At 40.7% G+C, this 72,089-nt stretch overlaps 2 long non-coding RNA genes across 3 annotated transcripts; one reads left to right on the forward strand and one right to left on the reverse strand.

The window, feature by feature from the left end:
- Positions 1-24,525: 24,525 nt before the first annotated feature.
- On the forward strand, positions 24,526-56,904 carry LOC146975850 (uncharacterized). Of its 2 annotated transcripts, XR_015037363.1 has the most exons (4): positions 24,526-24,613; positions 25,202-25,313; positions 28,513-28,677; positions 56,485-56,904. It is a non-coding gene; the product is annotated as an uncharacterized LOC146975850 (long non-coding RNA). The 2 variants fall into 2 exon arrangements; XR_015037364.1 differs by lacking the exon at positions 28,513-28,677.
- On the reverse strand, positions 30,888-32,818 carry LOC146975851 (uncharacterized). The gene is made up of 3 exons (XR_015037380.1): positions 32,667-32,818; positions 32,335-32,430; positions 30,888-30,922 (listed from the first exon to the last, which is right to left on the reverse strand). It is a non-coding gene; the product is annotated as an uncharacterized LOC146975851 (long non-coding RNA).
- Positions 56,905-72,089: the final 15,185 nt, after the last annotated feature.

The raw sequence follows: 72,089 nt of genomic DNA on the forward strand, positions 1-72,089 counted from the left end.
TCACAATAACAGTTTAACTCTATTCACCTTAGTCATTGTAGACACATCCCAGTATAATATTGTAGTAGCTCACACCATTTCACCTCCCATGCAAAATCGTATATTCAGGCGTAAAGGTGTCATGTATCAAAACTGACCTGAGTGGGTGGGGTCAACACGTTCTCACTCCCAGTGCGTCAACAGCCTGATGAACGGCGATATGTGACGCTCAGAGCAAGTGATCCAGCCGACCCGGCGTGTGGCACTGAAAGACGCTGCGAGCAGAGGATAACTTTTTTTTTTACTTTTCCTTAAAGCTTTATTGAACCTGATGCTGCTGGGCCCTATTTTCCTGGCGCAACTCAGGGGGGCGCAGCGAGGCGAGCCCTGGCGCAGCTGGCGCAGTGGCATTTTCCTCCAGTGCAACAACGTGCGCAGCGGATTCGGTAAATTGGCAGACTGCTGTGCGCCGAGATGGGAGTGGTCGCGCAGCAGGGGGAGGTGTCGACAGATTCACCTTGGCGCAGTGACAATTTGTTGCCGATAGACCGCGCGGAGAGTGCGCCGAAAGCTCGCCAGCTCCAACCTGGTCTACTCTCAGCGCAAGGCGAAGCACAGCCAGCGGACTGGTATTTTGACTGCCCAGCGCGCAGTGCGCCCACGTCACCAAGACCTCACAGGCAGGTTTCCACAGTTCCAGGCACGTTTAAATGCAATTAATAATAATAATAATAATAATAATAACCCCTATTTATTGTATCTGAATTAGCACATACACGTATATCTATATAGATTGTCCCGTCACACTGATGACAGATCAAAGGCATGCGTAATGGAAACTCAGCCTGACTGAATTAACACAGATGAAAGATGAGGATGGATTACTGCTGTGTTGACACTACACACTGTGCCGTTGCGATGATCTGCTATATTTATTTATTTACTTATTGATTTATTGAGCCGCATCGTCACGCGACTCAGCCTTGCGCTGAGAGTAGACCAGGTTGGAGCTGGCGAGCTTTCGGCGCACTCTCCGCGCGGTCTATCGGCAACAAATTGTCACTGCGCCAAGGTGAATCTGTCGACACCTCCCCCTGCTGCGCGACCACTCCCATCTCGGCGCACAGCAGTCTGCCAATTTACCGAATCCGCTGCGCACGTTGTTGCACTGGAGGAAAATGCCACTGCGCCAGCTGCGCCAGGGCTTACCTCGCTGCGCCACCCTGAGTTGCGCCAGGAAAATAGGGCCCAGCAGCATCAGGTTCAATAAAGCTTTAAGGAAAAGTAAAAAAAAAAGTTATCCTCTGCTCGCAGCGTCTTTCAGTGCCACACGCCGGGTCGGCTGGATCACTTGCTCTGAGCGTCACATATCGCCGTTCATCAGGCTGTTGACGCACTGGGAGTGAGAACGTGTTGACCCCACCCACTCAGGTCAGTTTTGATACAGGGAAAGCCGGTCAGCTCGATGGGAGGACTGGGTGGCAGACTGGTCCATGGGAAGGGAGGGGAGGCTGGTCTAACAGCAGGGGAAGGGGTGGGAGGGGGGGCGATGCAGGCGGCGGCTGGTGCAGAGAGATGGAGCTATCAGTTAACAGTTTGTGTCCACTGTCCAAACAAATATCATTTAGCTCCTGAAATAATTTGGCTTTGTTGAGCATCTGTGTCTGCAATAGTGACTGTCTGGCAGAGTTGGCAAATAAAATAGGACTCTTTTATGTCAATGAGTGTAGTGGCAGAAGCCTGTACAGTGACCATTACTGAGTCAGAACAAGCTAACTACACTGTAAAAGACAAAATTTGTATTATATTTACTGTATTAGGCTGCACTGTGTCATTTTCTAACATTTTCGGTTAGTGGTGTGCCGCGGGATTTTTTTAATGAACAAAGTGTGCCGTGGCTCAAAATAGGTTGAACAACACTGCTCTATGCCATTTGGCCGGTGGGAGGGAAGTAGGCGGGATGCGCCCCGCTGCGCTTCGAAGGAAAATTGCAAACTGCTCGTGGACACGCCTCGTTGGCGAAGCGAAGGCGAGGCGCAGGGCTCATCCGCCACGCCTGCACCTAGTCTAGGAAAATAGAGCCCGCTGTGTCTGACGTAGCTTTCGTCAAGGACGTCCTTTCTTATTTATTTATTTAGTGATTATGGTGCAGAATAATCAATCAATAAATAAATAAATTACGTCCTTGTCGGAAGCTACGTCAGACCAAGGGGGGGGAGTTGTGGATTCTACAGGTGAAGACCACTTCCGCGTTCAAAAAGCTGCTCTGTTTAATCAATATTCTGAAGAAAGATCTGATTATTAGCCATAACGCTGTAACCATCCAAGGAAGACTGTGTAACAATATTATGTGCTTCTGCTGAGTCCAAAAGCCCTGTGTAATATCAACTTTATTTTAAGAAAACACACTTTGTTTCCAAAGTCATATCACGGAGAAGCACTACATTACCCATAATCCTCATATTTATCAGCGACGTGTCTGATTGGTTGAGCTTGCTGTTACCAGCAAATGAAAAATAAAACAAATTGAGCTTATATTATTTTCTTAGTAACTAAAAGGTCTTCACATCTTTTTTGTTTTCAACATTGAATAAAAAAACGGTGCTATATTGTTAAAATTCAACAATAAAGTGCATACAAGTTGGCTTGACTTATTTCTTTTTTCTTTTTTTTCATAATTTTCACCAGCATCTTTCTGCTCCACATCACATCACATTTATTGTAATTTTTAATTCAATGAGTGAAATTTTATTTTTTAGCTGAAAAACATTGTTATGAATTCAAGGGTCAGAGGTTGTGTTAAAGGTGTTAAAGGTGTTAAATTTAACCTTTTTGACCCTGTTTCCTTGAATAAATCACTAAGACTTTGATGCGGGAAGCTGAGATTTTGATAGGTTGTTCAGAGCACTAGGGACAAAGTTTCTGTAGAATTTCAGACCTGTCGGACCTCCAGAAGGGTCACAACTGACTGTCCAGGCTTGTTTCTCGGCCTTCAAAGCCTAGATTTAGAAGCCTTTTGTCTAATAACGTCCACATTCTTGGGGTTATAAGGCTGAAAGTTTAATGTATTTGTCCGGGGCCTAAGGCCATCCACCATGTGCAATTTCAAACCCGTGCGACCTTCACAAGTGTCAATGGTTGCTGATCTGTGACCTTTTTGACCCCGTTTCCTTGAATAAAACACCAAGACATTGATGCGGGAAGCTGAGATTTTAATATGTGGTCCAGAATGTCTATTAGATTGTGTGTGCAAAGATTCAGAGCTCTGTGACATTCAGAAGGGTCACAAATAGCCAAAAAGCAATGCTCCTTTCTCTGACCTCATATTAAAGAAGAAATGTTTCAACAGCAATTCTTTAATAGCTTCCAGATGCTTCGGCCTATCAGGCTGAATTTTTAGCTAAAGGAGCCGGTGTACGATCAGGAAGTAGGGGAGCTGTGCATAAAGCCAATTGGTAAGTGTCAAAGGTCACAGGGGTCAAACATCAAAGTGAATCCAGCCATTCCTGCTTTTTCTCAACAAAACATACATGCTTTAAGTTATCATCATGAAATATAAATATGTTGTATATCAGAGAGTCCTCTATCAGAATATTTTGGTCCTGTTGCTCTAGGGGCCCCGGGGGGCCACTTGGCTTTCCCATGCTCCCACAGAGTTGGATCTTGGGGTCATGGATAAGGGCCTCACCATGAGTCCACAGGCCAAGTTTCAAGTGATTTGGTCGGTTTCTATGGAAACGGCGGCCTCAAGGATACAGAGGAATGCGGCTGTTTGAAGCCCCGCCTCTCGAAAAGTAATGGCTCGATCAGGACCGAACACACATGTACGCGTTCTTCTTGGGCCCCCGAACCATGTATTAAAAAATTAGAACTGTACGACTTTTGGAAATGTGTTTTGTCTATTTCGGCTTTTCAGACTCAGAGTCTGTCAGACTTAAAGCGTGAGAGACCCTCTTAGTCAGAAAAGCCGAATTATTAAATTATTATATTGATTAAACAGAGCAGCTTTTTGAACGCGGAAGTGGTCTTCACCTGTAGAATCCACAACCCCCCCCTGGTCTGACGTAGCTTCCGACAAGGATGTAATTTATTTATTTATTGATTGATTGTTCTGCACCATAATCACTAAATAAATGAATAAATAAATAAGAAAGGACGTCCTTGCCGAAAGCTACGTCAGACACAGCAGCATCAGGTTCAATAAAGCTTTAAGGAAAAGTAAAAAAAAAAAAGTTATCCTCTGCTCACAGAGCCGAGCCAACTGAAAGTCGAGCGCGTCAAAACCTGACGAAAAACGGGTACCTAATGAGTCAGGCATGTGACGATGAGGGACAGTGACCGTTCGTCAGGCTGTTGATGCACTGGGAGTGAGAACGTGTAGGTGGGGTACACAAAAACAATAGAACCACATTCTTAACAAATATGTTTGAGGTCAATACAATGTTCAAAAATAAACGTGTAAGAAAATATTTCTACTTGTGAAAAAAACTGCATGACCCATTCGAGCCCATACAAATGATGAGCCTGTCTGTTATAGTTCAGCTCTTTATTGTTTGTCTAAAACTCCACTTCAGTGGCAGAGTGATAAAAGCTTTTACCGTGATTTGGTTGATCGTCTGTGCATAACAGTCAGTTGACAATGCAGCAGTGTTTATGCATGATAAGCACTGAATATATGTTCCAGTCCTTAAGAATGACAAGTGCTCAGCAGATTCAAGCAGCATGGCTGCAGCTGATGCCTGCTTTTTTCACCAGCTGTCTTGTTTCTGACAACAACGTAACCACTGGTGACATTAAAACACACAATGCTGCTGACTTGTTTTCGAGCTTCAAAAGAACAAATGTTCAGTCATCTTTCACCCACACTGTAGCTACCAGCTGGATTGTCCTTATTTGTCTGGGTTGATAAATTATTATCATTATCATTTTAAATGAGCAAAACCATGAAAAAAACACAGTTGAATGATTAGCCTCAGGTCTGTTCTTATTCGTTCATGAGGCAAGTGATAGGGAGAAAACCGTGTGAGCTTTTTTAATGAGAACTTTGAGATACAAAGAGACACTCAATTTTGTAGTGCAATACTAACAGTCCCCGGGCAACTGAGAAAACTGCACATTTGTATGGTTTTATGCCTTTTCATAACTGTTGCAATCAGGCCAGTGTGTGTGTATGCATGGAGTGCATGTGTGGGGTTGCATTTGCATGATGATGAGCACAAGTGCATTATTTATTTGTCCTCCCTGCATGGAAAGACAAATAAAACTCAAGATAACATGCATTCCATTGGCTTCAAACATAATTAATTATTTTGCATTACTTTTAATGTAATAGCACAATTGCACAGAGGAAAGTTACTTACATTAATTAATAAACTTTAATTACGGTGCTAATTTTGTCTGATGTGTTACAAAAAATACAAGTCATTAGTGGAAGAACAAATTCAGGAACTTGTTGAATTACCTCTTAATTTCATATATTTTTTTTTTCTTTTTTTTGCCCCAAGTTACAGGGATGTGAACAAACAAAAACACGTCTCACTGACCAATGGCTCCCTCGGCTATTTTTACTCAGTGTGAATAGTTGAAGAGTGCACAGCACGCATCCTGGAAATAGCACAACAGATAAGGTAACATAAGTCATTTCACTGCTCTACAATGCAAATTCTGTAGTTTATACCAATTTATTTCATAATTAGTGTGAAATTGTCTGCGTGTGTATGTGCATGGGGGCGTGTACTGTATGTGTTTAACTTTGATTGAGCCTTCAGGCAAACTTGAACCACTTTTGGACAGTACAAGATTAGAGTGTCAAATTCCTGTGTTTCTCTTGTCTGCTAAATTCTGATAAAATGTAAAACACAGAAACATCAAAAGCCTGGTATTTACAACACAAACATCACACTGCTTTTACTATCATTACACATTTAGGTCAGTTCCGTGCATATAGAGCTAATTGAAACAGTTATAAATCCTCTCATTCAACAACCTATCAGTGCTCTTGCATGCCCATTGGTTGTTTCTGTTGTCAATAATGACAGTTTGACTTAATTCTAAAACAAATGTGAAACATAAATAAATTATAGTTTTCTGTTATATATGTTTTCCCCCTTATAATTCTCACCACACCTAATGCCATTTGACGCCTGCCAAAGTGATAGTTGAGTGAGTTCACTTTCATTTTTTCCTTCTTTGATTTCTGTGGGTTGACAGAAAACCGTTCGCTCATCAGAGGCAGGGCACTGGAGAGTTGAGGATGACAGTTCTGGGCTGATCCATTACCACTCTGCCCCCAGGCTTAATTACCATCTCCCTCCAGTAACATGCAACACTCACTCCTCCGAATGCAATCTTGCTCTAACTTCCCAGGCCAGTTGCAGCAGGAGCAGCACTTAGGTTCCTCTTGCATTTACAATCCTGTCCCCGTGGGGCCTCTGGATGAGCACACCTGCATGCTTAAGGAAAAAACAAAACAACAACAACAAAAAAGAAACTCCACAGTAATTAGAGAGCGATCATGATGATCACCGATGATGAATTCAGCTCCGTTGAGTTTGTTTTTTCTCTGTGGGATTTGGTGGCGGTGCAGAAGCAGAGGGAGCGGTAGCAGCAGCGGCGGCACAGGCATGCCATGATGCCACGTGTCATTTTTGACAAGTGGGGATAAAGAAAGCAGGCATAAAGCTTTAAATCAAATTGGTCACACAGCCTTGCCAATCACTGTGGACAACATATGCAGGCTCACAACCAAGGTGAGGCTTGCTGTTACGTGTCTAGGCGATGAGCAATCTTGCTGTGCTCCAAAATGGAAATGAAACTGTTACACACCCACAGCTATTGAGGAAGGGATTTGCGTGGGCCGAGGTACAACTATACTCGATCGCCACTGTGGGAGAAGCTTTAGCTTTGCCCTTCTTCAAAGTGAGATTTACAAAAAGGAAATGCTTGGCTAGGTTTATTCAAAAGAAGCTCCTGATGGTGGGAAGACAAAAGGTACTTCACACCATCCTCCCTGGGGCACATGTACTCCAAAGCTCCACTTCTCTGCTTTACTCCTTATTCTAAGTACATGTTCCCCCCTAGAGTGCACTGCACTCTCTCCTGCTCAGTCTTTTTTCTTTTTTCCTTCCTCATTCTCTCTGTTCCTACCCATATTCCTCGCACTTAATTTCACTTGTCTTCTCCCTGTGCACCCTGCTGTTTCTCTTGCTCTGTTTCTGCATCTCCCTCCCCTACTCCTTCTTGTTCCCACTCTCACCTTTAAGTTTCTATCTCTTACCTCCTGCTTTCACCTCCCTCAACTCCCTCCCCTCCCTCCCTCTCACTCTGTCTCTAGCCACGTGTTGGCTAGCTCAGAGCAAAACACTCTATTAACAGAAGCCGAGGCCAGATGGCGGCACAGAGATGGATCATATCAACTAGGTCTCTTTGAGTTCCAGTCTTTTTTTTTTTTTTCCCGGGCATCTCAAAAATAACTTGCACTTTACCATTTCACCTACAAACCCAGTGTGGGACTTGTTACTTCAATTCCAATTTTGTATCAGCTCACGAAAGATCAGAGAAACCAAACATACTGTACTTAGATTTAATGTTGCTGTCTTAATTTTTTATTTATTTTTTATCAGCAGTATTAAGTGCAGACAGAGGAAACTTTGATCAGAAAACATTTCTGGACCTTTCTTATCTTATCAAAACAAAAACTATTCAGGGAATAGATGTGTTTTCAGTACTTTTTCGACATATTTTTTCATCATACACTTGTTACGATATAAATTCCTTTGTGTACCCTCACTAAAGGCTGTCAAACTGTGATGGGTCTTATTAACACACAGGCTTCAAATCCCCCGGCGACACTGTTTATTCCCAAAGGGAACTTGTGGCTGTAGAAATGAGAGATGTATCATGTCGGTGAATCTCCAAAGAAGAGAAGCAGGTACAATATATCCATGGGGAGAATATCCTGCGGTTTGTCTAATGAGGCATAGCCAGACTATACACTTTGGTCAGTTCAGGAGATGAGCATGAAATTGCCCATTAAATAATGTGAATCTCACATTAAGAGGCCCTCCTGAGGCAAAGAGTCTGTAGTGGGGGATGACTAACTCAATTAATTCACGGTCCCTCCGAAAGTTTCCTCCCAAATCAAAGCCTTGTTTTTGGGGTTGTGTGTGTCAAAATGCCTGTTTGTCCGTGTCTGCATTTGTTACCGCCTGTATCTGTATCTGTGGGTGTCAGAAATGAGCGCACCGGTGCACACAGGGCTGAGACTGGCTGACTCTGAGCCGTTGGCCTGCCCTCAATACCAAAACAAGTCATCTACTTTTGGTTTCGTGAATCCACATCTTTGCCTGCTGTGCAGCTGAGATTGGCAGGTATTATTAAGAAAGCTCCCTGCCCCCATCCCTTCTTTCTTTCTTTCTTTCTTTCTTTCTTTCTTTCTTTCTTTCTTTCTTTCTTTCTTTCTTTCTTTCTTTCTTTCTTTCTTTCTTTCTTTCTGTTTGCCATGCCATGCCATCCCTCCTATCTTTCTTTTTTCTTTCTTTCTATCTGTTTGCCATGCTAAAGCTGCTTCACTCTTGCCATTTTTTGTTTTGTTTTGTTTGTTTGTTTGTTTTTTCAATTTCTTTTTTTTTTCTGTTCCTCCTCCCTCATCTTTTTTACTGCGGAGAAACAAGTTCATTGTGATTCGGGATGCAGTTCCACGGCTCAATGGGTTCTGTTTGAAATGAGATTTGAGAGAGGGAGCATGAGAGAGAAAGACACAGAACCTCACATCTTGATGAATAAAAGATGGAGGCACTAGCGTCTTATAAACAACAACAGAGCATAATTAGTTCAGTTCCTTTTATTTTAGGAACACTTTATGTGACATTTCCTTTGTGTGCCTGCTTTCATCACGCACGTCCTGCTCGCGTTACATGTCGTGTGGGCCTCTCTGTCTTCCCTGTAAGTCAACAATACAGCTGGGATAATATTTGCGTTCTATGCAAATGTACACAGTGACATACATTTTGGTGTGCTCTGACGTTCCCCATCCTGCTTGTGCAATATAGGCTCTGCCTATACACAAAATAGCCATCTCATTAGGATAAACCAACACTGGAGATGATGATGATAATTATTCATGTTATTTACATATGCAGCTCATACGTGCAGTATTCATGACCCAGCCCAGCTTCAAACATGCTTTGTGAATAATTCAATTAAAGTAGGGAGCTTACTTTTGTACCATATACAAAAGAAGAAAAAATACTTGATGAGGTGAACTATGTCATCATTATAGAAGCATTGTATTTATAATCATGTTTGCATTGGTTTGTTTTAACTTCTGTACACTGTTCCTCTATGGCTGTGCAGTTCATCCGTTTCTCAAGATTGTTTCCAATTCAAAACGCTCGGCAAACAGTACGGCTCTTAATAACAGTGCTTTTTATTTTTCCTCTGGAAATGTGCCGGTAATTTGGGTACAGATGATTTGTCCTCTTTAAATGTCTAATGTTTCCTCAAAATTAAGGGGCTAGTTGTCCGACTTCTTTTGTAGTGGACTACTAATTGGCTTTTAAAGTCATATAACTTATCTCCAGCTGTGTTTCTGCTTGCAGTGAGGCTACATCAAAAGTTATTTTCCATCCAGCATTTACATAATTGTGTCTACCTCCCCTGTAAAAAAGCACTATAAGTGTGTTTCAGTGAGGGACAGCCTACCTGACATTACAAAGACTTCCGCGGGCCAGTGTAGTCCGTCATATTTTTTCGAACACCAGGGAACGTGAAACAAATGTTTCAACTGCCAAATCTGTTTGACTCGGATCTGTGCAGCTGTCTGCTGATGCTCTGCAGTCTCTCCACATAACGTCTGGTCTGCTGAACGTGGCCCAGTCTAATGGCTTCTCTGATATCCCCGGAGCACCGTAAGAGAGGCTGATGACAGCATGTGTTTGTCTTCTATTCTTTTGCTTTCCTCCACAGACACGTATACACAGATTGATGAACACATACATACACAGGCAGGCAGACAAACATGGAAAAACACACACACACATGCTGCAACTTCTTAATCGTCAATTCCTTTCCCCTACCCACTGATGATGCTTCAGAGTCAGAGCCCTGTAAAGTCTTTAGCCCCCGGTACTGCCTCAGGGTCTGAGCAGTGGTGAGGGCATGCACTGGGTAGCAGAATCAAAGCATTATAATAGCGAACATATGCATATTAATGTGTGTTTGTTAGGGGTGTTTGTCAAATACCTTCCTGCCCCTCTCACCTTCCGACCCCTGCTAGCAGCTCTTTAAATATCCAGCCTTTCAGCCTCCTGTTCCTGCTCATCAGACCCCAAGAGTATGTTGAGTGGATTCAATTAGCGCAGTAGTTGAAGAGAACGTGCTGGTCTGCACCACACAGAGCTCCTGACATGACAGCCAACACACATGCATAACCTGGAATACTGATGTAGACCAAATTACCTTCACACACCTGCTCACAACAAAGGTCACCCCAGATATAAAATCTTTCATTCAGTGCGAGTCAGAGTCTGCAGTCAGATAAAATGTTAATTCTCAGCTATGTGCGACAGGAGCACTTAAACGCCTTAATCACAGCGTATTCCTGCTGAAACATTTGAAAGATTAAAACACTAATGATGCCAACAGCTATGAGCTTGATGGTGACAATCCAATCTTTCTTTTTTTCTCCCCCCATCATGGAAATCAAGCACATGTGAAATAATGGAAGGAGGATATAAGATAATTCTCCTTTCAGATTCAGACTGTTCAAATACATCCAATACTAATAGGGTGACACTATATAAAGATCTACAGCAGCTCTAAAAGAATGATTGTCACTGTCAAAACAGAATCTGCAGGTATAATCCATCTCTCTATAAAAGCTTCCCCCTAGCTGATTCATTCTTAATTAGTAACTCTCTTGGAGCCAAAGTTAATAACCCTGAACACCAAATCTATTTAATTATCATTTTGGATCACAGGCCAATAAGCTGTCGTTCAATAAAAGAGACACAATGCCACCTTCCAACTTTCAGCAGACAAACAGTCCAATATTTCTTTTTTCCACAGACACACTTTATTGAATAAGATAACTCTGTAGAACTATCACCAACTTCACCACTGGAACCAACAAAGGTGGCCCTCAGTGGAGGTGTCATTTCATACCCCACAGAGCCTGCTGGGTAAAAAAAGGACAGTACAAAGCCAACATGACACTGAGATACAGAAAAAAAGGAGAAATAGAGGAGATATTGAAATGGATATTGGTAGAACAGGGAAATTCTGTGTAGACCAGAAAAAACAAAAAAAAGCCTCTAGTTATGCACAAGTATAGTTAAAGCAGAAGTAAGTGGTCCGGTCGTTTTCGCTAATGCTGCGTTCCAGGCAGGCTTTTGAAATCGTAAATTACAGCTTCAAGTCACAACTTATGACTTTGTAGCGTTTCAGGCAACCCACTCGTGTTTTTCCGACCTGTTTTACCTGTGAAAGTCACTATAACGGCCACTCGTAACTTCCGACCGGTGAACTCGTACCAGATCGAACTGGTACCACTTCACGGTCGGAAAAATACGAGTTTCCTTGAACGCACCATAACAGTCCTCGTCGCTACGTCACCACATTCACGGCGTTCCTTGGCTGCACACACAGCCCTGCATGCCGTTCTCTCTCCTCATTGGATAAAAACTGTAGGATACGATAAATGTTTTCTCCTCGGCTCAGAGCAGAGCAGAGGGACTGAGAGACCCGTGTTTCAGTCCAAACACTCTATGTAAGTGATTGCTGTCGGAAGATATAACTATTTAAGACTTATATTAACACAAATATATCACTTACTTCTGCTTTAAGGCCCACAACAAACAATCTGAGCTAACATTTGATGTGGTCTTGATCAGGATGGATACCAATTGCAGTGAAGCATGAACAGGAAACCCTAGAGGGGCTCCTGAAGTGACATCTATTATTTCTTTGCACTGTTCCAGGTGGGAACTTCATTTTTTGGGGACAATGTTGAGGTTCATGTTGTGCTAAGCAGCAGTGGCACATTGAGGTTATCCTTTCTGCTTTCTATCTTTGTGAAGGGGCAGCGGCACATTAATCTGCTCCATTGTGGAGAACACCTCTGCTCCTTGCCAATTTGCAAGCAATTCATCTCCACATGAGGCGATTGGAAACACCCTTTGTTTGTGTCCACAGAAATCAGTACACATCTGTTTTACACCTTTTCTTCTTTTCATGACCATTATGGGCAAGGTGCATTGTTCTTCCTCGTGACACTCATCCCATATCAAACAGTGCCGTATAGCCAGTAGCCCCAAAAGCAAAAGGTTGATGGTTGTGTTTTTGATGTGCAGGTCTGACCAGAGGTCCAGTTACCACTTTATGCAAAAGATGCAGTGCAGTACCACTGGTGATAACAGAAGTAACTGGGGCAGTGGACAGTGGAAGGACAGCATTGTCTTCAATTTAGAGCCATCAAAATCTTTTGTGTGCTAATAACCATAGGGCAGCATAGCTTCATAAAACAGGCAGTGTAACCAAGTAGGTAGTACAGACTTTTCTCACTGCTGTGTCTTATAGGAGACATATAATGCCTCCTTTCCACAATTAAAAGAGTTCCCAGGTGTCTTGAAGACATATCTGTGACATGCTTTGGTCAAAATACCCCAAGGATCAAACATTACAGCTATCTTTTCATACTCTCAAAACAGCCCTGGTTTCATTGCCTGTCCCTTTAAATGCAAATGAACCGCTGCTTGCCCCGCCTCACCCCTTCTACCGGTGCAGGTAATGGTATTATGCAAATTTGAATTCTAGTTACATCACTGGAAGACAACAGAGGGAGCAGCTCGTAAAACCACGTGGGTTTCAACCGAGGGAGCCTGCACATTACTGATTTGTTTGTCAATTGTCACCTTTTGGGGGCCAGAAGGCGAGACAAACACCAAAGAGCCTTCAAAAAGTGATATTTCCATAATATTTCCCCTTTAAATTGGATACTTCCATCAGTACACTCACTCATAATATGCTGTGTACAGAGTATACTCAGTGGTGTAGTAGTAATGCCTAGTGTTTGTGTTGATTATACTAAACTCAAATATAAATGTTACGTTTTCCTGTATGTGCAAAGTGTGAGTGAGTGGGTAATTCACATACCACATGGATGTAAATACTGAGACCAGTGAGTCACAGGTTTATTCCCCAACCAGTCACACTTTTTGCTTAATGTCAGTCCCAGCTCTGTCTGTCCTTGTATTTCATGTATTGTGTCTTGTCATGTGCTACATATTGCGATGATTATGCTAATTTAGACATAACATATACCTTCTAGACACACTGGCATGGGACTAACATATCCTTTGTCATATCACAAGGTGAAATCGTGTGTCTTGGCATGGCCTATTGCAAAAAACACAACACAGCATTGAAAAGATAGAATACAACATTGCCCATCATGAAATCTCAAAAATAAGAATTTAACACACACAAACTTGTCACTAATGATTGTTTGCCTCAAATGTATAGCCACCAAGGAAACAATAACCCTTATCAAAACAAATATGTACAACCTCTATTATTATATACATGAATCTCTCCTTGGCAGGAAAAATAAGACCATGTTGCCATGAGTCGTGAAAGGACATTTTCAAAAACACTTTCATAGGGTCTTGTAACACCAGAGTACAATTCATCCATTATAAAAATTCACAAGCCACTCAACACAGACTACAAAAATATGGGATTCCTAGACAATGACACTTGCTCACACTGCACACTGCAAATGACTACTTGCTTGCCACTTAGCTCTGCCAGCCTATTTAAACATTGTGGACAAACATTACACACAAGTGATCTTTCTCCATCTGTATGCCTGCTGAGAGATTTTTGTCCTCAGTCGAACCAATAATAATAATTGAGCATCAATTGCAGAAGAAAAAAAACAAAACAAAGAAGTGTTCTTGATGTGGATGTCATATACTTGCAGCATATACTGTACATATAAAAGCAAATAGTGTATTGCAAGTATATATTATGCACTTTTCATGAATAGTAGTATTTATCTGCTTAAAAAAACTGGGCATTATCATGCAGCTCACCTCCTGAGAAGGACTTTGGCTTTCATACAAGGTGGTGAAAACGTTCTGTTTCTAGCACCTGAATGAAAAATGTGAACACATCAGATTCACAATTATACAGGATCCTTGCTGTTGTTGTCTCTGACCTTCTTCCCGGCCTGAGGCATGCTCACATTTCTACCACCTACTCAGGGACAAATAAACACAAAAGAGACTGAAGCAGATGTTGAATGAAAATGAATTAGGGAGAAATACAATTAAAAACTGAATAAGCATCTGGGAAGAATGTAATACGAATGAGACAGTCATTATTAATTGCTAATGATGAGATTGTTCCAAAATCAAAGAAGCCCCAACCTTGAGACCTTGCCCCTGCATACCGCTTTGATTGACAGTTGGGGTCCATGATAACCATTCATAATGTGGACAGGCTTGTGCAACGACAACCGTGTGCGGACAGGCCCATGGGCAGCATGACACATGACAGCCTTGAAATAGCCAAGGCTTTGTTTGCCTAGTAGAGACCCACCCATTGCTATCTATCTCCTTCCCTCTCTCTGGCTCACCTCATAATGGGCATCAACAAGTGATCTTTCTAGAACCACGGGCAGGCCGTAATGAATAGCCAGAGTGGTGCCACCAGCTTTTGAAAGCCTTATTATTACAGAGAGCGAGAGGCATACCTCACTGACAGAGGGAACGAGAGAGACAAAAGAGAGAGACTACCCTTGGGTAAGGAGGGGGGTGGGGGGAGTGGAGGCAGTTAGTTGAAGATAGGCATGGGAGGATATAGAGATAGAGGGCAGAGGGGAGGTTGATATACAGGATTTATGAGGGGCAGCATGTGTGCTTGCCTACGTCTGTGTGTATTTAAGTGTGTGTGTGTGTGTGTGTGAGAGAGAGAGAGAGGGAGGAGACAGGGGGATCCTGGCAGCCTCTCTTGACAGACTGAGCAGATTCTGTTAGTTAAGAATAAGGTCGGATGGACAGAAGGAGGAAAGAGGTGAAGTAAAGAGGCATGATGATGGTTGTGATTTTTGAATAATGCAAAATGGCTAATACTTAAAAAAGAGAAGAGCAATACCTCGACTCAACTTTAACTACAACAGTTGGATTTGTTTACAACAGATAGGACAACATTTGAAAATTTAAAGAATATGACCCCTGACCCTGATCCATATAAAGAGTGAGTCTGAATTGGCAAAAGCAAGAACGAGTACTGTATAGCCTGTGAATGTGGTGCACCACTGTCAAACATATCCTTTAATCTCTTTTCCCCCTGCCCAGCCCCGTTCTTTCTCTGAAAATCTAGGACATTCTTTTTCATCATCAGTGTGTTCCCTGGTCTCTGTGGTATGCTGAGCCCCAATGCCAAAATGAGACTTCACAGTTAAGGAGTCGGTTTCTTTTTCGTCAGCGTCTTTGGTCACAGGCACTGTCAGGAGATGGGTGGCGGTGGCGGTGGCGGCGGCGGCAGCGGCAGCGGCTTAGTTCACCCTTTGACCTTTGCATCTATTAGCACAGAGATAATTTAGATGTGTGAGAAAAAACTGTAATAAATAAAAAGCCGCTTCCTAAAGTGGCATCTCTGTCATTATACGGATGCACTTCTAGCAAAGCAAACCACAACACATTAACAAGAAGAAAACATAAAGCAACGAGAGCAAGAGTCGTCTGTGTTTGCATAGCCTTTACGAGAAATGGCAATTCATTAGAACCAGACTTATTAAGATGGACTTGAACTGTTTAACGTCTGAACCATTACTAATGCCACAAGATAAGTTGTGTTTGCTTTTAGAGGGGAAATCACCATTAAGAATGTATAAAATATAATTGAAAGAAAAATAAGACGTCATTGCAATGCAGCATTTCTAGTTTGATGATATACCCTGGAGAAATGCAATACACATCAAGCAGCTACGATATGATATTGTTATCATTTCCATTGCCCATTGGCTTTTCTTGCTATCATTTCTATAATGATGGTTTCATACCACACCATTTGGCTTATGAGCCATTGTGCTGTTTCCCTAATGCCTCTGAAAGATACAAACGGTAATGGCAAAGTAGATGTTCCTCTCTCTTTAACACTGTCGGATTCTCCTTAATGATTCTGGTGTTGATCCTTACAGTAAAGCCAGTATTAGATCCATGTGTGTAAATGCCTGAGATTCTAACCCTTATGTTGCATTAATGTGTGTAGAGACCTTTATGGGATGCACTTTGAATCTATTCCACAATCAATGCCCTTTTTTGGAGGGGCTGCCACTAGATGGTGCTGAAATGCTATGCTGCTGCCTGGTCTATGGACCCCCATGGGCTCCCTTAAATGGGGCTGACTGTGTTGCTGTTGAAGGAGTTTGGCAGGCAGAAGGCAAGAGTTACAGTCCCAGGTTTAATTGTGTTTTGGAGGAGAAAAAACAGCTATAATGACATAGGAAATACAATAAAGCTATAATGGGATCCAGAAATCCCAGCTTAAACACTGAACAGCAGAGCACTTAGCAACCCCCTGTTTCCAGTGGTAATATGAAGATAAGAACTGATGGGGAGCTTTCTCTTCTGTTCGCCCGTGTTCAGATTTAGTCCTGTGATCTATTATTCATTCTGCTGATTCTTCTTGTTGCAACTGGTTTGCATAAACCCACAGCATCATTAAATAAAATAAGCTAATTGATTAGCTCTACTGTAACATGCTTTGCTGTTCAGTGTGCAAAATATTACGGACTTCAGCTTTTTCCCTGACCCCTGGTTGTTCCCCGCTCTCCCCATTAAAACAGCACCAGACTGGAACAAGAGGAGACAAGCTAAATAAGCATTTTAAGCCTCAAGACTATTGAGATATTGAACTAGCAGAAACGGATTCAAATCAATAGTTGGAGGGTGCATGTTATTTTATGCACTGATCCTACACAACATGAAAAAAGAGGAAAATGCAGAACTAAAACACCTCTCACAGCTATGTGGGAGAGAGAAAGGAAGATGGTTTTCATCTGGCAAGTGCCTATGATCTATAAAAAAGGAGCTGAGGAAGGGATAGACAAATCTGACTCTGCAAAAGCAAACAGATATATTGGTCTGCACAACTAAAACCTAACCTATGGCTGGAGTATCAGCAATATTTGATTGTCTCCTACTCCTTGGCAGCACCACCCATGCCATGCTGGAGCCAGTGAGGAGAGATTACCTGGGACGTTTCTCCATGGTCCAGCTCATTGTGGCATATGACTGCCAGTGGAAAATTAATTAGTGAAAGGGACAAGGTTACAGACACATAATGAAAGTTATTGGCCATGTCACTTCATCATTTCCCCGGCCCCCCTATTACTTTCCATCAGGTTAGTCAGCCGTGAAATGGGGGTTTCATATGATGCAAGGAGGAATGTGCCACCACACCTTCAACACCAACACCTCCCACCCTTTTTTCTCCCAGAGGGTTTGCACATGGATGATCAAGGCACTTAGACTAATGTGGATGGTGCAGGGTGATGAGGAGGGATTGGGAGTGTTAACCCACCATTTTACATCATTACAGCACATTTAGGGATCATTCTATCAAATGGCAGCTTTCACAACCAGCTCCAGCCTGTATTCACCTACTTAACCTATATCCAGCTGGGGCTCAAATAGCTCTGCCCCTGATTGCAATGTTCTTAGCACTGGGGGATACAGTCAGGTTGGTAGTATGTTTGGATTGGTAACTATATTTTTCCATCAAGGAAAAACACAAGACCAAAGATGAATGGTCGACAGAGTGTAATTGCTTTTCCTTGTCGGTTCTAAATGACTTGAATGATAAGAGCTGTGTCTCCTTCAGAAATAAATCAACAAATGAAGTGGTTCCAGATAATTGTCTCTTACTTTTAGATAAAGGCTAATGGTACCAATACTGAGTTATGATAATAACAAAACAATACCAGACAATAACCATCACTACAGGCTATATGAGGCCATGATGTGGCGTAATGATATCCCCACTAATGCTGCAGTATGTCCTAATCCAGCAAAGCCAATAACCTCTGCAATCCCAGCAACAGATGAGGTCATAGAGGAAATACCCTGCTTTTCCTGCTACTCAGTATAACTGTTAAGTACTGTTTGTGTGCATTGTCAGTCCATCTTTTTTGTACAGCACGGCTCCGTAAGTGTATTTGCACACTTAGATACATCCATATTAGTGCTTCATCAGTCTCTCCTATGCAGCTCAACTCCAGTGAGACAAGCTCGAGACACAAACACAACTAATACAGTTAGGCTGTCCTCACAAAGCACATCATTTGTTCATTTTTCAACTAACACCGCCGGATTTAAATTTTTCTGACAGAACACACAGTGGTAGAATGGAATAATGAGGGCTCGTTCGCACCCTATATTGAACTAACGAGTCTTATATTTGTGCTGGGTGTGCATTGACTATCTTAATTTTGCCCTGTGTTCCACCCTTTCTCCACTGTAGACGTTTTCTGCAACACTGACCAAAATACACCCTTGAGCAAACCGAGAAGATCAGCACACACAGCTGCCCGCATGGGTGTGTAGTTTGTGTTAGATATGAGCGGACGTGCATAGAACAATAGATACCATGCATATAATTGGTATCCTGTCTTTGATGATACCATGGTCTTATGGGGATTTTATTTATAATTTATGTTTCTTTTTTTCCACACGTTGGTGTAGGACATTCATATAAAGTAGTGTAAAGAAGTTAAGTTGGAGAAGGTTTGTCAAGTGACATCTTTTCAACGGCAGGAAATAATGAAAAGGAAACAACAATGGATGGAATGGGTGGCGTTCGTGCAGCACACCCACAAACAAACATTCTGTCACTTACTATGTGTTCTGTACTCAAATTGCCATCTTTGATGTGACATATGTTTGAAATCTGCTAAAATGCATGCAGACCTTAAGATAAAAAAGAAAGGAATTTCATTGTGTTAGATAATGACATAAAAAAATAAATGAATAACTTAAAGACAAAAACGAATGACCATCGAAGAAAAACATGGCGATGAAAGCATTCACAATGAAATGGCTGTGTGGACAAATTCTAAAGTTTTCTGAGCTAATATGTCTCATACTTTCACTTGTTTTGTTATTACAGTCTTTTTTGTCTGTTTTTACCCTCTATTTAAGAAGGGGCCCATCCATCACATATGCATCTGAGACATCAGCACGTTCTCCAAATCAATGGCTCATTGACTGCCCCAACAGCAGACATGGACACACGTCTGTCTCCCTGACAGTTACAAAAAAGAAACAGGAATACAAAGCGGGCTTCACTGTCTGACTAAGGGGGCAAGAGAATAGATCATTGACAATCATGACACAAATCCATCTCTGATTCTTGAAAACCCCTTTTCCATTGTTACTCCTGGTCTCCCCAAGTCCCCTTGCTTCGTATCCGTCAATACATAGATGGTTGGAATAGTCATTTTATTTGGCTGTCTCTACAGGAGTTTGAGCTTAGGTGCTTTAGAGGACATTTTGACAATGGGAGAAGGATTGAGGCAAAAGCCTGTCAGTGGCTTTGCTGTTTATTGATTGCAAATGTGGTGAGAGCTTAATTGATTCACACTTCGAGATCAACACGATAATCTCTTAGCCCTGAGACTACAGTGGGCCGTGCAGGTGGGAAACAGACAGTCAGGAAGGGCATGGAAAGTGTGAATCAGCTGAGTGGAAAGTTTAGCTTGTTGTTTGCCTCTGGTTAGTGTTCTCACAAAAGTCAGAATCATCAATGCTGCTTCAGGGCTCAGTAGTTAAAAAGACCTTGGAGAAATTGAAAGTGCACTGCTGTGGAGAGGGGCATCTCAAGAAAAAAAAAAAAGTATTTCTTCACTTTAAAAAAATACCCACAGAAAACAAAAACACCAAGGGCTCTAATTTCGTAGACCAGGCGCAAGCGAGACGCAGGTGATCAAATGATCTCCTCTCCTCGCCTTTAAGTGCGCCTCGGGCGAGGCACACTGCAATTTTGTCATTTTATATTTCGACATGGACGAAGGAGACAGCGATTGCTGACAGCCAAACTTTTTCCTGGAGAAAACTGATGTTTAGGTCCAAGCTCACAGTGGCTGAATATATGGTAACACAAACAGACCTTCACGGACTGATGAAGCAGTCCGGGAGGAAGTTACTAATACCTTTAATCAGGTTTGCCTAGATACAATGAGAACCGTTGCCAAAAAACCCCCACTTTGCCCAGTGTAAAAAAACACACCCCTTCTCCACTCATATTAACCTAACAAAGATGAGTAGTGTGCACAGATCACAACATAAACAAATACCTGCGTAACAGGGATGAAATCAGAAGCAGAAATGCGCCAGCCAGCCAAACTACCAACCAGCTGCACCGTCTTGCGCCGAGGGTATACCAGGTTGGAGCTGGCGAGCTTTCGGCACACCTTTGGGGCAGCCTCTTGGCACAAAATTGCCACTGCACCAAGCTGAATCTATCAACACCTCTCCCTACTGCACCACCACACCCATCTCAGCGCATCTCTGTCTACCAAATTGCCAAATTGGCTGCGCTTGGTATGAAATTAGAGCCCCAAGAGTCTAAGGGCTGGCTCTACTAAGATCCCCGCTAATTTGCGCGCTCCTAGTAAAATTTTGCTTGTTTTGTTAGCACACGCAAAATAGGTTATCTACTAAGCGTAACCAGTGTGTGATCCCCAGTTGTCATAAAGATCTGTTGAAGCCAGTCGGTTGGGGTGAACTCATAGTCCTTTCTAAATCGGCAATGAGTGTGAAAATCGCGTAGTGTGTCCCCAGCTTTAGCTGAGCAGGTAACTGCGATGAGCAGCCAGGTACTGGAGAGGGAGGAGAGGAGAGGAGCGTATCAGAGGAGACGTGGGGCGTGTGTAACGGCGCTTAAAGGACTTTTAACACACCTGCTACAGCTGGAATGACCCAGACACGAGGAAATGCAGAGATATAAGGGTTACACGCCGCCTTTCCGAAAATAGACTTCCATACTTCGTCATAGCGGGGTTTTCTATTTTTTATAAAGACCCCGCTATTCCGAAAAGGCTTGGGGAAAACCCTCCATTCCAAACCCCCCCCACTCTGAACAGACAGATGGACGTAAATCAGAAAGGAAACGGAGGCTGCGTATTGATCCTTTTTTCCTTTTTGGGATCAAATGGATCATGTGCATAATTAACTGCAAAACAAGCAAATAATGACGTTCATTATGTTTCGAGCCTGTCTAGCCTCTGCTTGGTACTAAACTTAACCAACTCCTTTCTTCATTGCCTAAACCCAACCAAAGCATTTCCCTCAGTCTGCTGTCAGCAGGAGCGGCTGCAGCAGGCTCGCGCCGTGTGGGCTCAAGCCGGGTTCAGCCGCGCTCGACCAGAATGACCGGGGAGAGAAAAAAAAAAGTGTATTTATTTTACTCTGTGGAGATCACCCACAACGGAGTGGGGGAGAAAGGAAGTGGGACAGATCTGCCCAGTCCCTGAGCAGCATGCATTTCACAGACAACGCAGAGCGTAAACAACGTCACCCCGTTCAGCACCATGGACAGCTGCAGGAGGGATGGGGGGGTTCGGAACAGCGGTGTTTCGGGGGGACGTTCGGAATAGCGGTGTTTAGTAATGGAGGTGTTTCGGAATGGAGAGCTGTCCCCAGATATAAGAACTTTTGCTCTGGAACATATTAATTCAATAACCGCAGCCATTGACTTGCCTTTCAAACGCACTAAATAAAGACGCAATCTGTTTCAGGTTTGGTAAGTCACATTGCGTGTGCTAAATAAAGCTGTATTCATCTACTCCTCCCAATATTTTGCGCATTCTGGCAGAAACTCCCATATTTGAATATGCATCAAGGCAAACACGCTAAATGGATTGCCTGTTTGAGAGATGCAATCCTCGGTGCGCACGGTTAGTAGATCAGCTTCAGCATGTTTGCGCGCGCAATCAAGTTTGCACACGTTTTTTATACACGCAAACCTTTATTAGATCCGTTCCTAAGTGTACACTACAATATAATAATATATAGTTTGGAATAGGGGGCAAACACCCCATTCCTTACTATCTACATTTCTTCAACCACTGAACGACTGTTCCAATGCTGTACGGTCGCGGAACACACCAAACTTAAAGTGGTTAAGTTGCATTTTTGAAGATGGCCCCATCCACAGCACACCATGCTGCTTCTGTTCCAGTATCTCTGTCTGCTTCTCCAAACTGGAAAAAAGCATCAAAACTTGCAAAGTCACATCCTTGTACTATGCTTTTATGTAGTCCTGTAGTTTAGATTTTACCTGACCAGTCCATTTAACAAGCAGAACACACACCTACTGTACACTCACGCCTTTTTTTAGTACCAGTTTCACCCAATCATTGCTCACTGACTGTGCACAAAAACAAGTTCTGTAGAGGAAACTACTCTGAGTCCAATTACTGGTTGAATTCATGGTCTTTCAGTTAATAAAAGTGGCTGATTCATGTGGCTTGAACTGTGTTTTAAAAGCTGTCCAACTACAAAGGCTGTGCAGATTTCACATCCACATATTCTCCATCAATCCTTCCATCTCCCCATCGCCTTTTTAGGTCTCTATATTTCATCCCATTCACATCTCATCTTACTCGAACAACCCATGAAAAAATACCAGTCTCAGTCCCTTGTCCTCTTATTAGAAAACTTCCAACAGTTTCTCTTTCCACCATCAAAACCAAAGGGCCAGTTGTTCCCCCATCAATACGACTTCCCAGGGTGAAAGCTTGAATCCGACAAGAGACAGAAGTTGCTGATGGGATTGCTGCTAGACCCGCAGGCGGCAGGCCAGGCAGGCTAACAAGTAAGTAGATGGACACCTAAAAGAGTTTGTCAAAATGAAGCTGCTTTTTCACTGGTGTTCTGGGGCTTAAAATGGAAAAGGCAGGATGAAAACAAGGCTACATGGGACCACTGCCATTTCTCTGTGTTCTGCAGATGAAGAAAGGACGCCTGATCAAGCGCAGCAGGGGAAGAAGGCAGGCTGGGAGGCCAGAGGGATTTGAGCCTGTGTTTGTATGTGTGTGTATTAGTGTGTGTGTGCGTGTGCGCATACGACAAAATGTGTATGTCAGGGCATAGGAGTCCTAAGATTTAGCTGTTTTCTGGGAGAAAAAAATAGAAATAATAAATAAAAATAAAAATAAAACAGAAAACTTTGCAAGAGGATGAACTCTGCCATTAGGTCAAATCTGCAGCACTCAGGAAAAGTTTTAAACCAAAGGGAATATACTGTAATGGTGTTGCTGCTTCTGAGATGAAAGGGAAAGTTGTCCAGTGTGTGATTGATGTTAACACCAGAGTGTTCGATGTGTAACTTACCCCGCAATACAGGACGGGTGCAGAACGTGATGCTATTCCTTTTAATTTGGCCAATAGCTTTGATTAAAACTGGAATCCATTTTTTTTGCATCGTCATTGCAACATGAAAAAAAGACTGCAATCCAAATCTCCTGTCAACCTTCCTTGAAACTTGAGTCGGAGGCAAACTTTGGGAAGCACAATAATCAAAGCAACATTGCATATGCACATGAATCTTGCCAGTAGCAATAAACATCAATAGAGACAGATCAATATTGTCTCCAAGGTCTGCATCGGGTAAACTGAACTTCAGTCAAGTACATTCATTTAAAAAAAATATACAGAATATCCCTGATATTGGCTGTAAAAGTGGCTGTATAGAAAAAAGGAATTTAACTGAGGATATATGGGACAATATACTGTAGTTGTACACTATTGTAACTATTCTATCTCCTACAGTGATACAGTGTAGACAGCAATTTTCCAGTCCTATATAAATAGATTTAAAAGAATTAAAAATAATTGGTCTGAGTTAAGATGACTTGTCCATAAAGCATTTGTTTCCCTATCATTGCATACAGGCGCTACATACATCCAACAAGTGACATGAGCAATCTCACCTCTCATGTACCATACAACTAGGTAGGAAAAAGATTTCCATGACCTTCCTCACTGAGTAAGCAGGAAAAAACAGAACTGTCACCTCAAACCTGCAGCGAGCCAAAGGACCAGCAGGAAAGGAGCAGTGAAATTGGCAGCGGCATAATCATCGCAATTTGTTGGAGGCACCAACATGTGCTATAGGTGGACTGGTGAAGTGCCAGCTGTGTAATTGTAAGAGCATAAGTTTAGAGGGAAAAGAAAAAATCAATCCTCTCCCTCAAAGCACAATTTTCCTAAACTTCAATCATTTGCTTTCTGTCGCTGAAACTATCCAGACCTGTTTCATTCAGAACACACAGTGATGTAACCCGGACCTTAGGCAAAGACAGAGTGGCAGGTCTGAATGTTGCAGCACACCTTTAATATAAACTGACTTTGGATTTAGCGCTTGACTGTGAATTGCACCTGAAGTATGCCAGGAATGAGAAATGCATTTTCTTGTTTGTTCTGACATGGAAAATATATTTTATCCTCAGCATCACAGCCTTCCTTTCGCATCATCTACAGCTGCCTGATCGGTCTCTTCCGCTCGCCCTCTTCATTGCGGGTCTCAGCAGGTATTCAGTCAGGCGAAAGTAGCGTGTTGCCCTTAGGTGAGACATCCCTGCATTCTTCAGCTTCCCATGCATCAGGAATATAGCATGATGTCTGTCCTGGCTGCTACAAGTACGACAGGCGTCTGCCCTACTCTCACAGCTACTTGACTGCCAAAATGCATTAAACATCACCAAACTATAAATAATTAAATATCTGGGTGACATGGCTTGGCAAGAACACCACATTGCTTGATTAAAACTTTATCGCCAGACTGAAAAGTTTCCAAAACAATTAATTACCGGGGTATTAATGGTGGCTTGTGCTATGTAAAACACGATAAAGTGGGGGACTTAATTAAAAAACTCATTATACTCATTCTGTTTTCAGAATTTCAGACTTTTCAAATGAATGTGGCAGCATTTCCTCCTCTTTCTCTCTCTATTCTATTCTCTCTCATTCTTATACACAAGATGACTCACACATAGACACACACATATACTTTGCTTTAGCAGGCATTAATGTGCCACCCCTGTGGATTCAGAGCGGGCGTGTTTGAACTTTTGCATTCTCTCTCACAATTATATATCTACGTAAATCCCAGCTCTTTTTTTTTCCTAGTCCCGTTCACTTTTTCTTTCAAACAGAGAAATTTAGAAACTAATTTCCGTTCCCCTCTGCTGCGGAGAAAGATTCACATGAGAAAGCTGCTGAGTTTTGTCACTGAGGACATACAGGAGACAAACACCTCAGTGGCAGGTGCTGCGCTGCTCTTTTCTTCCCTAACCACCACCACCCCCCCAACCCCCCTTCACACGCCCTCGCTCATTTTGGCACAGACCAGGTCCTCATCTTTTATGGAGTAAAACTGCATCAGAATGGTCTCTGAAAGAAGCTTTTTTTTATTGCACCTGACCTCTGCCTTCCTGACATGCTCAGCCCAAGGCTGCAATCCACATTTAAATATGAAGACGGAGGTAGCGCAGTGGAGTACTTCACGCAGAAAAGCACCTTCCTCACTTAGTAGATCCTGTCATAACAAACCTCATCCCAAGGTCCTTATCCACTCTTAAGGGCTCTTGCCTTATTTCAAACTATTTGGCAAATACATGAATAGAGATTGCTGGTGGGTCAGAGAGCTCCCTGGGGAGACAGTATGAAGCATCACTGGAGGGACCTGTGACTGAAAGCCCAGGCAAACAAGCTCTTCTCCCTTTAACAAAAATGTAATAGGTAGAGGTTGGATTGAGGGCAACCTGCGCTCACACACAAATGTAGATGCACACATGCTGACTCACGCATACACTTGGTCTAGTTAGTCACAGCTACGTCAGGCACAGGCATACAATCAAAGACTCACAGGATTAAAAATAAATAAATATGCAAACAATGAGCAACTTGTATAAAAGACAGGTTTCCTCAGGCACTCACTGACACTATGACAGGGTTCAACTCAAGTACTTGAGAGACGGCAGCGCAAGTCATTCATTTTGGTCCAGCTGTTAATGTTTTGCCCGTGCTCCTGATGCAGCTGGATAGTTTTTGTTTTAACTCCTCGTGTATTGTTAACGGTGTGTTTGGGGACAAAGCATAGAGCGGGTGGCTGTGAAAAAACTGGAAACGGATGATCCCATTTCACATCCCTTAGAATTTTAACGATGAGCTTAGGGTATTGTGTGTGTGTGCGTGCGTGTGTGGTGTGTGTGTGTGATATTCATGAGGCTGAGGAACAGAGCAGGAGGGTAATTTTCTGCACTCACTGAGCCAGGCATTCCTCAGGACAAAGGGACTGGGGACAAGGTTGAACAGGAGTAATGAGGGAACTGCGCACACGCACACACCTACCACACTCCTCTATACACTCTCCAACACGCGCACACACACACATACACATTCGACACCCCTATTTTCTCCTCTCACAACTTCGCCAAATCCGACTCCACCCCACCAGCTCACGGCCGCCTGCTCTCCCAAATCCCTCTCTATTCCCAAATTGCTTGTCAAAAGGACAAAATTGGAAAATAAAACTCTGCGCTTGACAAACAAGATTACATACTGTTTGCACCTGGCCGTGGCAATTAAAGCTCTGATGACAAGCGAGGATGGCCTCCTAATGTGGTGTCTCAAGGCATATCAGCGTTTCCACAACAAGATTACGCCCCTTGTGCCATCGTGGCGGCACAGCCAGCCTGGCCGCCTGTCATTCTTTGGCCCCGTGTGTTGTCTGTTGTAGTTTGTCGTGGGCGCGTCTGGGATATGCTTCATTGAGATATCCATAATTAAAACTGTGGCAACAGATACAGTTATACAAGTGACACTCCAGTGGTTTGGGTTTAAAGACTGATTTAGCTTTTCCAACAAGGAGAGAAACTAAAAACAAAAAGACATAGAGAGAGAAAATGAGAACGAATCGTGTATGTACAGAGACAATTCAATTCAGATTTAGCAATACAAATTGCAGATGTGTTTGAATAGACTGGAAATATTGTTGTGAGCAAATATCAGAGAGTAAATATGCACATTAAATAACTTCTAAACGCATTCTAATTTGATGTGCTGTGTGTTCTGTGTAAACAGTGCAGTCTGAGGCTTCCACTCCAAGTCCTTATGCTCAGCAGCTTCAGCTCAAGGGAATTCTCTGAAAGCCCCTTTATCTTAAATAGCCCCCATTTGAGTGACAGCAGACAAGCAAACAAAATAGTTTAAATGTACCACTTACACGAGCCGATTGCTTTCTTCTCTCTTATTTGTGCCAGAATAATAAAACGGACCCTTCGCGTAAACAGACGCCACATCATTATTTCATAAGTTTGCTGAGTTGAGCATAGTAAATTATGTACACTTTGCTTTCTTGTGCAAGACAGGCCATTCCCTCTGCATTAGTGTATAAGCTGCCACAACAAGGGTAATGTCTATATACCATATGCTGAGAAATGTATCAAACCTGCAAGGAGACCTCAGCATGAAAGAAGACTCAATTTAGCCACCTCAGTTCACGATAATAATAGTGGTAAGTGTATATCTATAGATGTATTCTGCATGAGGTCTTCTTATTCCTACAGTAGTATGCATGTCAGTATAAAAGCACTATATAAATGTAGTCCATTATCTTTAATTGCTTGTATTCTCTATCCAACGGTGTAGCTCCCTTTGCAAAGTGTTCCTGGTTTTGATTAGTACAATACTGAGCTGGTTGAAGAAGCCATTCCCTATTTGGCTTGATGTCAAACTAATAATGTTGGCTTTTCTTGTCCCCTTTTGGCTTCTTGACTGTCTTTTAAGGTCCATGATTGACTGACTAGCCTCAACTCTCCTCATTAGCAGTTGCTCTCCTCCTGCTACGTTGGCTCTGTGTGGTACCTCTGCCTTTAGTGGTTTCCAGTGTGTCTCTGTCTGCATGTGGAGGAGTATTGGAGAGCTGGGGGCTTCAGAGTGACAGATGGAGGCTGCTTTGTGACCCCTAGAGATTGGCAAGCCCTTCTGTCCCCTACTGATTGAGTGTCTAACTACTGGTCGCTCTCCTCGCGTCAAACAATCTTGCTTTATGTTATCTCAAGCCGCTCCCACGTGGCCCACTGGCTGTGATGGCCGTGTCAGATGCTGACAGCAGTTGTCATCTGCAGCTCACACTGATGCCATTGAGGCCTGATAAATGGCACTTTTATGAAAGTAGTCAAAACCAAACAAGACAGTGGTTAGGATATTAAAAAGTGTATTAGGAATAAGACAGAAGAGGAAAATAAATCTGCAAATAAATCCTGGTTTGTCATAGGAGTAGATAAGTCGGGTTAACTCTCGGTGACAATACACCAATACAATATGTGCCAGAAATGTTAAAAACAGCCCAAAAAGTTTTTCTGTGGTGGAAAACTGACTAATTTTAATTAAGACATGTACAGGGAACACATCACTTGTGTTTTTTGATGTTAAAACTCTGTATTAATTTTCTTTGCTGAAGCCAACAAAGAACCTAGTAGATGGTGCCAGAATGGGCAGGCAAAACCAGCTGAACTGGCCACAGACAAAAGGCACTGAACTGTTCTCCTCAAGAGGCACAACTGACTGGAGTGGAGGCAGACCTTAGTGCCACTCAGACTCAGCAAGCAGGGTCTGGAACAAAGAGGTATGCCCCCACTCACACATACACACAGAATGTTGAAATTTTTATTTTTTTTAACAAATTAATTTAATGAATACAGCACAAAAAATATATGTGTAATGAGAATATGCTAATTGAATGTATGATACTCAGATAGCATAGACAGTCAGTTCAGGCCATTCAAGACAATTCTTTCTCTCGCTCTCTCTGTTTTGTGTGTGTGGGTGTTATAAGGTAAATGCTGCTCCTGAACCTGAAAACTCTCGAACACCTTCAGAGCTAAAAAGTCAGCACTTTAACCTCATACAGGTAGTCGTTTCCTTTCAAATCTAGTGTGCTGGAGTATAGAGCCAGAACAATGAAAAACATATAATCGTCCTAATACTTGCTGACAGCACTGCGTATTTATTTTCATGTAGTGCGACGCATTTGCCTCTGATTTTGTGTAGCGTTTGAAGAAGAATCTGGTATGTGCTGCTGAGGTGCTGGTTTTCAGCTCCTGAACACACTGTCATTGAAGTGGGAGAGTGTCTGGTCTATTCAGGATTGAGAGGTACCCGGAGATGGAGTGTTCTGATGGCTGCAAAGAGCATCTAAAACACTAGATTGCTGCATCCTGTGTGTCTCTTTCTCCTGTTTATTACTCACTAAATACATTATTCACACAACTGAAACAATGTTAGAGAGGAAAAACTGTCCAACTGCATGACTCTGCCAGCTTGTTTATCACTCTCCTTCTGGAGGGACCAACCACTCCTCTGTCCTTATAGTGACTTTCTTTTTCAAAGGAGCTCTCAAAGGGAGTACCCCGGACTGTCTTTTTTCCTCAAACAATATTAAAGTATCTCCAAAATAGATGCACTCTGCCTTTCAACCGACAGGCAATTATCTAGCGCTCTGTAATTGGCAGCAGGGGAAGGGGGAAAAAAAGACAGAAATAATAAAATCAATATTCACGTATGAGTTTCTCAGCTTATTTAGAAATAGCTTTGACTGATGCACAAATGCCCTCTCTATGCACACAAAGGTATACACACTGTAAAAAAAAAAATGTCGTTTTTACAGGAAAACGCTGGCAGCTGGGGTTACCAGAGAATTCCTGTAAAAAATACGGCAGCACAGTAGATAACTTTACTGATGAAATCTGTAAATTGATTTACAGTGAATAAATCACATCTGAATCACATTAAAAAACTGTTACGTCTACAAAAATAATTTGTTAATTTCGCATAACGATGTTGTATATAAATAGACCATTTCCTGTATTTTTTACATGTAATAATTGCTTATTGTGCATCAATAAATGATCAAATTAACAGGAAAATATCAAACAAAAAACTAATTTAAACTGGTAGAACAACAGTAAAACTTTGCATTTTAAATGGAGCTGTTCTGTATATTATACATAAAATCTATTCATAATATGCTGTATCTTTATGTTTTAATAATCAAGTTATTATGTAAAATTTACATAATTTATTTATAAACCTGCAAAATGACTACACCTACACCAAAACATGTAAATTACATCTTGAAAAAAGACAAGAGAGGAAAATATAACTTTTGGGACATTTATTTAACAGCCATCATCAATAGTTTCAAACAATTTTTTTTCAATGTCAACATATAAAGAAGCTACATGAACTGGTTCTTTTAACTATGACTGAATCCAGGTTGAAAAAAAAATGTCCATGCTATAGAACAGCAAGCTGAATTGAACTCTGCTCATTAGTAAGCAGGAAAACAGTATTGCGGCTTCTCCCAAATCACTTAAACCAATGGTGACCAGTTTTCAAGAAAGAACCCCCCCCCCCACACACACACACACACATTTTAGCAGAACTCTCAACATGGGTGACATGATAAAATTGTTGGCATTTTATCTAGAATAACTCAACCATGATTATTCTTACCAATGAGTATGTGAAAAAGTCCATGTTATGAGAGCATCAGGCCAGATTTAACTGCATATAGCTGAAATACACCAAGAACAATGACATTTTGCATCCATCTAAAATGCACCAAGAACAGTGACACTTAACATTAAAGTTCCACAACAGTAAACAATACCAAGTGCAATTTCACTATCACTATTCACTAACTCTTATGTAAGCATTAAGACAATAGTACATCAGGGTGAGCGCAGTCTGTGACTGCCCTCAAACACAATCCTGACATCCACTGACCCATCTTGGTTCCACAGCAGGTTAATCTTCATCACCTCATTTACAAATTCCTCTTGAACACCGACAGATCCATCAGCAGCATCCTGCAGACATTGTTAAGATAACCGTTAGGAGCTCACTTTCAACCTGCATGTTACAAGACAAATACTACCACCGCACCTAGAGTGTAACAGGACATAAAGAGGACAACCTGAACAAGTATTGTGGTAACTTTAAAACTAACACTGTTAAAGGGATATTTAGGATACTTTTTACATGAAGCTGTATGACATCTTTATAGTTACGTGCATCAACAGTGACTTTCCCCCGACTGCGTCCTGTGAGCAGAGTTCCGGCCTGGTTTTGGTGTGGACGAATGTAGTCCGGCTAGTTGGCTGGGGCCACTAAAATAAAGCGTTTTGCTTCTCAAAGCAATATGCATTCAAAAGAGTGATACATTTGCATCACAAAACCGTTATCCACGAAAAAGTCTAACCTCACAATTGCTAGGCGCTACTCCCTCCGTATCACTGCGTGCTGCCGCCTGTAGACAGCTGTGCACGTTTCCATCACCTGTTTCACAGAGTTTACTGCTCGGATAGTTAACGTAAACATAAGTGATGAAGCCATCCCTTGTTTTAGCACAGAGCCAAAGGGATACCTTAATGAATCTGAATATGATGCTGAACTTCGTCAGATGGAGTTGGAGCAGAGAGGACAGGGTGATGGGTGATCAGTAATGCAGCACAGTGCATGGTGGAAGATCAGACTGACAAACGTACTCAGACAGACATAGCGCATCACCTGCAAGGACATTGCTGCTGAAAAAAAAATAGAATGGCGCTACATTCTCCAGCCAGCTGACCTGTAGCTCACCTGCGGCTCACCTGCAGCTGTCAGAGGAGCCTCTGCTAGTTCTAACTGCCATCTGAACACCGGTCAGCTGAGCCAGAGTACAGTGGACGTGGCTGGTGTGTAGGCTTGCTATATGTTTTATAACGGCAAGAAAAACAAATCATCCTCAATCGCTGATTGTCTGATATTCTGTGTACATTTGTCGGGCTGATCTTCCATCACGGACTGTGCTGCATTACTGTCCAACTTCAGCTTGTCACTTCCCTGTCCCTCCTCTCTCTCTCTGCCTCTAACTATCTAAGCACCGTTAAACAAGTGATGGAAACGTGCACAGCTGTCTACAGGCGGCAGCACGCAGTGATACGGAGGGAGTAGCGCCTAGCAATTGCGAGGTTAGACTTTTTCGTGGATAACGGTTTTGTGATGCAAATGTATCACTCTTTTGAATGCATATTGCTTTGAGAAGCAAAACGCTTTATTTTAGTGGCCCCAGCCAACTAGCCGGACTACATTCGTCCACACCAAAACCAGGCCGGAACTCTGCTCACAGGACGCAGTCGGGGGAAAGTCACTGTTGATGCACGTAACTACTAATAAGGATGTCATACAGCTTCATGTAAAAAGATCCAAAATATCCCTTTAAATACAGTATTATACTAACCTCAATGTCCTTGAACAAGGCACTGGCATCTTCTTCCAGATGGTTGATCAGAAATCAGATGACAACCTCCCGCGTCCGTTGAATGGGGATTCCACTCTGCAGAGTATTACAATTGATTAGTTGCTGAAAGATTTATTTAAGCGTTTAAGAGTTTTGCTTTTACAGTACTAACATGTCAAACATTTCAACTGAATTTACATTAGGAGGAGGAAGCCAATACAGATGTATTGTATGTAATTAACTTAAAGGAGAGAAATGTGAATGAGACAGGTGAAGTTATGATTAAAGCAGTTAATGCAGAAATTGAATAGGTCGAGAATACATTTTAATACCTGAAGTAGAACACTCATTTGGGTCAGACGTCTCTCTCCTGCGGCACCATCCTTCAGCAGTTCAGGTGTATTGAAGTCCAACATTGCCATGAATTATAGCTCAAGATTCAGTGTGGTGATCCTCAGAAATTCTGCGCTAACCTGAAAGAGAGATGAGAAAAGAGAAAAAAAGTGGTCTAATCTATTGTCATTCAACACTCAAAAAAGAGTTGTAATGAGATGAATAAGATGCAAGACTGTTCCATATATTTTTTAATAGGATGTGCACTGCTATGCCATAAATTCTCTGCTTACAGGGCTTCCCCCAGTGTATTATGAGCCTGGCCAGGTCTTACTTGCCCCACTGCCAGGCTAAGCATCGTTTATTATTTTTTTTTAAATCAGTTTTTATACTCCATAAACATGTGATCAGGTGTCTTTTTCATCACCTGACAACGTCACAACTTAGTCGCGCATAACGGGGCACGTTACGGACATCATGCTCATCAGACCGCTGCTTCACCAGCTGAGCGAGAGGAGCGCACCGAGTCCACGTTAACGTGAGCCGATCCGCGGCTGCAAGAGGCTCAATCAGCTGATGTAGCAGCTGTTAGCTGTTAGCACGTCGTCCCCTGCAGCTGTGAATGCGCAGCTACGGCGTCACTATGAGAGCCCGGCCACTTTACATCACGCGCGCCGTAACTTACAGAAATCACTCACGTTTGTAACCACGGATGCAGCCCTCGTCCAAGTAACGTTCAACCAGCAGCCACAGAAACAAAGCCCCCCCCGCCCCCCCTCCCTCCCTATGCTCAGCATGCGCGATGAAAAGCCTCGTCATGTCTGAGCATGTTGTGGAGTGCTTATTGATGAATAAATTAACCATTTTGCGTCCATTTTAGGTGGCATTAGCTAACGGTGCCTTAGCTGAATGAACCGTGTGTTAGCTGAGCAGTTTTGTGGAAAGCTGTAAACTAAGTTAGCTAACGTAGCCTACAACAGCTTGGTGCAGCTGGTGACAGTATTAAAAATACACCATATAAAGTTGTATGTAGGAAGACAGGGTCAATATTAAATAAAATATTAACGCTCTACTTACCAGCTTATGGAGTCCTCCAAGTGGTTTTCACTGTGGTGTCGGCCGTTGATTTGCCTCGTGTTTTTCAAAAGAAGCAGGGTACCGTTAGATATCCCATGAGTCCACTCTCTTTGCGCGCGAATGGCGGCACGTCATGACGTTCTGCGTAAATACTACTCATTTTCTGAAGTTGTTGCTAGAGATGAGGTTAGAGTCAGAGTAGCCTAATTAAAGTTCTTGAAATCGATTGATATAATTGCTCCATACTCAAATATTCTGACTGGTATTCACTGAAAATATTAAGGGTATCTTAAAATTATAATTTGTTTGTCAAATACTAATTTCTTTTGTGAAAATAGGCTAAATAATAGAAGTAATATAAGACCAAATTATCAGTAGAATTTTAAAGCATTTATTTGAATATGTCTAACTCAAATAATCACTTTTGTGATTTTCAGAGATTTTATTAAGACTATATACTTTTTTATTATTGTGACATAATTGGCCCTGAATGTTTCAATTTTTTTCAAATAAATTTTCAAAAAAAAAGAGGTCCAATACAGAACAATGTACAGTTAAATATATTCAAAACATGACCCCCTTGAATAAAATAAGGAAAAATAAAAAAACCCAGCAAACTGATACCCTGAACTAGAGTGCACGACTCACTGCCACCCTCACCACCCCCTCAGCCAATCCCACCCCCAAGCGCTGAGAGGATTCAGGAGGTCCTTTTCCAGGAAGGAAAGCAGTGGTCGCCAGATCTTTTCAAATAAGGCTATGAATTACTTTTTAGTCTACCTCTCAGATTCACAATGATTTTTTTTGGTGAAAATATTACCTATATTTGCATTATTTCATCAATCATGTAAAAGTACAGCATAAACTTGTAAAGTGACGTACATATTTTTTATGTATTTTTCAAAACAACTGACTAAAACTATAGTTTTTACAATATTTGCATGTCAAATTAACAAAATTGTTTTGTCATGAGTATCACAGTATTTCTCAGTTTTTGTTACCAATATTTGTAGTTTTCACAAATAAATTTGATTAAAATCACATGTTGTTGTTGTAAATATAACAAAACATTCTGTTTTAATAGTTTACAAATGTTCGCTGTGATTTAAACAAAAAGTAAATGTTTTGGGGTTTACAATACTTTTCTGTAGTGATTTTACATAGTTTTTATGTAAATTTCACAGTCATTTTTTACAGTGCAGGGTCGGATTTAAAGGGATCTGCAGCTTTTTTTTCTTTCTTTCTTTTTTGACTTGTTTGATTTTTCAACTGCACTAGCTTTTAGTTCCATAAAAATCTTTACACAGATGTCAAGGGCATGCAAAGCACATGCTGAAAGTGCTAAACTCAGCTTTTTCAGAAATTCCAGAATAAATAAGACGATAAATAAATGTTTTAAAATGTCCAAAAGGTGTATCGTATCACCTTCACCTTACATAAATTCGATTCCAAGACAAAAAAGAGAATTATATTATTCCACCCTTTTTTGACAACTAAAATGATCACAAAAATGCACTTAAGACTTGTATTATTATTTTTTTCCTTTTCACTTCTGACACCATCAAAGTACATTGTGGACTCCTTTCCTCTCTGTTTTACTGTAATGTCTGGTAACAGGACCTGTCCTTGGGAAGGATTAGACTGTATCTTGGAAGAAAGTCTATAAACACAATTTCATATTCATTCTGCTGTTCTTCTTTGACTGCATGTGGAAATATCATGGGAATTCATAGACAACACATCCTCACACTCAAAAACAGTCCCTGCTCTTTTGTACTCAAAAGATTCTATTGCATCGGTCTATTGAATATTTCATATTTTCTCATTACACAAAAGAGATACAGTAGATAGATAGATAGATAGATAGATAGATAGATAGATAGATAGATAGATAGATAGATAGATAGATAGATAGATAGATAGATAGATAGATAGATAGATAGATAGATAGATAGATAGATAGCCATAAGCACAACTTGTCATGCTCGTCAGACCTTAGAACCTCCCACATGCCATCTGGGAAACACAAGCCCAGATGTCATGTGAGTTTCCTTTGACAGCCAGCATTTGCCGTACACAGTGTCCTCTTTGCCACAGAGTCCTGTCTGCTTCAGGCACATTTATAGTTGAACTGTATTATTTCCAGTTCTTTATGAAGGTCGAAGGCTTATTTTAAATAACTTGAATTTTTTCTTGTATATTTTCTATGTGGGTGCTCATCAGTGGCCTCTAGTAGTCTTGGTTTGAAATGTTCCTTTGTCATCATTTTCCATTAACATTTTATACTGACAAAGATGTAAAAAACAAGGGATTGACAGTGTGCAAGAAACCTTGCCACTATCTTAAGTGTAGGGGAGACTTAAACTACATGTAGTTGAACTGACGCTGCCTCTGATTGGCTGGCCCTGGCGTTCCTGTCATGGTTTTAAACATTGTTGTTTAAATCACACCGAATATGTCTACCTCTTTGTATTTTTTATTACATTTTTTGTTGACAAGTGGGTATTGGGGTAGGATTTTTATTTTTTCTTTATATTACCCACCATGTCTATAGATTACCCAACATTTCTATGGTGGACCTACGTTGACCCAAAATGTTGTCTTTTTTTAAGTTTTCACTGAAAACAAACTCCAGACTCAAACAGTTTAGTTGTGGGACTTTTGATATCATGAAACTTTTACCAGTCAGACCAGTTTGATATCTGAGCAGACAGACAAGACATTGGGCAAATAACCTTGCTCATCCACCTGTTGTACAGTAAAAAAAAATATGATCTGCAGTTGCCCCAAGCTATTCTAAATGTCAGTGTATCTACAGTCCTGTTCCTGGGTGACCATTCAACAATCTCATCTCTGTCACTGATTGCAGTTACATCACTTAAGTATTTGCAGGTCACATTATTCTGAGACTCTAAGAAAATAGTGAGTCTGTTTACCTTCACACGGTATAGCGAATATTGACTCATATCCAAGTGAAGGTTTTATTTGAAATAAGATGTTTATAGGCTGTTTGTGGCCAGTCTGGGCAAGAATCCAGACTAGGGAATAGTGCCTTAGGAAGTAATATTTGAGTAAATATGCACATACTGTACACAGCACTTCAATGAACACAAATCAGTTTACTAAGAATGCCTCTTTGAGCATTCCTTTCTGTACAAAAAAATGTTTTATTGTCTCATTAAAGAGGTAAAGGCGATCACATGTCCAATCTTAAAATTGAACCTAGGCATTAGTGGGCACTTCAAGAATAAAATACCAGTACAGAGGCAGATGGGCATACATACACACTTCACAGACACAGATGAGCCCCCTTTAAAGTCACTTTTAAAAATTGCAGTATGGCAGTTGAGAGCAACAAACACAACATTTGTCAAGGTGACTCATCAGGCGGTGGCTATTTGAACAGGAACTGAAGAGGACGACAGCTAGCCTGGAAGTCACACTGCTTTTATAAGTTTCAGCCCACATCCTCCAAGGGATAAACATCATCACAAACAATCTCAAACAACATTTATATCCATAGAGAAAAAAAACACACAGGCATGTACAGAAGTTAAGATTCAGTATTAGTTAGTGATAAAAACAACCTTTAAGATGCCTCACATTGTTGGGATATTTATAGCTTATCCTGGTTACTGAAAATGGGATGTGACATTTACGTGCAGCAGCTCATGAATATTATACTTGAGAGTGAAATATTAAGGGAATAGTAGCGTGCATGTAAACATGTTCTCTGCCAGGTTCATACGTAAGCAAGTGAATTAATGAGTCACAAGAGCCACTTTCATTGTCTGCAAACGTCAAGCAGTTGCATCTTCAGTTGGCAATCCTCTTTTCCTGTCCCTGCAATCTTGTGTTCTGCAATCATGCTTAAATATTATGCAAACACATTAAAGTGGATGCAATGATCTATATGAATATCACTTTCCAGTGTTTGACACCAATTATATCCAAATAATTTTGTGGCATTATGTGTCTAGACAACTTATGTGCATCTCTAAAGACAAAATGACAAACAGACTATACATTATGTACAATTGTCTGCATAACAGTTTGACCACACCTCATAGTATAAATGTAGTGCATAAATTGATGTGGTTTCCATTAAAGCAGAAGTAAGCGATCCGGTCGTTTTGGGTAATGCTGCATTCCAGGCCGGCTTTTGAAACCGTAAATTACAGCTTCAAGTCACAACTTACGACTTTGTAGCGTTCCAGGCAACCCACTCGTGTTTTTCCGACCTGTTTTACCTGTGAAAGTGCACTATAACGGCCACTCCTAACTTCCGACCCGTGAACTCGTACCAGATCGAACTGGTACGACTTCACAGGTCGGAAAAACACGAGTTACGAGTTGCCTTGAACGCACCATAACAGTCCTCGTCCCTACGTCACCACATTCACGCGCATCCCTTGGCTGCACACACAGCCCTGCATGCCGTTCTCTCTCCTCATTGGATAAAAACTGTAGGATACGAGAAAAGTTTTCTCCTCGGCTCAGAGCAGAGCAGAGTGACTGACAGACCCGTGTTTCGGTCCAAACACTCGATGTAAGTGATTGCTGTCGGAAGATATAACTATTTAAGACTCATATTAACACAAATATATCGCTTACTTCTGCTTTAATGTAAACATTTTGTATTTAAGTTCATGCAAGCTCATGCAATGCAGTGTCATTATTTTTCTGAATTTGATGTGACAAAATACAAAGTTCATGCATAGTCCAGCTGGAGCTGAAAAATGAAAGTAGAGTTGAGTTATTAGCTGAATTATCAGTCCACCTAATAATGTGTTTTAATGGCAAATGCACAATGGGGGACTAATGAGCACTGCTCACTTCAAAAATGCTTAATAAATGGCAGTTAAAAGTTGTGTCAATTTACTTCACTTAGCAAAAAATGTGCTTTAAATCATATGCTGACTCATTTGGGAGCAATATGCAGTAGTACAGTGCACTACAGAATACCGTATGTAAAGTCAAAGCTGTTTTTTTTTTCTGAGGAGAAAAAAAAGTCTCTGTCCTTGGTGCTGAAGTCCACATGAAGAACGCCTTTCGAGACAGGATTTCACACAGTATGTACAGCACATAGAGCATAGTTGCATCCAATTGTTAATGCACACATCACAGTGTTGTTACTGCGGGGCACATAACTCATATTTATCAGACCTGACAGCTGTGGATTGAAATCTAGTGTCTCACTGGGGAAACTAATGTCAGATACGGTATAATGGCTGTGTTAACTATATTTCTCAAAATAAACAGCTTTGGAGTCAAGTCAACAAAGTTTAGTCAGCTAAAGTTGTCACACTGTATTCAAACATGAGTTGTTGTCTGTACGCAGAAGCATCCTGGTTCTGCAGTGACAGGTCACTGTCACTTTAATTACAACAGACGCTTTTGCTTTTCCTCCACTTGCACATTTTAAGACAAGTAAAAGAGGAAGTTACAAAAAAGAGAAAGAGATAAATGAAGAAAGAGAGACTCTCCCCTGCTGCTCATTGGTTCTCCATGTCTTCCCTGGTCCAGGAGGAGCTCTGTCACATTTATGCCTAAGAAGACAAGTGCTCCCGCAGCTCCCTCTCCTGGGTTTTCAACCCCGTCCCTCTCTTTGAAGATGATTTTTTTTTTTTTTTTTTTTGCAGCATCTGCTTTTTTCTCCTTCCCCAGCCCACTGCTACATCGCCTCCCTGCCTCTTTTCACACTTTGATTGCATGTATCTCTCATCGGAGTCCTCTGGCTAATTGCATCATTCTAATGGTCTTTTTCATGATCATACTCTGTGGTAAGTTGACGTTTCATGCGGCTTATTAATTAGAATTAGCGAGAATAGGAGAGAAAAGTGAAGAGAAAGTGCTGATCAGTAGTTTGAGTGTAGAAATTGCAATTGTCTTGGTTCAGGGTATTGGGATTGTGAGGGGATCAGGAAATGAGGCTGTAATCCAAAAAGTTTACATCATTACTGGCTAACCCCATTATTTTAATCCCATAGCACCCCAGTATAAATAACCACTCATTCTCTGCTCATACCAGTAAACAGCCAAGTGTAGTAGTGCTCTAATGTCTATTGACATATTATTTCACTTGGCTTCAGCCATTATCAGCAGCATCCACACAGCAACAGGACTTGGCCTGCTAGTGGAGAGAGTAGGTGTCTCCATCCTCATCTTCTCTTGGCACACACATACTGTACACACACACACACACACACACACACACACACAGAGCGGTGGTGGTGAGGATGTTGGAAGTCTCCTCCTTTAGCTGGAGGGCTTACCTCTCTCTCTCTCTCTTTCTCTCCCCCTCTCTCTCTCACTCTTTCCCTGTCTCTCTCTCTCCGTCTCCTTCTCTCCTTTCACTCTCAGTGACTCCGTGATGCTGCCACGTCAGTGCAATTTAACAGTTCTTTGATCCATGTCCTGAGAGTGAATGGCAACAAATTAAGCAAATTATCTGAACCACCCACGGGCCTAAGGCAAAGAGAGAAGTGGAGGGGGGAGGGACCGGGGGATGCTACAGTTGTTAAAAGGAGGGTCGAGTGTGACTGCCAGAGCCGTGAAGGAGGACAGAAAAAAATAAAAATAAATTTGCTCTGTATATAAATGTATGGGATAACCGAGGAATGACCTGAATCGGGGGAGATGCGTTCTGCTTCAGTGGTCTCCACCTGTTCTCGGTGAGAGCCTGGTTCTGTAGTCGGTGGACAGCCAGCTCAGCTATTTACTTTGACTTTGGCAGCTGTAGGATCAGGGTGTAGCAGGATGTAGGATTTTTGTGAACAATATAAAAAAAAACATCACGGCTATGTCTTATCTTTGGAAAGAAATCAATTGGGTGTGAAAGGAATTCCTGTCTCTTTTCTTTTCATTGAGTGTTTAGTATTTACTCCCTGATGTCTCTCTGTTTTTTTGATATATTGTTATTGTACTTCTGTCGGGATGCTGACAGTGCCTTTTAGGAGAGAAAGAGAGAGAGAGAGAGAGAGAGAGAAGAAAAAATGCTAAAAGCCAAGGAAGATTCAATTGCAATGCTTTAAAGTGATGCATGAAAAACAATGTGCCTGTGTAGCGATAGCAATAGCAAGATTCTTCACTCTTACACTGACCCTACAACTGAATTCAAGAGAGGTTTAATTTTTTGAATTGTGATCGGGCCTAAACATATGCACACACTTCATTCATATTCAGCGACCAGTCTCATTCTGTTCTGCTGAACAAGAGCAAAACAGCAAATCCGGGGAGGAAGAGTGCTTATGAGTAAACAACCAAGGCTTTAAAACATTTTAAAAAGCTTTGCAAATTTTTTATGAGGAAGAGAATTGACTCTTACTGTATGTTTTGCCAGATCTCAGTGATGCATACAATATGATTTGGTGAGTAACACTGAATGTAAACCACATTCATGTAGTCACAAACATGAAAATTGCACTGTGGGCACCATCTTTAAGATGGCAAATAGCTTTTAATGCTTCAGATCAAACAGAAAGTTGAGAACAGTCAAATGTGCTCTTGCTGGACAGTGCTCTTGCTGGACATAGTTTGAATATATAAAAAATGAGTTTGAATTTGACGACTGTGCAGAACTGTTACGCCATATATATATATATATATATATATATATAGTTTATTAGCATATAAGAAGTCCTCATACATTCGGTGACATGGTTTGGGTTTTATGATTATTTAATCAGACATAAAATGTATCAATAGAATATAGATACTATTCAATGTAAAATGGGTACATGGAGTCCAAAGGCAGATTTGTTTGTTTCTCAAAGTTTTTCTGAGTTCGCACGTTAATGATCCAGTGAGTTTTCAGCTTTCTTTGGCCACAGTTGAAGGAAGTCACTGAGCCAGCTGCTTTCAGACCCCCAGTCCTGTCTCTGTACTGTGGCTGTAGCTGTTAGAAATTCACTAATCGATCAGTTTGCAGTTGATGAAACATTAGTCAATTCATGTTTTTGGAAAGGGGCACTGCACACTCTTCCAAAGTCAAAAATTTGAGAGTTTTTTTTTCTTTCTCTTGGGTAGGAATAACTTCCAGATATATAATAATGTCTTATAGAAATAGCCTTGACACAATCAGCTGAGGTCAAGGATGGTCTTCCCAGTGCGGGTGCACCCAGTGTCATTTTGGAGAAGGTTTTTCCTGCATCGAGTGTCTGCTTACAGAAACCCTGATGCTACGAACTTGCTATGTTGCTTGAAACTTCTCCTCAGATGGTAAAACAGTAAAGGTGATGCAAATCCAAGCCAATTTTTCATCGACCAAAAGTTGCTCTTTCCAAAGGAGGCAGAGTGCACCCTGCGAGATGTCAATCATTCCCTGCCATTACCTCTCCTCTTCCAGTGCTCTCACTCCTAAAATAACTGCTCCATAGCACTCACCATTCCAGTCATCATGAATATGTCGCTCCCAGCATTCAAATCTCAGAGAGCCTCCTGCACCGTACCCCTTTACTCACTCATCAGAATTTAAGACGTTGTCCTCATCCTCACTGTCCTGTGCTCACTTTTCTAAGTTAGCAGGGAGGAACTGGGCAGACTGGAGCCCTGGCTTCTCTATTCATAATGTAATTTCACAGCTCATTATAGTCCAAGGACCATTCCCTTCAGATGGTGTCAGCACTGGTACTAGATATGAATTACCTGGCAGATCTGGGTCATACAGTATTTGGAAATCACTCTTAGCTTCGCCTCGCCATCTATCCTATTATTAAGACAATAGTAAGAAAATAAAAAGTAAGTGCTTTTTGCTGTTACTGTGGTTGTTGTCATGGTGTGCAGCCCATCTGGTGCTCCATGCAGGTAAAATACACTCTGGAAGAATAATATTATGAACAGAGTGGTTTAATATAGACAGCAGCTTTACTTCCATCCTACAGAGCATTTTGTTTTGGTCTAAAAGTAAACCTGACAATCCACAATGGTAAACTAATTAATGCTTAATGCCTGGCATTATTGTAATGAGCCTTAATGAAGCATTTTCCCAGAGCCATTAAGATAAAGATCGTAATGGATTCAGTTCACAGGTGTGCTAACATTTATCTTCAAATCAATGGATTCCCACTGCCTGAGCTGTAATTAGACTGCCAGACTCTGATAAGGGTCATGCCAAACTTGTGTTGTGTGTACTCGGTAAATGTGTGTGACTGTGTGTTCATGCGTGTGCGTACCTGTGCATCCACTGCTACCTCAGCTGAACTGCCATGCAACAGAGGTGGCTTTGCAACAGGCTTCTTATAAATTATCCAATTAACCTTGTGAGACTGGGAGTAACTTTTGATTTTTGCTCAAGGTGCAATTGCTTTATTAGGCTGCATAACAACAGAAGGAGCAAAACATGTAGGCTGGTGTAATTTGGTGGGGTGATTGTATGTCAGCAGCTAGTCGTATGGTAACTTAAGACAAGCACCTTCCTTTTTTTTAGTGTGCTGTGCTGCAGGAAAAATAACAACAACCTGCGAATGAGTAATGAAAGCCTGGTTGATCTATTGATCTGGTGCGCAAAGCTATTATGCACTAAAAACACATGGCTGCATCATGCCGAGATTCTGCTAATAGGCTCCTTTACAGAGCTGTTTAAGGAACCACGGGTCAGAGATCAGTGGAAGAAAACTGACAAGACATTGGACACAGGAAATCTGCACACTTTAAATACAAATTAGTGCAATGCAATTTCTGTAGGTTGGTTCAATAATGTGCTCTCTGACGGACATTGAAAATAAACAATCTTAAAGCTTTTACAGGACATACCCTTCAGGATAGAAGACCAAATTGTGTGGACATTTTTGAAACTCATTAGGAAAGATCAGCAGAATATGCTAAGTAGCCATTTAAAAATATATATTTTAACTGGGTTAGGGTTAGGGAACTTGAGGCTTCTTTGTAGAAATGAAATGGTGGGAGATGTTTGTCTGGCAGATTTGATCTTTGAAGGGGCAATTTACATGAAAACAAACACCCTATTGGATTGCCAGATACAGAAATGAGGTAGTCCAGGAAATTACACACAAAGGTCGCTAAAAGATCCAACATAAATAAAACATGCCAAAATCAGGCAGGTTTAATGAAAACATCTATGTGACACATACTGTATATGCACAGAATGATCTCATAATAAGTATTGTATATGACTATATGAGACATAAAGAATTGTAGAGAGGCAGGTAGACATTCTGTATTTATTTTTCTTTTAGAATTCTTAGGTTTTAAGGTTCTACAATACACATCACTGGCTACTGACATAATACACTTTAAAAAATTCCTTTTACCTCAGTACAATAAAGACACCGAACCCCTCACGTTAATCTCCCAGCTCACCTTGCACCTGCGGCTCCCTGACAGAAAACTCACACCGCAGTTTCACTGCAGCATCCATTATACATTATGATATGTGACCTGCTATGTTCTGGATGTTTGATGTGTCTGTTACATTTTGGAAGTTTTACAGTAATGGACTGCTGTGCGTTGTGTTACATGTAATGCACTTCTCACACCTCTTTAACACTAGTGCTAGAGCTGAGCTGTTCACCCCTGCAAGCAGGTCTGTAAAGTCATTACAGTCATCAGTGATTATGATGATAACTATTATCATGTTTTAAAAATTATTATTATTTTAAGTATTATTTCAAGTAGTAGTTTAGTACTATATTTTTGTTGTTGTTAGCAAAGAAAATCACAAAGAATAATGTAAAACACCATAACTGTATGGATGCAAATCCGACTAAAAAGCTTTTTAAAGAAACTATCTGTTAACAATGCTAACATTCATTAGGTGAACCATGTTCATGCTGTGTACTGTTTATGCATTGCCTTTTTAATGTGGGCATTGATGGTGATATCAGTGCATAAAATTGTGAAAGTGGACCTCAAACATATTCTGATGAGTTATTTATCTCTTCTCGAGTTCGTAAACTTCCATCGGGTACAGGCCAGGCACAGAAAATAATCCGCAAGTTTTCCTTGTAGCCGTGTCACCACAGGCAAACTAAGAGCTCATTGAAGTGAGAAGAAAAACAGAATCTGAAAATTCAAATTCCACATAGCTTTGAAGGAGCAGCAGTACCACTTCACTGAGTTGAATTTTCAAGAGGCTTAATAAAGTAGCAGTGTTCAGTCAGAAGTGAATTAGAAAGTATCAGTACATGCATCAGTTAGTGATCAAAGTACTTAAATGAGTTTTAAACCATTACAGTAATTTGTTTTTGTTGAGGAGGGAGGGGGCAAATTCAAACCTTCTCTGCTACTCACTTCACTTCTTCTCGCTGAGACCTAGTCAAGCATTATGGGGAAGGCAGTAATTACATGCGCCCATAATGAAGGCGTTGTAAAATATTCATGGAATTCATCTTCGGAACTGCTGTTGTACTCCATGCTGCAACTCCTCCATCTCCACACAGGGTTAACCAGTGCTGTTTTGTCCGTTGACTGACAATGGCCACAGGTACAGCTGCTTTATGCCTGTGAGCAAGTTTTTGAGTCACAAAGCATTTCTAATTGGTCATGACAGGAGCTTCTGGTTGCCAGATTTGATCTATACAGCCCCTGGAATATTTATTGTTCAGCATCACCCCACACTGTGCCTCTAAAAAATGCATTATTTGAGACCTAGTGGAAGTCTCAACCAGAGGCAACCATGACCCTAATAACAACTGGCTAGACAAACATAACAATAAATAAATAGATGAATAAATAATGAACACATGAAAGAATAAATACACAAATAGGCCTACACAAAAAAAAAATCCTTGATCTGTTGAAGCTTAACCCTGTATTGTACTTTCTGTGTTCTCTGTGCCTTATCTGTGGGACTAAACTCCCGCGCATGAAGCTGAGTAGCAAATCTATTTTATGTTCTCACTGAGAATAAAACCAGGTCCCTTAGCAAATGAGTCACAAGACCTACACTTCATTAAATGTAAGGTCATTCCCAAGCAAACTCATATTACCTTAACTTTACTTTACAGATAAATCACACATTTTTTGGGGGTTTGTTTCTTTTGTTAATTTTTAACAATTTAGGTAAATGGTCTGGCCTATATGAGACCAATTATTTATGTTATGCACAAGACTTCAATTTTGAGCGAATAAACACAGGTTAATTTATCCAGCTACTTTAGATTTGGAACAATAATCCTCAGTGTTGCAGTATTTCTAAACAATACTTCACTTCATCTTCAACAAACTTCATGAGCAAACTGTTAGTAATTTCATTGACAATATAACAGAAATTGGTGCTCTTGGCTAGCTGACATCCAACAGCTAACTCTTGGCTAACAGCTTGGCGAATTTGAGTCATTGACCATGACCTTGGCTGAATTTTTGGTGTTAGGATGTGCAGTTAATGGCTTGTTAGCTTATCTCGTTAACTAACTAATTACGTAGCTGGCAAATGGATTAGATTTTTGTGATAGCCTTAGAGCTAGACGCCCAGAGGGCCAGCTGTGGCAACAATACTAATGGAAGTATGTGCTTGCCACAGTTATTAAAGCAACATGCAACAATGTCTCGGCTAAATACTGTATACGATTAGCCTGAGGTTAGGTGGAGTCTAGCGCTGCCAAGATGGCAACAGCAGAGAGGCCCAGTCTGAGCTTCAAAACCTTTCTTACGAAGCTATTGGTGGCGTCCTCAAGCCTATGTCCATATTTATTGCCAGGCAGTTCATGAGTTGCAAAAGTTGAACATTGGTCAGTTTTGAGCAGAACACAGCAGAATGTAAAATAGAAAGTAGGAAGTACAGCTGCATGCTCTTTTGAACCTGCTCTTAAGACTGCAAGGACAACATACTGTAAGTGAGTAGCCTAGTTATTTTGCCACAGAACTGACTTTTCAATACAATATCTGCAATAATCAACGAAATTATTTATCCTTGTTATAACTCTCATTCTGACATGTTAAAAAATAAATCAATATCAAGCCCATCTATTTTTAGCAATGGTCTTTTATTCTGACCACCTCAGCTCATAGACACTAAACTCTTCTTGAACCCCACTGCTGCCAGACTGAATTGTGATTTGATTAACAAACACACACACACACTGAATATGTTACTGATTGACCTTGTTTTATTGCTAAGAGATGCTTAATTACTCACAGTGGATATAAAATAAATGTAATATACAATTGTTCTCTTTCTTTGTGTGTCTGAATTTGAGGAAAATTATACAAAATTTGATTCAATAATAACATCACTGGTGAGCTAATGTCAAATCTATTATTTAAATTCTGATCTCATCCTCACTAATTCTAATATCAATGGTTAGAGCATTTGATGCATAACAATACATTGTGACATCTGGCCTCTCTTTAATTAGTCCTCACAGACTATTACCATGTAAAAACCCAATTCTAGACATTGACGTTTGAACATGGAAATGTGACATTAGATGGTGGAAAAGGTGGCATTTGGAGCAGACTCAACCTGAATAGGAAGTTCGTTCATTAGGAAAGTCAAAGGAGAGTTCTGTGTGAGACACGCTTTTTGGGGGGAATAAAATCAGCTTAGATAATGTAATGTCAGAGAATCCCTATCATTAGTGGAGATGTGGTGATTTCCTGTCTAGGCTTAACTTTGCACTGCAGTTTGAGCGACAGAAACAGTGTTACAATGTGACAAAAGTTGTGTTCAGTGAGAGACCTGATTTCATACAGCGGAAGATGGAAGTATTTCTCACTGAAATCCTCACAGGCTTGACTTTCAACACAAAGAGGTATGACTCTATCTTTAATTAAAATGTTGGATATTTTATTTTATATTGACTTGTGAGGCAGATTAAGGCAAGGTTGAATGTAATATATTTATATGTGTGTGTGTGTGTGTGTGTGTGTGTGTGTGCGTGTGTGTGTGTGGTATATGTACACTGAGGAAAAACAGATTAAGAAATTCCAAACAGTTTGCCTGATGCAAGCATTTTGCTTCCTGCAGGCTCTTAAGCAGCACTGTGCATATACCCAAGGCGGAGATGAGGAAAAAGCCTCTTCCAATTCCCAGGGTGCAAAGAGATGGAGCAAGGGGAGTTTTCTAAATGATGAACTCTTACAAATTGATGACTGGTGAAGATCACCGACAACTTCAAAGCTGTGTGGATCCAGGTCACCTGCAAGACGGTTTATATAGACTATTAATGCATCCTGATTAAAGAGAAACCTGCATTGATCCACATCCACCCAGTCAGGCATTCCCCACTGGTGTGTTATTAAGGAGAATATCCCTTAGAAACAAAACCAGCCAATCAGTATGCTAACCCAGTGCAGATATTATGGACTGACATTATTAGACACGATTTTGTTTTCCAACTTCTCACGGCCCCTGGTTTCTTATTTTTCTCATTTGATGCAAATATATTTGTTGTGACGCTTGTCTGGCTCTGAATGTCCCATGATCCATTGAGTAAGCAGTGGACCACGAGGCATGTCGTTTTTCTCTCATCTTGCTCTTCCACTAAGTCTCTGTACTTGGGCCATGGACATACTGTGGCTGATACCCAGCAGGAGGAGTTGTCATCACGGTGAAGTAGCGTAAAAGTGCAGCAGTGCAATTAGCATGACAAGATGCTTCATTCCCTCGCCTTATAGAGTAGTCACTCCAAGTATGACAGAGATTTTAAGAGCAGTTCTCCCTTCATCTGTCTTTTCCACCAACACTCAGATTAATTTAAAATCAGTGTGCCAGTATCTTGTAGTTTATCCATGCATCAGAAAACTGGTAAAAATGTATGCAGAGCAGAGAGAGAGACAATGTTTGATTTATGTGTTTTCTTCTGCAACGATACAGTACAACTGCGTTTCCTCATGGGTGTCATTGTGACAGTCACTCTTGATTTCATGATTGACATTGCTGAAGTGATGGCTGTCACCAAAATCATCCATGTGTCTCTCAAATACATGTACAAATAACCTGTCTGTTTAAATACAAGCTAATGCATTGGCTGCATTTGCTTAGAATTTACACTCAGAAAAATGAAGAGAACTATTTGTGAAAGATTTTGTTAATGATGAAGTCAAGATTTTATTTTCCAAAGTCCTCCTTGCTGCCACTAATATTATATAAGTAAAAACAATCCATTGACACATCGGGAAATGCACCTCCTTGCTTTCTTGTGGAGATATGAGATTTTATTTATATGGTAAATATACACCAGCTTGTACCTCTTATACTCACAAATACTGTGTATACACTGAAATTAGTGGTCCTTATTTGGTTTTCAAATGTGCATAAGCACAGATGGACATATGCAGATGCAAGGGAGAAAGTCTGAGCCGCTAGCTGCCATGCAAAAGGATACAATTGATTTGTTTTGTCTTGTCCATTAGTAGGTAAGTGTAAGTTTCAGAGCAGTGTTCACTTGTTCACTTGTGTGCTCGGTATTTTATTCCTAAATCCAGTGTAGCTGTGGTGCAACTGGTATCAGGTCTTTGTACTCAAAGATGTCACAGTGTGGAAAACAGAAAGAAATTAGATCTTGAGATAAATACCCAAAGACGCCAGAGTCATTTGACTCAAGATGCAATACAGATCATATCATTTTGCATTTAAGTAACACTAATTCCATTACTTTGATATTATTTTTTTTGTTTTGTTTTTGAGGTAATAGGCCTTACTAGTAATGTAACTAGTAACATAACTAATTACTTTTGAAAGTCACCAGAACAGTAACATGATAACTTTTAAAAGGAGTAATAATCAGCAATTTAATTATTTTTGCAGATAAATACATGCTGGCAAAACCCTGATGTTTTGCCAGCTGCTGCTGATGTTAGCAGCTGCTCACAGGTTTTTTGACCAGTGTAAAAAGGGCTAATCTAGCATTTAACTGCTACCACCATATCGCTTCTTATGTTGTAGTCATTGCACAAAGCCAGGCTATCTGTTTGCCTCTGTCTTCATTGATTGTGCCATGATACGTTAACCAGCTGTAGGCTCAAGCTGTACAGATGTGGTATCAACCTTTTCAGATTGTTGCCCAGTGAGTGAATATTCATTTATCATTTCCTTTTTTTCTTTTAATTTTCAATGTATTAACCTCCTAGCACAGCATCACCCCCCTTCTAATTCAAAATTCCAAACACGCACAGTGATATGCATACACAAGGAGACTGAGACGTACTGTAAGTTATAGAAAGAAACGGAGAGGGGAGCGTTACAGTAGAGATGGCAGGCGTTCAGCTGGGTTGAGGACTGGGACATAAGAACAAAGGCGGCCTCAGCACAGATTCTGCACTGGGACTTCACACTGTAAAAGGGAAGGGACGGCTACTGTTTCCTTTTCCTCCATTACCCAGAGGTCTTAATTAGTTAGGTTAATCATGCACTGCTATAATTGACTAGTGTTGTTTCTCCTTTTCATCTATCATTTCACTGCCTGGAACCAACCTGTAGTGGGGCACCTCATTTCACGTACCAACACTGATGCACCCCAATTCCCTAATATGATTGTTCTATACTGTAGCTCCCTTCCTTTCTCTCTGTCTCTCTTTCTCTAATCTCAGTTTCCCACATTTCTCTTTGTTTCACATACACATAATTAATCACACATATACACATTGTGCCAACACTTCTTTGTTTTTGCAATCTTTACACTCAGTTGTGTTCAGTTTTCAGCAGAAAAAGCTGAAAATATACTGTACATGCATAGCACATGAAACAGAGAGATTATTAATCAGGAAACGGTCCACTCATGCCTCACAGCTGCTGCTCAAATCCAAATCCAATGTGTTGATGCCTAATAGCTTCACACTAATTCTGGCAGTTCTTTTTATTAGTATTATTGTTGTTATTTATTTATTTATTTGTAACAATTCGACTATTTTATCAAAAAAAAAAGGAAAGACATATTCGCACACAAAATCAGCTGGAGGGCACTTGTAATCACAAGCTGCACATGAAAAATGTTAATCAGAAATGCTAATTGCATTCAGTTTTCAGGAGGTGAACTCCTTGCTTGAGATTAATTTAAGCTAATTGTGAAGTTGATGATTTTTGGGTTGTATGTGGCTGTCATCAACAACTTCAGAATATTTAACACCAAGCTTTTGGTTTTAAATGAAAAACTAAACTTGTGTGCATGTGCAATGAAAATAATTTGCCACTTTTATGCACACTTCCTCAATTATTCAGGAGCATTTCAGAAGCTTTCCTGAAAAGTTGTGGATGATTAATTATGGGGCTGATTTACACAGTTTTACACAGATAATAAAAAGGTAAAAGTCGCCTGGAGATAAACCAGTTCAGGTCAGTAGTATCTAATGTGAGATGAAAGAGGGGAAGTGTTTTCTCTTAGATGTTAAAATGTTTCCTCTCAGAGTAACCATGAGGGCATGGTTAGTAGTGGATTTATTTGGCACTACTGTACACCTGAAAGGGTTCATAAAGCATCTGAATGGGTAAAAGGTAACCTTTCTGTATAAAAAAAAGGTGACATTATCATGCTCTGTGGTGAAACATGGTCTTGACTAGCAAATGAGTACATAATACTGTGTCATAACATACTGTAAAGGTATTCAGTTCGAGATGATGCAGTGTGTTTCATACGTAAAATGTAGAATAAATGCTGTAATCCACATATCCTTTCTCTTTTTGTCATTCATCTCTTTGGAATTCATTATCATGTTGGTGACTTCACACCACTGCCAACATGGCACCAAACACATTTCCAGTAGGAGAAGCTGCCCTAGATAGCTTGCATGTAAGCCCATGACTGCATACATGCATGTGTATAGTTAACTGAAACTTGAGCAAAAACAAAAACTCAGCTGCATTCTGACTCACCCCAAACTGCAAAACTTATAATAATACAATGAAAGGGTAAACATACAGGTGGCTCTTCCATCTGCCTCATCTGTTCCCACCATCTCCAGCTGCCAGTATTTGCTTAGGATTTGTGTTTACCTCCTCACCTCCACAAGTCTATAGGCTTCAGCAAAATTACGTTTAGCAACTTTTACCTGAGGGGAAGGCATGTTGTTATACAGGACACTTAAAGGAGAATTCCGGTCATTTTCTAAATGATGCTCTACAGCTCTAGGTCCCTGAGTGCTACCATAGGAAAAGACCTGAGAAAAAATATGTGCAGCCCAGACCTAGCTCTCCTCCTGCTAGCTGCGCAACATTGCAGTTAAACAGCAAAGTAATGGAGGCAGAACATTAAAACCATGACTTTGGCCTCTATTATGCTCAAAATATCACTATACATGCTTTGCAACATCCACCAGTGCCTTACAGTACCTCACAACACTGACTGTGCATAAACTCTGTTAATATGAGAGAGCAGTGATTTTTGTGGTGATTTTGTCATGTATCTCCGTTCATGCTGGCTTCCTTGGTAGACCTTACTAGTCGACTGTTGAACGCATGCCCAGTCTGCACACAAATAACACACAAAAAGCACTGCTCTCTCATATTAATAGAGTTTATGCACAGTCAGTGTTGTATGATAAGGCACTGGTGGATGTTGCAAAGCATGTGTAGTGATAGTTTGAGCATAATAGAGGCCAAAGTCACGATTTTAAAGTTTTGCCCCCATTACTTCGCTATTTAACTGCAATGTTGCGCAGCTAGCAGGAGGAGAGCTAGGTCCGGGCTGCACATATTTTTTCTCGGGTCTTTGGTAGCACTCGAGGACCTAGCTGTAGAGAGTTATTTAGAAAATGACCGGAATTCTCCTTTAAGAAAGAAAGTTTTTCATACTAACAAAACAACAGTGGTATTGCATCCACATGCACTTAAATAGAAACTGTTAACAAACCGTTAACTCATACTGTAAGAGATTAAAAAAAAAAAAATCACACTGGCGGGCAGAAGGTGACGGGTGTGTGTACATGTGTATGCAACCTACATTAACCAGTCACAAGCCTCATAATATATATTCTGTGTTATTTTAACAAAATGCTTTAATGCATCCATATGTTTAGTGCAACTCACACCTGTTTTTAAAAACAGTACTGTGGGTCTTGATTGATGTGTTGACAGGTAATCACGATAGAGATGCAACACATATGTAAAAATGCAAACACTGTAGAAGCTGCGAGAAAGACACATTTTTTTATAGTGCACATGGTGATTAAAACCTGACATTGATGTATGATGGTAACACTGGTAAATACTGATAAAGATGACACAGAAAACACAGCACTGCTGCCAGAAGCTTTGTCATCTAATTAATTTCTTGTTAAACTTGAGATTGCGTCACTATAGCTGATGTGTTTTCAGCTGTTTGAAGACAGTGTGTATGACATGTACAGATGTAAATTGTTAGTAGCTTTCTTTCATTTGGTAATTTTAGGCAATTGTTTTATGTCTTGTCTTTGAAAATGAAGGCAATAACAAATTCATTTTATCATCACAATAATGTCAGAATAAGAATCAGGGGACTTGTTTATGTCCTGGAAAGACCCAGAAAATTATATTGTATTGAGTACATTTTTTTCAGGCAAAAAAAACAAAATCATCTTCAACAGTTTCAGTCCAGAATATTGCTGTTAGCATCCAAATAAGGGAAAGTAAAAACATCATAGCCTAGGCTACTCATTCCCATGTCTTTGCACTGGCTTTTAGCGTGTCACAGAAGCAGAAATTACCAGAGATTGTTACCAAATTGCACCATGGTTGAGGCCCAAAATACATCATATTAAGCCCTTTGCCATTGTCTTTCACTGAATCTTAAAACTAATCATTATCCACCTTGTAATTATAAACCAGAATTGCATGTTGTTTGCTGTAGCACTTATCCAATGCCTTTCATATTTCTTCATGACTATTTTTATCATAATTTATTTAATGAGAAGTCACATTGAATTCACATTTACAAGTGTCATCTGATTACAAGGAATAGAAAAGACAGGCTCCCACAGGTGCATAAATGTACATATACTGGGATACAATTTTAGATGGAAAGAGAAACCCTGTCTCTTATAAAACCCATATACTGTACTACTGCTACAACTTAAAGCAACGCCATGTAGGTTACCTGGTACTGGTACTCTGGTTGAGAAGGGCATCTGTCTGCTACCTGTGTCGTTCCCGGAGAAGCACAGCCTAAGTGAATTTGTTCCCGTTGCCAGCACCGCTGTTGCTGATAACGTTGCTGTTGCCGGTAAAGGTGCCGTCGCCGTCATCCATAGGCCATATGGAGGCCATATCCAGACCTCGTCTCCAGAGCTCGCTGGGAATCTGGAGGGGAGGTTGGCTGGCTGTGTGGCCTAGCATAGGGTGCTTGTGTGTGGGTGAGAGGAGCAGGGAGACTGGGCTTGAGCTTGTGTCTCTGGAGCACTGCAGTGTACCAGGACCACAGTGGGGCTGCGTTCCTACCATAGACTGTAAAAAGAATGGACGTAGCGTCCGTGACGTCACCCATTGGTTTTGGTGAGTCTGTTTTGTGCCGCTACTACGGGGGTTTGAACCGCGCCATGTTGGATTTGACTTTCCATATTTGGAGAGGCGCGGCGGTTGGCCGGCTGAGAACCCGCCCACTGGCCTCAAAGCAGCGGTCTCCGGACCTGTCACTCAACGTTTCCGCGCCCTAATTGGCCAGAATTTTAAACCTAATAACAGTAAAACGGTAGCCTCGTAAACCAGCCTCTCGCGGAAATGCATTTCATTTCATTTCTCGGGAGAGTCTGGCCTCATCCCCCCTCTAAGCGTTTGGGGTGGGCGGGAGCTGGGCGGGAGCAGAAGCAAAGACGGTTTAATATCTTTGGTAGTAGCGTTGACAGACAACCCCATTCAGCCAATCAGCAAGTTGGTGTAGTGACGGGGCTTTGCACCAGTCGGTCCCTGATTGGCCAACGTGCTGTGTCAATCACAGCGGGCAACGCTGATTGGCTCGGCCTTCTGAGGGTTTCAGTCCAATAGGGATGAGGCCAGACTCTCCCTCGGAATGAAATGAAATGCACTTCCGCGAGAGGCTGGTTTACGAGGCTAGTAAAACGGTAGAGTTTAAAAAAAATTCACCCCCCTCAGAGTGTGTGTGGGGGTAGAAACCGGTTGAGACCAAAAAACGTAATGGTACCAGGCTTTTAACATGTTTATTGAGGACGTAAAGTCGGCTATTTTAACATGGGGGTCTATGGAGAATGCTCCCTTCCGGTACCAGCCCCCAGAGGAAGCCGGGGGGATTGCAGTTTTTTGAACGCGGAAGTGAGCTTCACTTCTCAGACCCACAACTGCCCCCTTGGTTCCTACCCTATCAGGAAAGTTATAGACTGCAGTTGCAGCCGGCGTGACCCTGCTCAGGCTGCAGTGGTGGCACAATTTATCCTATTAACTGTTTTTCTACCACTTAAATCACTTTAGAAACATTATTTTAAGGTCGAAAAGCATTGTGTTGCTTCAACTTCTTTCCTGCTTATGCTTAGCTGGCAACGTAATCACCGGCCAGACACATTCATTCCAATGCCATGTTTATTTGTTGCTGATTTGAGTGAATGAATGATCATTATTAACAGATGCGGCAGAGTCATCAGGAGAGGATTGGATGAATGACAGATGACACACAGTTACCACACCGGAGACAAGTGTTTGTATTGACGGTCTCATCTGTAGTTACGATGGAACAAAAGTATTTTGCAACCAGAAACCAGGATCTTTCTTTCATCCTAACCTGCTTTGAGAGCCTATAACAGTTTAATAAAGCTCAAGTCACCACAAGTACAGTATATATTGTACTCCAAGATTGGATTCTTCTTTTTTTTTTTTTTTTGCTTTTCATTTAACATTTCATCTGCGACTTGCCAGATATATAATTTAAAGACATATCCTCCCACACTTAATGTATCCAGTCATGATTACATTTCCTGCAAAACATATTTGCTCGTGCATAAGAGTTGTGTATAAATATTTGGAAGAGACAGTGCTGGAGAGACAGACTGAGCTGTATGAGCTCAACATAAACTCTTCACATTGAAAAACAAAGAGCTGTTTTTTTCCCTCTCCTTCCATTTCCCCAAGGTCTCAGTCGAACGACTGGATGAATGAATGAGTTCACAAGAGTGTGACTTAGCACTAACTCATGTGAACATACCAAAGTCAGGAACCGCCTGCCCTGTTGGGAAGCACAGGGGAGAGATAATGGCTACTGTCTGTGCACGCGGCATATGCTAGAGCATAAGTGTGTCTGTCAGTGCCTCATGCAGCTTTGGTCTACTCAAGGCTGAAGGACATAGATGAAAAAGCAGTGTTTACCAAATCTGGTTTGAGGAAAACAGTTTCAGGTTATTTTGATTAGAGAGATCAAAAACAAAATAGATTTGTGGTGTCGTTAAAGAGGAACCTGGTGCTGCTGCAGGTAACATCAATTTCTGTAAAAAAAAAAAAAGACTTGATAGATGATGGCAAGTTATCATAGTGTCTATAAGCTAACATAAAAATGAAACAGGCTGTTACTAACTGACGTTGTCTCTCTGCTCTCGGTACCTGCACTCGTATCCACAACCTGCTGCTTTTCTTTCGGCATTCTCGATGAAGAAAATTGAAATTATCACAGAGAAAACTCTGCACATCCTGAGCTCACCTAGAGCTGATATAGATATTAAAAAAAAGGCATTTCACACCAACTGTGCAAAACAAATGTGTTTGTTTTCTCTGTCACATTTTAATGGTCTCTGTCCCTCAAGGGGGAGTCCTGCTGTGCGAACCTGTTTCCTGATTGAGGCGCATCTTGGTGGGTTTTCATATTCCAGTTCAATAGTGCCCTCAGATTGTTAATGCCTAATTTTGGTGTGCCACTTTCTGTGTTTATTCAGGGCTAACAGCTCGTCTTGGATTGGATGACAAACCAAAGAGACAGGCTGACACTGGGCTGTCAGGGTGATGCCAAGCCATCTGCTCCTCTGGAGCTTCCAAGCGGGAGCGAGGTGGGCAGGAGTGGAGAAGAAAAAAGAAGAAAACTAACACTAACCCCCGGAAACTCTCTTTTTGCCTAACCCACAATTCCCTAGCTGATATCAAATGGAAAATCATAAAATTATCTCAGAAAATATGAGAGGGGTGGTTCACAATTTTCAGTAGGGGGTTACTTCTGCTTGCAAGGAACCATTTTTTTTCCCAGAGATTTTGTGTCACTCATGGAACCCTGAGGACAATCCCAGATGGCTGCACCTCAGCAGTCCTGAGTCATTTGGTTTGGAGTGCATAAAGGTCACTTCACAAGTAGAAGAAGACGAAGAAGAGGAATAAGTTGAACACGCAGAGAGAAGCACTGCATAACATCAAGAAACAGTAATAACACTCAATGAATACAGTAGCAGCAGTAATTGTAGCATTGCAGCAACTGTGAGGAGAGCTTCAGTTATTTACTCACATTTCCTGAAAGACTTTGAGAGCAATGTCTTCAAGGGTGATCCTATTTGGATGAAGGTCTGCACCAACTTAGAGTATAGGTGACACTAGATCATCTTTGATTTGCACAAAGCAAAGGTGACACTGCAGGAAGAAAACTGTGAGAAGTTGATAAGATTATACTTATCTACTTGTAATACAAAAACACAGGATGAATGAGACAACAAACAGTGATCAGACAAATCACTAAAATAAAGCCTGTTCAAAAAACAAAACAAAACAAAAACAGTGAGGGTTGAAATAGTGACAGAGGGTGACAGCAGTGTAAGGTGTCAGATTGGATATGGATTAAACTGATACCATCTCCCACTATTTTAAGGCCGAAGGTAAATTTAAAGTGAAAAATGGAGCAAAATCTGGACTTGGACTTGTATGCATGCCACTGCTGTAAGTCACCCTCAGCCATGTTGAAACACCAATGATATTGTGTGATCCTCCTAATTCTCATCTACATTTGTGTTAAGTCATATTGTTAAGTAATAGCGCACAAATAATATCACTATCCCAATCAATTATCAAACCAAACAGTCCACCAGCAATTTGGTTTGTATGCTACTTGATGCTTATGCTACCGTTGCTAATAAAATAGTCTTCCGATAATGGCAGCGGTGTGGATGCCGCTCTTTATAATTTATCGTCATCAACTACACCATTGATTTTAGCTTTTTTGTATGACATAAACAGTGTAAATGTCATCAGTGTGATCTGTCTGTTTAATGGCTTGCACCCATGGAAGTTTCTGTCTTGCTTCAAAGGGCGTCTTCAACAACAGTATTCCATAAAGATCAAGGTTTATTTTTTTATTCCTATATGATATCCAGCAGCACTACAAGGTTTTTCTATTTTCTTACACCAAAAATCTCACCCCCACATTTTCATTGTTCCTACTTCCTGTCTGTCCTGCAACCACAGTGATGTAATATTATTAACTCTAAAAGGTTCAATGGTTTTCCTTGAGTCGTCCTTACTAACAAATTAAATGTCCGCTTTTTTATTACAACTTTTATGAAACGAAGAACTGTTACCTGCAACTTACCTCAATTCAAATGGCCCTGGAAACGCTATCATCGTTTTCCGGTTTTTCAGGTAGAATTATACATTTGATGAATCTAAATTTGACACTGCTTTGGTTTGCAGTCATGGAAATATGTCAGGCTTCACACTGTGAACACTTTCAGGATCGTTCAGCCTTTCAGTATACTTTCAGTTATTCAGGTGGAAATGAAAACAAGCCCTAATGATTATGATGCTTGCACCCTCTGTTATGTTTGCAGAGAAACAGCCATACATCCTCACATCCCAAGACACAAACAAGCCTTGTTTAAGAGCAGGGCTGTTGTGATTCTATTTTGGTTGCCTATTTGTTAATGTCTACAAAGACTTGCATTTTCATTTCCTTAATGTCCTGAAAGTCACAGTCACTGGTATGCAAAACTGGGTATCAATTACCTCCATTGCACTCCTGCATTTCTTTTCCCTCTCAGTTCCTTGCCTCTAAGAAGGAACAAACAGTGACTTGCAGGCATCTGAAGTCCTGGTTCAGTGATGGAGTGGATGACAGGCAATAACAGGTATAAAACAAATGCGGCAGAGTAGAACAATAGCAAATGGGGAGCGCACAGAGAATTTGATGACTGGCTTACACAGAGGAACTTTTTCCATGGTTAAATATAATCATCCTCTGTTCTGCATGCACAAATTCCCTTGGGACTTCATTTACATGAAACTTGGCAAATTTAGTAACTTCTCAGATTCACTGCTGTGTTTTTGTGGTTAATACATCCCACTAAGTGCACTTGGGACTTATCTATTGGACCTGAGTGATTGTCATTCGAATGTCTTCAGAAGGGAACTGAATATTGAGGTCATAAGAAATTTACACATGTATATTATGTTCATGGTGTGCATAACAATTGGAAATGGGGGCCATAAGACCATTGTTTGGGTTGTTATCTGTATAAAAATGTTCACAGACATTTTTTGCAAAATGTTATGAAATATGTCAAGACCTTTTGCACATGATTAGTTGCACAAGTGTACAGTAAACATGTCGGGGAACAAATAACAAATTGATCTGCGAGAAAATCACAAGTCTTGGTTTAGAGGCTAGCACATTCAAATATCATGGCTTTCAAACATGTCCCACTTACAGCAACTTCAATTAATACACAAAAATAATAAACAGTTGTGACGGCAAGATTAAGAATGCCCCTGGTGAAACATGCTGCTGCTTATGGTTCTTGACAAGAGAAAATTGAATTTCATCTTTTGTAAGAGAGGCGTTAAACAAAAGCGATAAAACAACAGGGAAAGACTGAAAAACACATACACACAATGTTTAATTATGATCTGTGTGTCACAACTCATCATTTACAAGACTCAAATTGTTAACAAATTAGAACAAGCTTTCTTTACTTTCTTTGGGTTACACTCCTCACTGTTTTGTTCAGTTCATCAACAAGTCATGTCACATGGTTGAGGCTAAATTGCTTAAAGAGCTGCAGTGCTAGTGTGGGGGTATTGGCATTCAAATAAAATCTATAAATGTATCAAATGTTGTATTTTAATTTTCCAAGAAAGCTTTTCCTCCTACTTCTGTAGCCTGTGGTGATAATGGTTCTCCGAGGATCAATCCTACTGACTTCGGTGATCCCCTGACTTTTCCAGGCCACTGCGAATATGGATGGATTGCCATTAAATTTGGAGCACGCATTCATGTTCCCCTCAGGATGAAGTGTAGAAACTTTGATGATCCTCTACATTTTTAAAATTGTCAGTGCACTGATTTACGACCAAATACCCGCTGAACTAATGACACCCCTTTAATAGCACCTTGTAGGGCTAATTAGAAAATGTTAGCATGCTACCACACTTTTGTGGCCATGGAAAACATCTTCAGCTCAACCTCACATGTGTTAGCTGTGTCATTGTGACAAAAAGCATCTAGCCCAAAGCCCTAGTGTGCAGCCACACAGAGCTGCTGTCACGTCTGTGGGCTGTTGGTTTGGATTTAATGATATGGAATCAAAAGACTTCTATGAACTTCCAACTCGGCAGTCCTACACAGCTTCTGCTCAATTTTAGTGCATTGTTTCCTTTATTCTTTTTAGTTGAGTGCATGCTGTACAGCGACAGCAGCTCAGACAAGCTGAGTCTGTGTCACCCGGCCACCACAAGAAGACAGGGACCTGCAGGTAAACAAGTCACTGTTAAATAAAGCCAGGGATGCCAGCAGCTTTCAGGCCAACTAAAATAACTATAAACATATTAGACTTGGCTTACATTTGTCAAGTGGCCAGAAATATAATGAGATGTCCATGCTGTTGCATGTCTCTCTCTGTTATTACAATAAAATAATCTAGTGGAGCTTGTCACAATAATTTCATATTGTAATACATTTTTGCATTCAAATAGCCGCACACACAAAACCAACTATGTACGCACAGAAGGAAATAAAACACCCTTGATGCCCCAGTGATTCTATTTAACAAGTAAGTAGCTTGAGTGGTCAATAATGTTTAGATATTGCCTCAGAAGCATCACTTCGGCTGAATCAAGGCTGGATTGGTCATTTCACCGCATGGGAAGCTGAATTAAATGAGCAGAGAGCCAAGGTGAACAGGGGGAAGTGTACTCTAGTTAAGTGGGATCCTACCGTAGGTAAATACGTGGCGGTGTGATACACAAGCTTTTTTTTTCTGCTCCTCCTAATCTTGCATCTCTCCCTGAAGACATTAAAACAATAGACTTGGTAATTGAGAAACTACAATAAAATGAGGGCAAAAGTTTGCTCTTTGAGGTGTAATGATTTTACTCACTTCCACTCACACAATTTCATGGAACTAAATAACAACATTCATCAGCCATTTGAAATGAATGTTGCTGTTTATGTACAGGCAAAGGAGCATGCTCCACAGAACAAACTTTAAAAGGGAGAAATATAATCTTGTCGTTTTCTTGTTCACTCTTCGATATTTCCTACAAACTGTCAACAAACTTAGCTGCAGTGAAGTTATATTTTTTTCTCAAGAAACATTGTTTGTGCGGGGTATTATAGAACAGCCCGGATCCAGGCAGTTTGTGCATTGTGTACTCACCCCCCCAACCCCTCCTCCCCTCACCAGACACACACACACACAACATAAATGCATCCAGATCCAACTTTGCTTTTAAGTCTTGTGGCTTGACACAAAGGGGATCTTTCCTTCCCAGCACATCATCTGAAAAGAGAGAAAATCAAAAAGACACAAAGAGCCGTGTCACTATTCAATGGGGAGAAAACTCATTCTGTCACTGCTGCCATTCTGTGTGAGATTACAGTGGGGACCCATGGCCCGTGTTGCCTCTGCATCCCTCTTGCATTCTATCATTGATGGGTTGTGTGTCTGCATAATGAATGCTCCACTGTAGGATATGTCAACATTCACTGTGTTTGTACTCCTTGTGTATATATATGTGTTATAAGTTGATATTAACAAATCACATATTGACAGATACCACTGATACATTATATTTGGTTTGGGATGTGAAGATTTGCTGAATATGACATTTTTGTTTTGTTTGTTTAGGCTGTAGAAATATTCACAGCTGACCTATCTTTCTTAGCATCTGGAAATACAGGCATTGTTAGCAGCTGCTGTATCCATATTTGCATGGAGCCTAATGATGTTCCTCATTTTAGTATGGAATCTGTAATGAGGCAATGAAAAGCTAGGCAACTTCATAACATGAGAGAAAAATGCACATTAGTAAGTAAAAAAAAAATCAAATAATGTTTTTTGGTTGTTTTTTTTGTTTTTTTAGAGTGGGAGAAAGAAGTCTGGGTAATTGGTTTTTCTGATAATTTGTTTTGTTCTGGCTAAGTTGTACTGCCATACTTTCCATCAATTAACAAAAAATGCACTGTTTCTGTCTGTGATAAAGCTGTATTGCAGTTTTGTGGCCTAATTTCAAGCAAAACAGAGTAGCATGAAATGAAACTGCAAACACGGATACACTCGAGGACTCCGGGCATTTTACATTTTCTCCTGGGTCGTTAGTGACCTCAGCCCCCCAGTGTGATGTCATAGGCCATCACCTCCAAAGCAAATATTGTTAATATACTGTATATATATATATATATATATATATATATATATATATATATATATATATATATATATTTCATAAAATCATTTTCTACATAAAATGAGCTCAATATTTGAAAGTGAATTTATATGTTTGCACATAGAGATCCACCTGACTATTTGTCTGCCACCTGATTACAGTAAGACTCGGTTAAGCTGAATGACATACAGTATATGTCACATGGTGTGCTGTGTGGCCTCAGCTGAACTGACATTTACATTTTCTCCCTCGTGTGTTGTCACCTAAGTGTGTAAACAAGAACTTCCCCTGTTTCTCTTGTCTCCTCATTAAAGACTGTACGACTGGTGACAGAGAAGACCCAGCAACACAGGGAGATGTTGTCTTCTGTGCTAACAAGATGCAATGCAACAGTTTCTGCAGTGAGATCAAAATATAGAGTGTGTGGAGTGAGATGTACAAAGGTATGGAGGCAGCTTAACCTCTGTAAATCTTGTGTTTTGCTGTCGGGAAAATGACAGAAAGAAAATGACTAAAGAATTGTAGTGTAAAAACCCTCGCAGGAGCTGATTGTGCTAATATGAAAACAACCTGAAAATCACCAAAAAATCATCAATCAGCAAGAGAGCGAGGACTGATTATTACTGATTATTGTTGTGTACATAGTTGTCCAAATTCACTGCTGTTTAAGCACCTTTTTGTCTGTTTCTGATTAGATACAAGCTCCATTCTCACCGCGCACAGAAGGTAAACAGAGAACATTTACATGTGCAACAAAATTATTAATTAATTATTTAATTAATTAATTAAATGTGTGACAAAAACAAGTAATTCAGTGCGAAGGAAAAGTGAAGCAAAGTGGAAACCCACCCAGAGATGCCTCAGAGCTGAGATGACAGACACAAGTTTAAAGTGTCATTTTTGTGACGGTATCAGCTTCAAACAATGAAAGGACCTCCATCTAGATACGGCTGTAGATTTTCAGTATAAAACATTTCAAACCACACACTTTAGTATGTATGAAAAAAACAAGAGTGCACTCATTTCATGTATGAATGCGAGACGCAGGTGATCACTATCACACCTGCAAATATGAATGCTGAAGTGGAGTTTATGTAAAAGCTCTGAAACATTAGGGACAAATGAGCATCAATTACTTAGGCAGCTGAGATCACGTCAGATTTTGTTTTGTTTTTTTAACCTTTTTTTTACTTTTTCTTCACACTACAAGTGAATGTAAGGCAGATAATCACATATTATCACAGCCGTCAAATCCTTCATATCTAGAATTAAACACCATGGAATACACACTAGCACAGACTAAGCCATTTATAAGCCTGTTTACAAGTTTCATGTCCCCAGAACAACACATCAATGTGCAGCAGAAAATGAATGAAAAGTAATTTCCCTGAGAAATCCTTCGCCAGAAACTGAGCAAAGGGATTCACTCTCTAATCCTCTTTCAAAATGTCCATAAATGCTTTGGCTCTGCTGACAGTGGTCATGTATGTCTAATCTATATGAAACTCCTGCTGCATGTTTTACAGGGCCTGCCCCGCTCTCCTTCCACTGTCCCCATGGCAACATTTCCTCACTGGTAATCCCACCAAATCTCACGGCCTGACCGCGCGGTCAGAGCGTAACCTGGGCCGTGTTACACTTATCAACCCTGGCCACATTGCCCTGGAAGGCAGCCACTTTCTTTGCAGTGCCAGAAAAAACAAAAACTGAGATCTATGCAGATCCACCACACACACCCACAAGCACAGACCACTACCAAGTCAAACTGTTGTTGCACCTTATATTGGTATTCCAGTTTGTGTTTTGTTGAGTCCAGATACTGGAATTTGGCAGGTTTTTCACTGTGACTGTTTCACTTTCTTTCCTCAACAAGGTCTAACAAATAGTTAAACATATTTTCTGTTAAAGTTTATTATGTTTCTAAGAATAATTAACACAAAAATAAACCTGAAAGGAGCTACTCAGATACTGTATGTATCCCTGCCCTCACCTCCACACAGATGTTCCAACCTCTCCCTATACCTTATATGTGGGTCACTGTGTCAGAGGAGACCAAGGTCCTATCATTAACACTGTGATATTATGAACAAATGCATCACTGTCCATATGTTCACCAGTGGGAATAAAAGAACAAAAAGGAAAAAATGTACAATTAATTTAATGCAGTTATGGTTAAGTTTAATCTGGATGATATAGCAGGATTGTCATATTTTATGGCCTTCAGTATGCCTATGAATAGGGCACAGTGGGGTAAGGGAAGGGCGTACTTTGATGCTGGAGGGGCCATCAATGATTTTCATTTCACAGCCTGGTGAGCACATTCATTGTGGTCTTGATAAGAGTGGGAAGAGAGAGGGGAAGCCTTCACCCTGGGCATATGATAAGACCATGGTCATTCTCCAGTCTGAGCTAATGACCACAGTAGTGAATAGTAAAAGCTCTACCATTGTATATGATGATCAGGTATTACATTGTAAAGGGGTTGGTATTGCTTGCGGGCATATAACTAAACACAACTGGATGAATTATTGGATAAATGGTGAAAGCTGTCTGACAGATACGAGCGGGTTTCTTCAGACTTTGTTTAGGTGAGAAAATACATTTTCATTTGGCCTCCAGTGGTTTTAAAGTTGCAGGAGTAATTGCAAACAGTTGATTCCACTGAGATTGCTCTCTCTGAGGTGATGCTCATTGGTGAAATAATCTTATATTGTTTACTGATAAATTGACACAGCATACTTGGCTTACAGTCCCACTCATTTTAAATCGACAGGTGGCCACATTTTCATTAGCACGTTTCCTTTTAAAATGGGTAAAATATAAAGTATTTAAATTCCATCTTTCTCTCAAACACTCCTGAATTCACATGACCATTCACTGGGCACAGGCATATTAGGTTTCGGTTTCGGTTTCAGAACGCTATATTTGCCCCAGATTCAGTTCTTACAGTCACCGACTTAACAAGACAAACATTTATATATTCTCAAACAAAGGAGGAACACAGTATGTGACAAGTAAGGTATAAAAAATGTTAATATGCAAATAAGGCAGAATAAAAACCAACTTAAAGAAAATAAAAACAATTAAATAAAGTGCCCAGTAGCCTATATTGGACAAGTTTTTTGCTCTTTAACTAGAGTAAAGTGCCTGAGTATACTGCACATAGGAAACCTATACTTTGCATTGGTAGAGGGCATAAACAACCTGGGGTAACAGTTTGTCTTCCTGAGTGGGGACAGGTAATGCTGATCTGACAGCATGAGAGTGAATTCTTTGGACAGAGCATGATCCTTGTTGATGACACTTTTGGCTCTCTGGAGGACCCATCTCAAGAGTTTAAATCAGTCAGCTGCACTACAATAATTTTAGAACAAACTCTGACGATATTGTTTGGACAATTTCTGTCTTTCACCATCAAACTCTTAAACCAGCATAAAAACAAGAAGGTTAGCAGCTTTTCAATATGACAGGTATACACAGTACACAATATGGGTTTTGACAAATCAAAGGAGTTCAACTTCCACAGCAAGTGGATTCCTTGTTGATCTTTTTTGACAATTTACTCAGTATTAGCATCAAATCTGAGATATGGATTCAAAAGAGGAGTCAGTTTGCCTGTTTTGCTCCATGAGTCCATGATGGTGGTGGACTGGGAGTAGTATGGACACCGGGCATCAACATTGTAAAGGTTTTGCAATTTAAAATGTATAAGTGCGGCTGTAACCAATGTTTGACTGGTCATTGAGATAAAACATTAATTTGATCGACATAGATTGTCCAGAATTCTCTAGGCCATGATGTTGCGATATGTCCTGTCTCCTTCAAATGCACAAAGTATTTCTAAAACAGTCCATATGACAAATAAAGCCATCAAGGGGACACAGTGCAGAGTCTATTTCAGTTGGAGATAATGCATTTGATACTGTAGCTTAAACACCATGGCACAAAGCATGGTGTTACATTTTTACAATGATACCCTGATTAGATCTCAGTGCAACGGCATAGGAGCCATCCATTGTCATGAAAGTAATAGGACACAGATTATGGCCTCATGGAAGGCTATTTTCTCTTCACAGAGATTCATTCATGATACAAATAGAATTTTTCCTCCATAGTGGTTGACATGCAGTACATCATGTACTACCACAGCAAACCTGGTATACCTTACAACCTTTAAAGGGTCAGGTTGCATTGGGACAGGAAAATAATCATACGAAGTGTCAGAGCAGTTAAATCCACTTTAAAAAGACATAAATTACTTCTAAATACTTTTATGTATTTTATTGTTTTTAGATTGAATATAAATGTCATTGTTCCGGGAGCTTCAACCTTCTCATTTAAGCTTAGCTTCTCTTTTTTGCTTTTACTTCTTTCTTTTTGTGTGTGTGTGTATGTGTGCGTCACAGACATGTTATTCTGTAGCTCGGCTTACTGAGCAAACTACAAAACAAATAACCACTAGGGAGATGTGCACTGCTAATGTCAGTTGCAGGCTAGATAGCAAGCAGCGAACAGCTTAGAAACCTACATGTTAATGTCAACATCAGTTTGGTTGCCGCTGTGGTCCTTTTTCTTTAATACCACTGCTAACAAAACCTTGTCTGTCCTTGTCTCGTAAACAACATAGTTTCTTAACTTTAACTCCCAGTCTGCTGTCAAACACAGACAGCCAACCAAGAGGCTGAGAGAAAAGGACCATTTCACATATTTTCCCAAATACTTTTTTTATATAAACAATGATGATATATTAACAAGGTTAAACTGAATTCAAAAATGACTGTAACATGATATTTGAATGCAAAAAATAAGACGTGTGAAGCTTGATTTCAGACCCACACGGACACGGACACACACACACACACACACACACACACACATTTATTTTTTTTCTTTGAATGCTAGCTGTCTTTGGCCCAATTAGTACCACCTTCTTGTTGCACTAAATAATTTGTGCCATCTGTGTGGCATGCATTATCATTATTGTTAACAAAACAACCACCTCCTCCACTCCAAGGATGGAATCTGGTCACGGATGACAGCTCACTTGCTCACAATGGATCTCCAAGGAGCCCTTAATCCCAAAAGCAGCAATCTGTAAGTAAATTTTTTAGCCAATAATATTAATATCAAAAAGACAACAGAGTGGGGGAAAAAACACTGGTATGTTGCTAAGGTATTTGGATGATGGCTGGGGTCTGAGGCTTCTGTCGTCCCACCAGGATGACTTGCTGTTATCTGCTGTTTACCCTGCTTAATTAACCAAATTCCCCAGCCTTCCTCTCCTCGGCAGCCACCTGTACAACACACCTAAGAACAGACGTAGATTATGGTAGTGGGTCCCGAGAGCCGCTCAAATCAACAGCCTGTAATGCCTTCTCAGCTGGGACACACTGATATTTGCTCTGAACGCCAGCAAAAAAATAACAGCAAACATCCTCCGACTGTCACAGATATGAATACATGGATGCCACACAGACACAGACATGGGGTAAAACTATTGAAAGCTAAACCAAGGCAACGTTTTACTAACCACTCATGCTGACCACATCAGCAGAGTACGTGCAGAAAATCAAAATACAAACACATAGTGAGGGGTTTGCATGATGCAAACGCTGTGCAAGTGAGTGATTACCACACAACCTTAAATTTCATTTCACACCATTATTCCAAATTACACATTAAGCAGAAATAAAAGTGCAATGTAACAGTAAACAACAAGAGCTTTCCTTTTTAAAGAGAAAATATAAATAAATAAGAAGCATAAGGGAGAACAGTCTCAAACATGTGATAGATAATGCGGTACTTAGTACTTGGAAGAGTCGCCTGTGCTCTAATTTTGTCAGATTACCATCTGTTTATTTGATTTTCCTTACCCCATAAACTGGGGGCGGCACAAGCAGATTAAAGTGTGGCTAAGCAGCCTAAACCGCGTGTCAAGAAGTCCACTAATGGGCACGAAGGGTGTTTTGGGGAGAGTTATATGAGTGGATATGAATGGATCCATAACTGAAGGACATGTTTATATAGCCCTCCTAATGGATCTCTGGTGCAAACCCATTTAAAATCCACTGAATATCTCCACCTGCTTGTCTGAATTTTAGGGTTGTGATTGCACTGTGACATGTGTTTTGTAATTACATGTGTGCTGGGTGAATGGAATAAAAAAATGGATTCACAAGTGGGTTTAACATTAATTTACATTATTCATGTCTCTCCACTTATTGTTGCTGTTTTAATGAAAACTGTATAGTATTTGAATGAGTAAAATAAATAAACCATTATTACATAATTTAACAAAACACTTGCTGTAATAATATGCTACTGCAAGTCCCACATTACAGAGCGATACTCAAGTTAAACAGTGTTTCAGATATACCTCATATGATTACATTTGCCCTGACATTGACAGGGCATTATTGCTTCCATTATTGTAAACAAATGCTCACTCACTGCAGACCCTTAATTTGTGTCCATCTCTGAGGTGAATGTTTAAGCCAGCTGTCCATCTGCATTCAGTCTCCACTCTATTGACCTGCTAATGCCCTCTACTGGTGCTGCAAATGTCACACTTGTGCTGACCCTTCACATTTAGATGAAGGGCACCCAATGTATGTGTGCACTGCACAGATAATTCCCTAAACAAGCATTCATTTTCACCTATGAGTCTATTTATGGGCTCCAGAGTTTGCCACAGCAATAATCGCTCTTATTGGCTAATCAGAATCTGGTAATTGATTGACGCTCATAAATGTTTCCACTTAAACTGAATAGAGCAGAAGGCAAATTATGACAGAAATACATGCTGTATTTATATCTGTTTTTAATTCCTTGATAGAATAAGTCATAAGTTGCTTGCTAATTGTTTTTGATGAAACTGTATTTTCATTCTAAAGCTTCAATTATAAGTTTGAATTGTTAAGAGAAGATAGTCATTAAGAAGTGAATTCTCCAGCCTTCAAAGGCGGGGAGGCGGGGGGGGGACTACGAGTGCTCGTGGTGGAAAGAAAGGAGTAACTCCAGGTGTTGCGGGGTCCTCTTGAAGTAGAAAACATTTTTGAGAGACGAAAAAAGCACAAGGCTTACTACAGGCACTCACACACAGGAGTCAAGGTGGTGCGTATAAAGCCTTTAATAAATCAGGGCATGGATACAAAAGGACGCCGACCGGTTTCAACCGACACGGTCTTCTTCAGGGTGTGGATCAAGGATCAGAGTCACAGGTGGGAGTCTCTTATATAGACTCTGTGGGTGGGCCAATGGCTGGCTGCTAATCAAAAACAATAAATGATAAATTAATTACATTGTGCGTATCAACCAAATAATATAATAGTCAGAAATTATATATAATCAAAGAATATTTAATCAAAGAATAATAATAAGGGCTATGTTTATAAACAAAGAGGACATGCCAAACAAATAAGAAAAATATATCCACACTAAATAATCTAGAGCAAAGAAAAATTGAAATGAAAAAAAAATAATAATTCTCCAGCCTTTGGACTTCCTAAGAAACCTACTGTACAAGTACCTTCTGACTTGCCTGCACCATACTGTGAGCAGAGCACATACCTGCACCAAATGTAGAGAGCAATTTATTTTGTATTTTACTCTTGGTGGTTTACAGTTTTAAACAAACACCTATTTGTGTGGACGTGCTGTTTATGTGTTTCATTTTCCGTTTCTTTGTCTGGCCTGTGCAATTTAGCATGGAAATTGAAAAATTGTTTATAGTAGCAAAGCCAGGCTGGTAAAACAATTCAATCTGCTGTCTTTTAGAGACCCGGCAAATACCATTTTCTCAGAGCCCATTATGGCCTTGCATTTATCTTTATTTACTATAACTGTGTTCACTGTGTGCACGTAAATAACATCTTGACTCTGTCAGTTCTTTGAGGGAGATTAAAATATCTGGTAGAACCGCTATGGATGTCAGTGCAATATTTTGGGGGAGACCTGCAACAGAGGGGTGGGTTGGCGTAGGTGGTGGAGGACTGGGTGTTTTGTGTGTGTGTATTTTTCTGTGCATCTATAGCACAATAGAATAATGTATTTGTTAGCTAACTACTGTGACGGCCGTGTACAAATATTGGAAAAACTGCTACACATTGATGTTGTGTAAAATGTTGTCCATTGTGCAGTATTCATGGGGAAAGACTTGTGCAAACAATTCAATACAACTTCATCTCATCAGACGTTGACACTAAAGCATACCAATATGCACAGGGGACATAGCAGCGTAACAGCCAGATTTAGGTTTGAGGTGGTGGGGTGGGGTGGGGCATGTTTGCCTTATTAAGGGCCGTATACAGAGCAAGACCCAGCAAGTGATTTGTTCCTTTGCCACCTAATCAATGCCCCCAAGCCACAAATGAACCAATGGGTTACTCCTAAAAGGCAATGAAAGCCATTACAGATCTCTGTGTTCACTAATCTAAAGAATAAAAATATTTCCTTGCAGTGGATGTACTCATTTCTAAATGCATAATGGTTTCACATGCAGATGGCCATGCAGTGCACATTGGATTCACACGCACAAATGCAATATGCATGTAGACACACAAGTGAGTATTTGTGTGCAACCTTGCCTCCAAGGAACTATATCAGTGCCAGCATCAATCTTGTTAAAGGTGAAATGGGCAGAGAAGGCAGTATGCTGTCAGCTTGTTTTTTCTAAAACCATAAATTCAGTGCATAAAACTCACTGGAGTAAAACTCTCAAAGGGAAAAGTACATTTTCTTTGGAGCCAGCGAGATTATGCTCTGGCAGACAGTGAGATTTAAAGTGTCAATAAATGTTCAAAACAAAGCCCGACTTTCCCATCCTTTACGACTGAGATGGAAAGATTAATCTACATTTAACATTCATGCTAGCATCGCAAAGCAAACAATAAATTAATGTGACAGCAACAACACGTTGTAGGCTATTCAAAGAAACCTACAATAAATATGTCTTTCAGCCTCAGCGAGTTTTCTTGAGGGGTGTTGCAGCTGAAGCCCTCACAGTGTCATCTTCTGCAATTAAATCAAAAGTAAAGACTTTACTTATTCCATACATTATATATTTTATTTATTTACTTTGTTGGTTTTCGTGATGACACTGAAATAAGGAAAAACCACCACTTGTTTTCTGATAGATATAGGGACTTGGTTGAATTTGGTGATATACAATAGATGCCGGAAGCTAATGTCTCTCGGTGCAATGCATTAGTTGCAGTTTGATGTCAGCGGCTGAAGTGATAGAGTGTTATCATTCGCCCATGACCTGTGATCAATCACCACATTCATTTTGAGGCCGATGGCTGGGGAGGGAAAAGGTAAATTTAGGACACCCGTCCCTGTTGGGTGAATACAGATGACCTCAAGAGGATAATGGTAGAATCAATGTTTAGATAACAACTATAGATTGTTTCTGCTACCACAGGGGGGGTGGTCCGCTGAGACAAGCCTTACTGAATGCCAATGTGCTGCTTGGGTTGGGAAGCAACAACGCAGTTTTGTATCCTCCCTATGATAACACCATTACAACAACATCATGAATATGTTTTAGTCAGGGTATGTTTTGCCCTGACAGCATTTAGAGAGGGAGAAGAGTAAATGGTGATCATCAGCTCTTGCAGAACAATTAGATTGAGAGGTAATGAAAGGTATGGTCTGGGACAAGAAGATGGAGTGCTAATAGAGGATCCACAGGGCTTCATCTACCACATGACATCCGTCTCCCCCCCCCCTTCTCTCTCTCCCTTCTTCTTCTCTCTCCCTCTCTCCCTCTCTCTCATTTTGTCTGTCTGCCTTTCGTCCTCTCCAGCAGAGCACAGTGTAATCTCCCACTCCCCTGTGGGTCCGGGGAGTAAATCAGCACAGCTGGATCACAGGCATCAATCTCAGCCAGCCCTCAGGATGGGCC

Source organism: Trachurus japonicus, chromosome 13, assembly GCF_045865225.1.
Source record: "Trachurus japonicus isolate A0001 chromosome 13, Traja_1.0".
In the NCBI taxonomy this organism is placed as follows: domain Eukaryota; kingdom Metazoa; phylum Chordata; class Actinopteri; order Carangiformes; family Carangidae; genus Trachurus; species Trachurus japonicus.